Below are 72,089 nucleotides of genomic sequence, written 5' to 3'. Positions count from 1 at the left end.
CGCACTGGTGCGGTCGGCCATTAGCTCCGAATGCAAGGGAAAGTGTTTGCCCCGCAGCCCTTCTTTTGTCGGCGAGCGTGCTCCAGAAGTGGCCCGGTTGACAGTGTGTCCTGCTGGGAAACCCGCCTGTTAACACCTAATCCTCCTCCTTGCTGCTCCCACTGTCTCGTAAGAGTTTAGCCGGTTTGCTTTCACGGTCTCAACTGCATTCACAGAAATTGTTAATCATAGTTATGTGATTACAAAATGTCATACATAATACCCCTTAGTATTGTCTTTCACAATTTTTAAGAACAAAAGTGAGACTTAATTTTCTTAAATAAAAAAGTTAGATGAATCGACAATATAAAAATAAAAGTTAAATGACTTGACAATGTAAAAAAATAAAAGTGACATGAATTGACAATATAAAAATAAAAATTAAATGAACTGACAATATAATATCAAAATCCACATCACTAATGTTCACTTGTGTTTTAATAAATCAAATGCTACTTATTAATTCACTAAAATGAATAGGATTATGCCTTGTGCAAGTATAGGTCAGGACAGCATAGGGTTCACATGTTATTTACACACACACATGTACACCTGTTGTCTACTCTACAAACTAACTACCCATAAACATGAATTACTCAAAATTCTACTTCAATCCACTACTAGTTAATCCAACAAGCTACTTCAATGCTACTTCAACACAGTGTTTATACCACTACAACATTGTCCTAATTCGTCCTCTTCTTGACGCTCGTGGCATATGTCTTGTCACATGATAAATATGGAGAAACTTTCCTTAAACATACACAGTAAAAAGAACAATGGTTATTTACACGACAAAACATTTATACCAGTTGACACACCCGATAAGAGACTCGCAATTATACATTTATCATACTCATATGCTCATACATAAAAAAGTAAGACAATTTCATCTAAGATTACGTTATCACAAGAATTAATCAGATAGATGACTCTGAGAAGGGTAAAAATATTTTCATCATACAGGTTATACTACATTTTCTTACCCATTTTGCTCCTGTTTCGTTCCTTCTTTAAGTTACCTTTCGCTTCCAAATCAGTTATTTCGCCTGTGGTGGTTATTCTTGATTCATTTCTCATGAATGGCAAAATTGTGGTCTCCTCTATTCTGTAAAATAGTTTCATCTTAACATCCTATTGAACTTACAACTGACACAAAAGATCCGAATCCTCCTGTAGTTTAAATGACAAATGTTTTGCTTCATCCTTATTACGTTAAACCAAGCTTTCCTTCGGTCCCATAATCAAAATTATTTAATCTTCCTCTACTTTCAAGAGGGAAGTTTCTTCAGTTCAACTCATATAGGCTGAAGTGCATCCCGCACCAGCGAAAACAGTAAGCTGTAATGCTCACAGCATCAGTAAAACACATAAACGTGACTTTTCTAGGACAAGTATTAAAGCAGAATAATTTTTCAGGCTCTGGCTCAACATCAGTCAAGACTACAAAAAGGATCCATCTTTCCGTTCCATTCTCCATTTGCTGGAAAATTTCTCGTTATTTAACTGCCATAATACTATTTCAGGGCCACGTAAATTACACAAACCACAACTCTTCTTTCACCTTGAAGGGAATCAATCTACTTACGAAATCCACAGACAGCACTTTACGTACACAACTATAAAGAACAAAAAGACATATATCATCAATATTAACATATTAGCGCATATTGGGAAGCCATTGGTTAAACAATCGTATTATTGCATCCTGTTTTCAAGATTCCGAACGTACTCATTCCTTTCTCAGAGTTCTCCTATCTTAAAATATTCATACAGCACGCATACTATAGTAAGAGATCCTCATTTATACTGACAGATATAGAATAGTAATAGATAGATAGTAGCACTGAAAGCAGAAAATCGAAAACAAGGCTACTAACAGCTGGGGACCTGGGTTTGGCAGATCTATAATACCCACAGATCGGATATTCCCCTGAGTTCTGCACTAATTCAACATAGATCTTGCTTCCCGCAGGAGCGACTCTTTTCAATTTACACAAAAAAACCATAAAGAGCATTTCACTCATTCACAAAGAAACCTTTTATCTTCACATTTGAACCAACCTAAATCCTAATTGCACAAGGAAAGAAAAAAAACTAAAAACATCACTTCAGTCAATCACATAGAAACATCTTTATCATTATTTTTACGAACATATTATTCAAAATGCATATGTCACAGATGTAAACCAATCAATTCATTCTCCTCTCTATACACCCTATGTACTCATTTGCCATGTCACTCATTTGTTCCTATTGGGCGCCTTCTGCGCTGATCATTCGTCATTGCCGGTTTTGTTCATTTCCATTTGGTGGGTTATGTCTTGGGTTAGCCGGCAGAATTTCAAAATCATGTGGTGCTCCGTCTACAGTCCTATTGCCACCGTGTTCACCATACTATCGGTTCTGGTTGCCGTACCTGTTGCGTTCACGATCTTGTCTACGTCCTCGATCATTTCCGCTATTCCACCTGTGTTCGCGACTGTCACCCCAGTTTCTATACGGCCGGTCCCGATTATTGTTCCGTTCGCGTCGCGACGACCAGTCACGCCGTTGATTAGTACGGCCACGACTGCGATAGCGCTGCTGTGCCCCGTAATAGCTTTGTGCCTGACTAGGCGGGAATTCTGCTGTATTATATTGCAGCTCTTGGAGAAGTGTCTTCAGCGTTTCCACGTCCTCTTTGCGTCGTCCCGCAAGAATGACGTGGCGCAAGTGCATCGGCAATTTGGTGATGCGTACCCTAATTAGTTCCGCAGGTCCGTATGGGTCGTATAGAAATTGATTTGCCTGCAGCATGTGGTCGAATAGGCGTGCTGGGCTGCCGAAACCAGACTGGTTCAAATTTGGCAGCATAATTATGCCATGCTTGACCATATCTTGTGCCGCTTCCGACCAATAGGCGGACAGAAAGGCTTGTCGAAACTCCCGAGTGGAGTTGCAGTGACGCGCTGCCGACCTCATGCGAATCGCCGGTTCGCCTTCCAAATAGCCACTCATATATTCTATCTTATGTGAACTTGCCCAGTCGGGGGGAAGACAGAACTCAAATTGCTCGAGCCATGCTCGTGGATGTATTCCTTTTTGCGAATTTCGAAATATCTCAAACTTTCTCACCATAAGGAAATGTTTGAAATCAAATCCCCGCATTTCCTCCTGGCGAGACCCTTGAATGTTGATATTTTTCTCATGTCTGCCACTCAAGATTAATGATCTTAGAGTTACTGGTCAACACGTGGTTCCACTTTACTCACAAAGTAGTGACAAAGCAACTACCGGGAGATATTCTGAACTTCACACTCGAATTACACTGTGTTGCAATTTAAGATAACATTAGATATTTTAGAGCTCAACATGAAATAAAGGTGATTAAATTTTCAGTTAGGCTGAACTTAAGAAATGCATTGTCCTATGGAATAAGCAGACACGCGCTTAGCCGGAGATCTTACCACTTCAGACGCTCGCCGCAGTCAGACTGACCTGGGCCCCTACCAAGCGTGCTTAACAGATACAAACGGAAGTGACCAGAGAGGCAGCTTCCTATACCAACATGACAAGGGACGGACAGGTCCATACTAGGAATAGAAACCTCTCTGCTTTTAGAAAGTGAAGCTACCTGTTCCGACGTTGGTCCTACTGTTCTCTAGCAGACAGGCTTGTCTGTTACCATCAAGCATGCAACTAGAAATACATTTGCTCATTCATCCTCTCACACAGAAGGGAAGGGGGATGACAGTATCGTATCATATACAGTATACAAAAGAAAGCGGATGTAGGTTTCGTATGAGACTGTGTGACATGCATTACATATAAACTGTGTTTTAAAGTGTAGTAGTGTGACAGATCGTTCTTGTTTATGTGTAAAAGTAACACGTTTCACTGCCCAGTCTGCTCCCAGATAGTCAGAAACACCACAGTAAATTTAGAAGAGGAATTTATGCCGTAAATGACAACAGATTTAAGAAATTAACATGAAAGGAATCCAATAGAGACCTTTCAATATGTCTATAAAAAGTAAATTCATGGTTTTAAACGTGACATCAGAATTGGAAGTATGGGAGCTTCACTCCATCAATGCAAGGGTATAAATAACAGCTGCCATTTTTATGTGGAGTGGGCACTTTGCATTCGTCCAACAGTCGGGCTTGAGATCTGGAAGAGGCCTCGTGCATCTATAGACTAAGAAATATGTCCAAGTTTTTGGTCGAGGACTTAATGTTTCCATGTGTCGATCGTGAAAGCTGTTGAAACATTTTTTACTTGACTTAGAAGATTTTGCTTCAGACGAACTAGTGGGGAACTTATAACATTTCGCATGTGTGGTAGAAAATAATCTGAAACATTTTAAACGTGTAGTTCCTGAGTAGCTCAAGTTAGACGACATAATCTTAAAAATTTTTCTGCAGTCAACTTTGAGTGTCGTACAATTTCCTTGGTTTGGGATTGCGAAATTTCATCTTTAGACTTATTCTGAAGCAACTTCTATTAATTTTCAGTGGATTTTCATACGTTTATGCAAACATGTGAGGTTCATCAGTTTATTTAAACCCTCGGCCAAACAGTTATTATTTCACTAACAAACCATTTTGAATTTGTGAGAAGTGATATTTTGTTTTCCTGCAATAAACTCAGTTTGTTAAAAATTAAAACACTGTGAGATGTTAGCTTTAGTTCACAGCAAATTCCTGCCTACATACACTGAACTTGTGATTAAATTTATTCAGTGTTAAGGCGCCGACGCGTTGTGTGCTCCTTGACAGAAACGTAGCCAACATTTTTGAAATCCAACGACGCATTACGGAGAACGTAAAACTATATTTTTATTGCTTTTTTGAATTTTTTATTTCTGCTGATGCATGTGAGGGCTCAAGAGTCATTATTTGGATGAAGCAACAATGTTTAGCTTCACCATTCGTCAATTATTCATCCGTCAGGGGTTAACAAGAGTCAGCACAAAGAATACATTACTTTCATCATCATTTTTAAATTAATTCAGTTCTATATGTCACAACTTCGAACATTTACACAGTAACTGGTAGTCTGTAAAATGGATGTCAGTCTCACAAAATTATCACAGATGATTAAGGAATCTGGACATTCAATCATACTTAGTTACCTGTTGGCCAAACTCTACATATATTTAAGACTTTTATCCCTGCTTGTTTATACTTGCATATTACTCTACAGAAGCACTGATCATCATGTCATACGAAGTAATAATGACAGAATACAAAAAATTATTTTCATAGTTTTTCTTAATGAACTAAATACGTTATTGTACCGCGGACATAATTGCTTTGTAGATTATCATTACTACTGTACTGCCGGTGTTTGCTGATATTACAAGGCTAACTATTTCTTAATTGACCTCCCCTTCACCAGCCATTTCAGTTACTCCTAACATTTTCTCAACCGTAATTTCTTCTCCAATTATCATGTCTTCTTTCTCTATTCTGACCCGTGATGTCATTAATAATTTTTCGTAGGTCGCAAGAGACATCGGATTTCAATGAGTAAATTAATGTGCAGCAATTTTTCTCAGGCATTCACGTATCCTTCTCTTTTGTTATTATCTCTTTGATAATCACTGTTAATAAGATAGCAGCAAACGCTTAATCGTTTTTCGCCGTCTGCGATTCTTGAAATCCCGTTTACAAAGGAAATTACTGATATAATTAATGATGGCGTGGTGGTGGCTGCAATATGATGAAGAACCGACAATACGACGTGTGACAATTAAATAAGGAGACTGCGAACCTCCTATCGCACAGCCGTGTGGGGGAGGTTAATAATGGAATACAGTCGATCATGATCCCTCAACAACAGCAACGTTTGCTTCGTCTTTCTTTTTGATTTAGTAAGGTTTTGATCCTTGGTTGTTGAGGACGTTGTTCTGTAGTAGCGTCATGAGCATGGTTAACTTAAAAACTAGCAGCACATTAACACCAAACTCCTCGTGAAATTAAAAAAAAAAAGGTTGCTAATAGAATGCTCTGATACGTTACAGTAGGTCCGTGGTGATAGTTCTATGTCACTTCCACTAGTTTTTGAATGGCACGAACGGTTTACAGAAGTAGGTCGAAACTGAGGGCAATGATGATCGCTTTTTCGAAATCAGTGGGGGTTATCGTGACTGAACTGGTGCTTAAGGGTCAAACGGTAAATCAGAAATACGAAAAAGAAGACCGAATCAATCTGCGGGAAAAAGTAAGGATGAAAAGACCAGATCTGTGGAAGAACGACGCAAAAGTTAAGGATGAAAAGACCAGATTTGTGGAACAACGAGGCATGAAGTCTGCATCACGACAATGTGTCCGCCCGCAACTGTTACATAGTGTTAGCCGTCAAGCGCATTCCTGTGCTCGAACATCCTCCTTACTCACCAGGTCTGGTACCCGGCGACTTTAATCTTTTCCTAAAAGTTGAGAGTGCTTTGAAGGGAACATATATTCCGTCTGTTGAAGAGGTAAAACCAAAAACAGCAGAGTTGTTGAAGAGGGTGACAATTTATAACCTTCAGCATGGCTCTAAACAGTTGGAGATAGGCATACAATGGTGTTTAGGCAGAGGAGGGGAGTATGTTGAACAGAATAAAAGGTATTGTAACTTAGTTTGCGATAAATTATTTACTTGCCGCACCTCGTATAGCACTGTTAATAAATAGTGGACGTTTGGAGACACGTTATGTATTGACTGGGTCAGGATGGACTCAGAAATGACAGTTTGAAAGCGGAAATTTACGGACACTGCCAGCTCGAAGCAGGCCGTCCTTAATCTCGAGGGCTGGGTGACCAAACCACCTGGTGCAGGTGATGTCTACAAATCTTCGGCAAACCCTGCTTTCCGCATACATCTGTGTCCGCATTTCTCCAGAATCCGTGCATGATGGGAGAGGCAACTGGGTGGAGGTAAGGAAAAGACTGGGCCTCAAATGGTTCAAATGGCTCTGAGCACTATGGGACTCAACATCTGCGGTCATCGGTCCCCTAGAACTTAGAACTACTTAAACCTAACTAACCTAAGGACATCACGTACATCCATGCCCGAGGCAGGATTCGAACCTGCGGTCGTGGCGGTCGCGCGGTTCCAGACTAAAGTACCTAGAACCGCTTTGCCACACTGGCCGGCGAAACGTCAGTTGCGAGCAAGATATTTTGGTAATCAGCAAAAGAACAGTACATCACCAAATTCAGTAGTTTTAGAGATATAACGTGCTGCATTCCACTGTTAGCTGCCTCAAGCTTAAGACGTGCGTTCGTGCGCTCTACACTTTTACGTCGTTTTGTGAAAAACACTGACGTTACAATGTTCATCTTTGGCACTCTAGTGCACAAGGCGCCACGAAACAAACTACGTGTAAAATCTGTGCATTTCACATTAACTTGTGAGCGGCATTTTCATTCCCCAAGTCGCGGCTGCGCACAGTGAATTCTTTAATTTTTATCTTTTGCTTTCTGACTTAAACGGTAACCTTCAATTTGAGAACGGGTTTGAGCTCCTGGCTACTTGGGTCACGGTTTCCAATCAATCCGTCAGAATCTGTACCCGTACTGCATAAATACGTCATCTCTCAATTGGTAGCAAATCAGTTTGCCTCGAGGAAATCGGTATTTAAAAGTACGAGGGTTCCCCAGAAAGTAATGCGCCGCGTTTTTTTTTTTTTTTTTTTTTTTTTTTACCTCACCCGAAAACAATGCTACGAATGCGAAATGTTATGTATTTACTGTTTGAAGTCTCTCGAGTGAGCGCGCCAAGTTTCCGTCACTTCCGACAGATAGCGCAGCTGCAGGACAGTCTCAAAATGGCTTCTTTAGATGATGTACGTTACAGGCAACGTGCCGTCATTGAATTTCTCACTGCAGAGAAATAAATTGTGGGAAATATTCACAAGCACTTGTGCTAACTCTGTGGAGGATCTGCTTTTGACACAGGTGCAGTTAGTCGCTGGGCACGGAGAGTGAGTTCGCCAGAAGGCGGTTCTGCGAAGCTCCACGATTTGCAGCGGTCAGGGAGACCATCCACGGCTGTCACACCTGATGCACCTGACCTAGCCCCTTGGACTTCCACTTAATTGGGCCATTAAAGGATGCCATTCGTGGAAGACATTTTGAGGACCATGAGAAGGTGATTCAGACAGTAAAGCACTGGCGGAGGACAAGGACTGGTACCGACAGGCATACGCGCCCTTCTTTCGCGCTGGAGGAAGGCCATAGGACGGGATGGAGATTACGTGAAAAAACGTGGTGTGTAGATAAAACACCATTTTTTCGTGTGTGGAATTCTCATTTCGTTCAATAAAGAATTGTTGAAGAATAAAAAGAACGCAGTACATAACTTTCTGGGCAACGCTCGTGTTTTCCTCAACATAAACTATTTTGTACTTTTTTGTATTTCATGTAATTGGTTTGCTTAGTATTGATTCGTAACCGTGAGTGTATACTATGTTGTCCGGTAAAAGATATTCTCAGGAACTGGGTAAATTTCTAACAAACCTTGTGACCATATAACTGCTTTATTCCAAGATTTACCGAGCGGGGTGTAACGTCTACGCTCGGGCGTACGTTAACTCTTTAAAGCCTGTGCTATGGTAAGTTGACGGGCTGCACCTTATAGGATAGGATTTTAGTACATATGTTGACCGCGTGTACCTGAATGGAGGCAACATCAGACTTACACCCGCTCAGTAACAACAATAATACGTCAAGCAAGTCTAAAGTGCAACTACACGTTAGGACAGGCAAGAAACATACACAGCAGATGCTACCAATTGTTAATAATACGGTCGCCAGCCTAATTAGGCATTAAGTGAGTTTTTTCCTTGTACAAGTGGATGTACGTACAAGCATAACAACACGTAGTAATACTGCATTATATGGTAAATTTTAGAACCAGAAAAATCTACTGAACTAATATTTTCCCTTTCTGTACTAATTTGGACAAGCTATAAATACACAACATTACACTATAATGATTACTACAAACTGCGTTTTGTCTATTGATCCGACTGAAATCGGGCATAGGTTACCCTAGGAATAGCACTTTTGAAACACACATACAATGTCAATTTTAAGAAGGGTAAAACACTGATAAATTTAGGTTTTATATTGACTTTAACTTTGCTGGTCAAATCAGTTCAGTACACTTCAGAATTTAAATGAATAGAAAAAAAGGGGGTGGGGGGGGACCCTGAAACTGTAATTGTCACTGTATTGAAATTCTTTGACTATTGAACTCATTAAGCACTCAAGGTTTCCAATATATGAAATACTACTCTTTTTGTATTATTTCTTGCTTATTTAACTACCATTATTTTTCTCTCAAATTAATTATACTTCATTACTAAACCAATTTCAACATTATCTTCCAACTTTGTCAGACCTATGTTCTTTACTTGTATATTCATTAACAATAAAGTTCCTTAAACATCATTCTAGCATAGATAGGTCTGCAGGTAATTCTTATTAACATAAACTTTAAATCTTCATTTCGGGACACTCGGATTGCACAACATGTGGAAAGGACCCTGTCTAGGTTAGTGATGAGGATAATTAAATGATAGGACAATTCTGGTAAAAGTTAAGTTGTTATTGAACAGTCAGGAACAAAAGTAACACTGGTCCACACGAATACAGTACTAAATGTTTCAACCTGTTCGTGTCGATGCGGCGGTTGGCGGGCGGCGAGATGGCGAGGCGCACAGCACACGTACAATCACAGCTATGGCTCTTGATGTATCGGCACTTTGCTTCTTCTTAGCGTCGCAATACTTTTCCATTTAGTGCCTATGGAATATAGCCATGCTGCATAACCGTCGGAAACGGCACATCCGAGGCTCAATGAAATCACGTTTTCCAGGAGAGCCTCCTCGATCCAGAGCGTGTTTCTCAGACCGATGCCCAACTCCGACTACTACTGCTGAACCCGTTATGCCGTGCCCGTGTGCATTTTCCCGCGCTCGCCTGCCTCCACCTTTTACCGCTCCCCTACAGACAGGGTATTCACCAAAGGTTTTCCATTCCACATATCCTAATACATTGCCTACGTATGGACCAGGCGCACAATTACAATTTTAAACATGTTACAATAGATTCAACATGGGTTACACTTCAATTCTGTTATAGCATTGCTTGAAATTTGACATAAATATTAATATTCACATCGAAAGTTGCTTACAGTTTCTTTAACATAATGACACGAAAAGAAAAAGAAATGAAATCAAAACATTGCTTACACTAATTTATCGAAAATCAGAAGAAAAAATTATTATATGTACAGTTGTTGTTACAGGGGCAGTGGTTAGCACACCAGACTGGCATCTGGGTGGACGACAGTTCAATTCCGCGTCCGGCTATTTTGATATAGGTCTTCTGTGATTTCCCTAAATCGCTCAAGGCAAATGGCGAGATGGTTTCTTACAAACTACCGTTTTCCTTCTCCATACATCCCTAATCCGAGCTTGTGCTCCGTCTCTAATGATCTTGCTATCGACAGAATGTTGAACAATAAAATCCTCCTCCGAATTTCATCCTCTGTTCCGAGATTTCCTTTTTTTTCCCCTTTCACTTACTATTTTTAGAAGAGATGCTGAAAAGCAATTCCTCCTGTGGTGTCAACGTTAGACACCACGCTAGAGGTTGCGATAATCGATAGCGGTCCAGCACTTGCAACCTCTCTGGTCTCGCTGGCACTTGCATCGCCGCCGTATGGCACGCACAGAGACTTGCAGATCGCACCGGCCGAGTCAACTACAGGCCGTGAGCGAAGTCAGATTAGATTAGCCTTCAGCTCGCAAGGTCTGCAGCCTCTATTTCGCGCATGTATTACGCACGTAAAACAGAATTGTGTTATCTTCCTTGTTGTAAAATCCAGTTAATGTTTGTTAATGAGTCATTTGTATTCAAGAAAGATAGTTGTTATTAGTTATGTTCCTGGAGTGCAGTAACAGGTCAAAGTTAAGTAAAAATATTTGATAAAGTGTTCCAGTACTAATTACTATCGAATGTTCCAGATTCCTACAACCACCCCACTCGTGCTAGCCTCTGTCATCCCACTGCAAATCCCAGGGTACCTATAGAAAAGCATCCTGCATTTGCGTGAGGTCATGGCATGCTGCCATCGACCTTCACATCACCGCCGAACTTTTTATGTAAAAAAAGAAAAACTTAAAACTTAAAAAGAACTTAAACATTTTACATCTTTCTTCTTGATGTTCACACATTTATTTCTCAACATAGCAATCCTGGCGAAGAACACATTTATCCCAACGAGAGACTAGTTTGTTGATACCGTCTCAGTAGAGTGTTTGATTTCGCTGACGGAACCACGAACTCATCTCTGCTTGCACCGCCTCGTCACTATCAAAGTGAAATCGTCGAAGGTGTTCTTTAAGTTCTAGAAACAGATGAAGACCGAATGGGGCCAACTCGGGACTGCATGGAGGATGATCGATGACAGAGAAGCGAAGGCGTCGGACTGCTGCATACGTCGCATCTCTCTTGTGTGGTCTGGTTGAAAAAATGGTTCAAATGGCTCTGAGTACTATGGGACTTAACCGCTGAGGTCGTCAGTTCCCTAGAACTTAGAACTACTTAAACCTAACTAACCTAAGGACATCACATACATCCATGCCCGAGGCAGGATTCGATCCTGCGACTGTAACGGTCGCGCGGTTCCAGACTGTAGCGCCTAGAACCGCTCGGCCATGTATGGTCTGTCATTGTCATGCTGGAGGAGAGGGTGTTCCATGTGTGGACGAACTCTTCTGCGGCTATAAACCCGGTTATAGCACGGTGATCCTCACGCACAGACATGGTTACATTACAGGTCGCCATTTTGCACGCTATAGTTCTGAGCCCTCTAGCGGTAGAAGTTTGCAACTTGTGTCAGCGAAGTGGGAAAGTCGTGCGAGTAACATGCATGATATGTAAAACCTCAACCGATACTGAAAACAGAGCAAAAGAATTTGGTGGCATTGCTTTTCAGCAGATCCTCGTGTATATGCTCACAGGCTTAAGTATGCAGCAGCCGATGATATGTTTCCATTTTCCGTTTGACTGCCACAGTCTATACGAATATTTTGCACTTCTCCTATCGCTGCCGGTTACGTCTTTTTTAATGGTGCCTGATCTCCAGTAGTAGACCCCCTATCAGATTTAATCCTCCCCTTCTTTTGCTTCCCCCTTTTCCTCCAGGGCTCCCTCTCTCCTCCCCCCTCCTCTCCCCCAGTTCTCCCACTTCCTCCCCCCCCCCCCTGCCCGGGCTTCCACACCCCACCATACCCTCTCCCCTCCCCCTCCCTTCTTCTCCGCCACTTGAATCCTCCCCACCTCCCTCCTAGCCTCCACCTATAACCTGTGGCAGCCCCCTCCTCTATGTGTCTAGTGCGCGGAAGGTCGTTACCCCTACCACCAGTGACTTCCGCGAACGCCTTCTTTTCCTTTCTTATGTATGTCTCCTATTTTCACCAGTCACGTATGTCTGTTTTTCTGCCTCCGTGTTTCTTATCTGTTAATCTGTGGCCGAAGAGCGGCGTAGATCGTCCACTGCCGGCCTACCTTTTGAAAGGTGTTGAAATAACAATAAAAGGAAAGAAATCCAGTAGGAAAACGTGAGTCGTCGAGCAGGAAAATCGATAGCATAAGCACCAGCAGCTCCTTCAGCACTGAATGCAAGTCTTCTCTTATTAATCATTCAGCTGACAGCTCTTATATTTACACTAGGGAAAATTGTTCGATATGCTTGCCTCAGGAATACTCATAGGCGTTGTAGTTGGTACAAGCGGCGCCCACAAGTGTATGACACGGATGATTCCTATAAGGAAGATTCCATTTACACTAAAACTTCTAAACTGTACATTTTATAATTCGTTTTATGGGCTGAACAATCATTCCTCTAATTAATCGTTTAAAGTAATACCAGATAGGGTGTGCGTCGGACACTATATTGTGTAGGTTAGCTGTTGTCATCACATTATATCCTCAGACACGTAATTAAATGGCGCTTCCAGGAAAACGGCTGTAAACGAGTAAGAAATAAAGCTGCCCTAAGCTGGAATTGTACATAAGAGCTACCTTTCACAGTATGTGAATGTCATCCACTCCCGCCGTTGTCGATTCATTGCTGTCGACGTGCTCGATTCGTTTATGAGGAAGAAATCATCATGACATTCATCTTAGGATATTTAGAGAAAATGGAGGGAATTTCTGCAATCAGTGCGATGAACGCAGTTTTGAAACACGCTACTTCAAAATACAAATCCAGTATCGTAGCAACGACACCATCTCGATAGTCTTTTGAGTCCCCCTCAAGAATACCTAGAAGAATGACCACTTTCACGGAACAGAAAACGACAGAGAAAATCTGCGTTTCTGAATATTAATTTTTAATGTCGTTACATATTTGGCTCGCTGCCAATAGTCTCTGGCGCTTCCGCTATTACGCGTAAGTGGAACAGGACACGAAGTTTATGTGCCCATAAAACTATCAACTAAAAGCCGTAATGCCAATGACAGCTTATTAATTTTGAAAGTCATTAGCATTTATAAGGAAGTTTTAACGGGTAGTGGCACGAACAACGCCCAAGGACATGCAGAATGCCTGCGAAGACGTCGCAGCTAAACTAATAGGTATTTGAGGGAAGGTTAAAATGTCCCGGCCTGAGATCAAGATGGCTTTGATAATAATAAAATTTTGTTTTCTTTATTTTTGTTGTTGCTTAGCAACGCATTTTAAATGCCAATTTGATCTGGCCACCAGATTTTTTTTATATGGGCTTTTGAAGTGGTTTTGTTCACATTGATGAAATGCCTGAAACGTTTCTACGTTCTTTCAACGAGTATTAACCAAATCTTGCTCTGCGTTGCCAAATTCCTGTTCTCGCTGGAACTGACCATGAATTTTATGGCTTCTTTAGAGCTATCACAGTACATACAGACAGAGGGCGAGGAATTAACAGGATATCTGCAATACTAGTGTATCTCATATAATTTCAGATGATGTGATACAAAAACTTCCGCTAGTCCGCAAGGACACACGAGAGATGTTCAGTAGTATCGAACCTTATTTTGTTATTGTTGAAACCAGCAACGGTGTCGGGGTGGTCGCACTCACTATGTTTGTAAGAATACGTACTGCGCATGCCTGATTTTTTGCACGACTTCAGAAGCAAGTAGTCGCTTCCGGTCGTGGGCAAGACGACAGAAAAAATGGAACAACGATGTTGCATCAAGTTTTGTTTCAAGCTTGGCGATTCTCAAGTTGAAACAATCCGCAAGATTCGACAAATGTTTGGGGACGAAGCGATGGATACTACACAGATAAAGGAGTGGTGCGACAGCCTCAGAGTTGGCCACTCATCAGTGAAAGGTGACGTGCGTTCAAGTACACTCCCAGCATTCGCAAATGAGGTTGTCATCGATCACGCAAGGACTCTGGTGAGGCAGGACAGAGAACTTGCAGACGAGCTTAAAATTGGTATTGAATCCATTAACTCCATTTTAACGGAACGTTTGGACCTCAGAAGGGTCTTAGCTAAATTTTTGCCAGTTTGCCAACAACCGAACAGAAGCAACTTAATTCGGAGATTGCACAGGGCGGGCTGGATACTGTGAACAGTAATCCCAACTTTCTTAACATAGTTATCACTGGTGATGAGGTCTGGGTTTATGGGTACGATCCAGAGCCAAAGTTCCAATCATCACAATGGAGGCATCAATTGTGTGACTCCAGTGAAGTGGTCGGTCACGAGTATGAACAAGAAGGTATTAATGCTAATAAGGGGTACTACCAAGACTTTCTGCGTCACCTTCGTGACGCAGTAAGATGCAAACAGCAGGAATTGTCAGCAGTGGACAGATGGCACCTTGACCGAGATAACGCACCTGCACATCATTCTCAATTAATTCAGAGTTTTTTGCCAAACACAAAATGACCGTGGTTTTAAAGCCTTCCTATTCTCTTAGCCTAACACCGAGTGACTTCTGGATTTTAGCTAAACTGAAAAAGTGGGAAGGAACCAGCTTTCAGAACAGGGAAGACATTATGTAGAATTCGAGGAAGATACCTAATGGTGGGGTCAGGGATTATGTAGACAAAGAGAACACCTCTTCATGAAATTGTGCGGGTGAATCAGTAAGATTTAACTGCTGTACGGTACCGTGAGCAGATCTTGGTATCACAAGTGCCGTTGTTGAGAGGTGGTACGGGGCCCAGACTTGGAAACGGAAGATATGGCACACATGGCGTGGCCTGCTCGCTCTCCCGATTTGAATCCCATTGGGCACGTCTGGGATGCACTAGGCAGGCGGATTGCAACACGCCGTCATCCAGCAACTACTCTCCAAGACTCGTGAGCAGCTCTGCAGGAGCTATAGGCGTTATTGCCTCAACTTGAGATTGGTGACATCATTCACAGCATGTCCCGTCCTCGTTAGGCATGTATTGGTCCCAGAGGTGGTCGCACCCCATACTGAGCACATTAACCAGCTGTCAGAATGTGTGTGCAAACCCGTTAAGTTGGAAAAAAACTAAGAACAGTTCTGTCTGCCGTTATGCAAGTTGCAGTTGTTTACATTCTGTATTCTCTGCATTGTTTCTACTTTACTATGACCTGTTTATACTGTATTGTGGCAAAATAAAAGCAGTCTTGCAAAATTTCCGTTTTCGGTTTTAATTTTTGACACCAGAGTAGTTCCCAATTACGCTTATTGAGATTCCAGTTAATTATGAAATTTAAATGCAACATCCCATTAACGCCGGATATGTAAGGTCTTCGTTCGTCCATTCAACTTGACAGAAAATGTGGGACTGCTCTTCTATTCAGCAAATAATATTTCTGGCCTTAATGTTAAGACGTAGTGACTTTCTTTCGTGCATGGTATATGGATGGTAAATTAAAAAGAAACATGGTCCGCTGAAATGTATTTGTATACGAAATATGTTATCTTGTATTCTAACACAACATTAAATGTGAACATAATTCCGTATTTTACGATCTTATTTTTATTTCGCTTTGTCCGCGTTTAAGTAAACCTTCCATTTGCTCCGTACCTCAATATGTGTTCACATAAGAATATGGTCTCGAATCTGCTACATTCACTTTAATTGCATTTAAAGTTGTGAGGGAATGACTGCCTTCAACAGTGATGAGAGTTTTCTTAAATAAGGTTCTGAGCTTCACAGGTAAGTTTGTTAGAGTGTTAACGTCGACACACTAGCCAGCAAAGACAGACACATCGAGATGATGTTCATGTGTTTCCATCTACTAGGTGTCATAGGACACAGAGGGAGACATTTTTACATAGCACGGATCGCATCTATAAGATGCAATAATTCATGCACACGTTTAAATAGTAGCTGTAAAGGTCTGTAGTAATGATTTAGTTATTCCGTTGCGCTTTACGAAACTTACAAAGTTAGTTCGATTGCTTTTATTCAGATATACAAGGTGATAATTATTGAACTATATGAAAAAAAACGTACATTAGTTATCAACTACGCCATGCACATACTTTATTCAACACCTAAACGTCACTACAGATATTCGGATTTGGCTTACGACATGTTCGGTATGCCTGCCATCATTGGCAATGATGTGGCGCAGACGATTAGCGAAATTCTGCATGACCCGCTGAAGGATCGGAACATCCATATTGTCGATGACCTCCTGAATTGTTGTTTTCAGCTCAGCAATGGTTTAAGGATTATTGCTGCACATTTTGTCCTTAACATAGCCCCACAAAAAGGAGCGGATGTGTTTACATCCGGAGAATATGGCGGCCAATCGAGGCCCATGCCAGTGACCTCTGGCTACCCCAGAGCAAGAATGTTGTCCCCAAACTGCTCCTCCAGGACATCAAACACTCTTCTGCTTCGATGGGGTCGATCTCCGTCTTGCATGAACCACATCTTGTCGACCTCGGGGTCACTTTGGATAATGGGGATGAAATCATCTTCCAAAACCTCCACGTACCGTTCGGTAGTCACAAGGCCATCAAGGATTATCGAACGGATTATTCTGTGACTGCACACTGCACACCACACAGTCACCTGTTGAGGGTGAAGAGACTTCTCTATCAGAAATTGGAATTCTCAGTCCCCCAAATGCGCCAAATTTTGCTTATTGACGGATGCGTCCAAATGAAAGTGGGCTTCGACGCTGAACCAAACCATCCATGTGCATACTAATTACCACCATGCCTCGCGGCCAATCGTGCAGTTTGAACGTCCTAACATAAACCGCTCAGAAGTTATGACGATTTTATTTCATACAGTTCAATAATTGTCCCACTGTAAGTAACGTTTCAGGACATAAAAAACTGTCCAAGTTTCGTATGAACTTACAAGTTTAAGTAACCAGTAGTGGAAGGCTTTCACGTAAAAGATACAGCGCAACTTCTATTTCACTGAACAAACAACAAATGAAGAGACATAGCGATACTGTGCATATGACAGTACTACGACGACAGTGCCTATCGCCGAAAAAGTTCCGGTCAACTATTTCAGCGACTGTGACCTCTTTTGCATTCTGAGGTCAAGCACGTTGCTGCTGAAATCATTACGTGTAACATATCGACGCTTGACGTCCCGACGTAATATGTTTACATTAGCCAGGCCAGGATTTAAATAGCCAATTACCATGCAACGCCGTCATTACTACTTCCCTGTATTAATTTTCAGCGCGTGGGTAAATGCAGTAGGCATCCGGAGGTCTTCGAGATTCCTGTACAGCTAGCCCATTAATTATTTTCCTATTCATTCCGTCTTCGAATAATTTTCAGCCGCGATGAATAATTCACGGCCGCCGTCCCAGGAGTGTACGCGGACGGAAACGCTAGTGTGGACGAGTGCTCATATGGAGCTCGCCCCACGCAGCGGAAGAGTGCTGCGTGATAAGGATGCGTGATTGGCCGCGGCTACGCCCTCACACCTCGCCTCTGGCGTGTCCGTCTCGCCGACAACGATCTCTCGTGCAGCAGCACGAACGCCTGCCGTTCTGGATATCGCACATTTATGGCGTTTGCCTCGAACCTAGGTAGTAGGTTACACGAGTAACTTATAAGTAGATATCCGCGGTGCAGCAAAGCAGCCTTAAATCACTTAATAAACAAGCTGCGACTTGGTCACGAATTGAACAGTGATCCGAAAATAGAACAAATTTCCTTTGCTTCACGTCTATGGCCACAAATTTTTATGTCATCGGACTACCGGTTTCGGTCTATAATGACCATCTTCAAATTTGTTTTATAAAAACATGTCCTAATATTCTGGAGCCATAGTAGCGTCGTCAAATATGTTTGCCACCTTCAGATCTGTTTCATACAAACATGTCCTAATATACTCGAGTCATAGTGGCATCGCGAAATGTGTTTAGCATTTGACGATGCTACTATGGCTCCAGTATATTAGGAAATGTTTTTATATAACAGACTTGAAGATGGTCATTATAGACCGAAACCGGTAGTCTGATGACATAAAAATTTGTGACCATAGACGTGAAAGTGAAGGAAATTTGCACACTTAATTAAGTCAAGGACTCCGGTCCGGATTATATGCCAGTCAGGTTCCCCTCGGAATATGCCGCTGCAATATCTCCATACTCAGCAATCATATACAATCGACCATTCATCGAACGATCCGTACCTAAAGACTAGAAAGCTGCACACGTCACAGAAGTACCAAAGAAAGGAAATAGGAGTAACCCGTAGACCCGTATTACTAACGTCGATTTGTAGTAGGGTTCTGAAACATACACTGTGGTCAAAAATTACGAGTTATCTTGAAGAAAACGGTTTATTGACAAACAGACAACACGGATTCAGTAAATATCGTTCTTGTGAAACACAACTAGCTCCGTATTGTAACGAAGTAGTGAGATCTGTTGACAGGGAATGTAAAACTGATTCTGTATTTTTATATTTCGAGAGGGCTTTTGACAAGCTATCTCACAAGCGACTTCTAATCCAATTGCCTGCCTATAGAGTAGCGTCTGAGTTGTGAGACTGGATTCGTGATTGCGTCTAGGAAAGATCACAGTGCGTAATAATTGATGGAAAGTCATCGAGTAAAACAGAAGTCATACCTTTCGTTCCCCAAGAAAGTGTTATAGGCCCTCTGTTGTTCCTGATCTACATAAACGATTTAAGAGACAATCTGAGTAGCCCTCTTGAATTGTTTGCAGATGGTGCCGTCAATTACCGTCTTATAAACTCACCACGTGATGAAAACAAACTGCAAAAGGATTTTTATGAGGTGCTTGTATGGTGTGAGAAGTGGCAGCTGACAGCAGACAATGAAAAGTGCGAAGTCATTCACGGGAGTAGCAAAAGGAATCCGCAAAATTTCGGTTACACGATAAATCACATAAACCTAAAGACTTACAATCCAACTAAGAGAGTGCAGTTACGCATAACTTAAAGTGAACGATCACATAGGTAACGTTGTGGGGAAATGAAACGAAAGACTGCAGTTTATTGGGAGAACACTTAGAAAATGCAACGGGTCTGCTAAAGAGATTGCCTACACCACGCTTGTCCGTCCTTTTCTGGAGTATTTCTGTGCTGTGTGGGATCCGCATCAGATAGGATCGTTGGAGGACGTCGAAAAAGTTCAAAGAAGGGCAGTTGCTTTTTACTACTGCGATATACGGGAGAGAGCGCCACGGATATTATGTGAGATTTAGGGTGGCAATCATTAAAGGGGGGGGGGGGGGGGTAGGACGCCAAACGGGCCGGCTAGGAACATGAGAGGCACCACAGGACATTTTAATTTCAACTGTCTCTACTTTTACAAATAAATTCATAAATCTTTGTCGGGATGACCAGGAAGGATTCAGCATTCACACTCATAGCAGTGCAAGTTCAAAAACATATTAAAATTAATTTTTTTTACATGTGAAATTTCATCATTTTTCATTTCCTATTGGCTGCATTTGTTGCTATAGGTGCACTTTTCTTCATAAATAAGAGAGATTCTTCAGAGAATTTTGCACTGAATACAAACCACACATACAGGTGTATGATACTCTAGAATTTATTCAATTTATGAAAAAATGAATGAGATGTTACATTTTAAACTCCATGTTTAGAAAAAACTCAAATTTTATAGTTAATTATCTCCATTTTTACCATAGTTTTTAGTAGTTTTGGAAAATTCCAGAGTTTTGCATTAAGGAGTTTGTGTTTAATAAGTATACCAAGTCTGAAATTAAAAGGATATTTATTTTGGATGTTACATGTACCTAAGTACAGAAATTTGTGTTTTGCGGAAAATGGCTGTTAAAGTTTCTACTTGTATTTGACATTCTTTTAGAACTGTCCAGCACCATAAGCAGGTTCTTTTTCATTTTCTAAATCAGTTTTCTTCCTTTTCACATTCCTATGATGCGCTCTCCTTGATTTTATCACCTCCAAAAATGATTTATCTGCTTTCACTACACGCTCTCTGTCAATTGCAGACAAAGTTTTGATGCAGTTCACTCCGGTCTTAATTACCATTTTCTCTAAAACGTATTTCCTGCTTTGCTCACCATCATTAAAACATGAAACTGCATCATGAACACCAATACCAAGTGCATTTATTCCCACAAAAATGATTTTTGGTAATCTTTCCCATACACAATGGTTAAAACTTTCATTTGGGTTTCGGGTACCGCCATGAAGACATTTATTCAATAAGTTAACATTTGCAAGATCCTTGAATATAGGTTTGATGGCTTCCATTACAGCAGCTGGTAGATAATTCCTGTGATGATATTCTTCACTTACGTAAGACAGAAGAATGTTGTGCAATGGGGTATGGCGCCGAATCTTGATACACTTAAGACCAAATAAAGCCTTATAATTAATAGACTTTGAACGCGGAATGGTAGTTGGAGCTACGTGTATGGCACATTACGTTTCAGAAATCGTTTGGTAAGTCAGTATTTCGAGATTCGCAGTGTCAAGTGCGTGCCGAAAATACCAAATTTCAGGCACTACCTTTCCGACGGCCTGCACGTAACGAATGAGAGCAGTGACGTTTGCATACAGTTGTCAGTGCCAACAGACAAGCAACACTGCGCTAAACAACAACACAAATCAACGTCTGACGTACGAGAAACGTATCTGTTAGGATAGCGCGGCGGAATGTGACGTTCATGGGCTATGGCAGCAGACGACCGACGCGATTGCCTTTGCTAACAGACTTATTGGTAAGACGGACCAACGGACAGCCCGCCAAAAACTGAACACAGATCAAGCATGAAAACAGGAAGAAGGTCTACTGAAATGTGAAAAACGAAGCAAAATAGAAAAAAATCTCGTTCGTGTCCCAATTTGTTTCTTTCATAAAACTGTGAACTGTGCATGGGGGCTTAACTATTATTAAATTTGAAAATCATTTTTAATTTTGGTGGCTGTATGTCCGATTACGCTGTTTCGTAAACGGTTGGCCCTGACTAGTATTAGTACGCAATCTGACTGCATAGAACAACAACAAAGAATGAAATGAAAATTTTCGTTAACACAATTAATTAAGTCCCCAGCAGCTATAAAACCTACGAAACCAAAGCACAAGTATAACTGTTCTGTGTGTGGAAGTATGACTCAACGTACACGTCTGGCACGGTTCTTCTTCAATAAGACAAGAAATTTCAAATACCATTTATACTGACGTGATAAAAAAAAATTAGAAATACTATAATTGCGCAAGAAAACCAGAATTACACTCTAATACAAGAACACACACCAGATGCTTTGTTGACTGAACCTGTAATGACGCATTATTCAGGACACTGAAATAATGAGAGAGAAAAGAAATTTTTTTTTTTTTTACCTTAATTTATATTGAAGAAAAGCACTCTAATCATTACAATATCTCCACACCGACTTGCTACTACCACATCTCAAGAAGAACTTTTCAGTACCACATCTCAGCAAGCACTCTTCACTACGACATCTCAGCAAGCACTTTTCACTACGAGTTCTCGACCAGCACTTTTCACTAGCACATCTCAACAAGCACTCTCTGCTACGAGTTCTCACCAAGCACTGACTACTACGAGTTCCCCCCAAGCACTGACTACTACGAGTTCTCCCCAAGCACTGCCAGTGGAGTGGAGGCGGATGAATAATACTCTTTGGCGCAATCTCTGGCGCTGTGGCTCAGTGTAGCCACCTTTCAACTGTCCGCCCGGTCATTGGCGTGTCTATCTGCTGTATTCAAAATTGTGTCGTGGTGGAACAGCGAGGTGTGAGGTAGGGATCTCCTATTTGTTCTTCACAAGTACCACACGTTATCACCCTTGCATTTCGTTTTACATGTTTTGAATCTTGATTCCTTTGTTGTAACATAGTTCACACCCGATTATTTGTTGTTTTCATTTATGTGGGACGTCTATGTGGTATTTAGCCTGCTCTCATTATTAATCACATTTACTTGCGACGGTAGTATATTCTTACCACATGACATATTCTATAACCAGCGTGTAGTACTACAACTGCCAAGACTACAGAAGGAGAACAGCCATGTGAGTGAGCATAGCGGCAGTTCATAATTTTGTGGAAAAGAAAAAGAATAGGGCACGAGGGAGATTCGAACCCGGATCTCCCCCTTTACAGTCCAACAACATGACCACATAACTACGACGCCAGGGTTGTTCCATGTCACTCGATGTTCCACATCTTAAGCTTGGACCGTTCATTGCTCCGATTTTGCTTGTCCTGGTTTCATGCTTGATCTGTGTTCCGTTTTTGGCGGACTACCGACTGAGTCATGTTATCACCAGATGTGAGGGGGGTGCGAGGGGAGTTTCCCGTGTAAGAGCTGACGGTACAGTTCGAGTCTGGCGCAGACCCCACGAAGCTATGGGCCCAAGTTATCAAATGGCTCAAATGGCTCTGAGCACTATGGGACCTAACATCTGAGGTCATCAGTCCCCTAGAACTTAGAACTACTTAAACCTAAGTAAGCTAAGGGCAACACACAGAGCCATGCCGGAGGCAGGAATCGAACTTGCGACGGTAGAGGTCGCATGGTTTCAGACTGAACCGCCTAGAACCGCTCGGCCACTGCGGCCGGCGCTCAAGTTCTCAACAAGGCACTGTACAAGTTGGTGGTGTCTCCATAATGGTGTGGGCTGTGTGTACCTGGAATGGACTGGGCCTTCTGGTACGGCTGAACTGAGCATTGACTGGAAGTGGTTATGTTCGGCTACGTGGAGACCATTTGCAGCCATTCGTAGATTTCACGAACCAAAACAGCGATGTAATTCTTATGGATGACACTGCGTCACGTCGTTGAGCCACAAGCGCTCACTATTGGTTTGAAGAACATTCTGGAAAATTCGAGCGAATGATTTGGCTACCCAAATCGCCCGACATGAATCCCATCGAACACCTATGGAACATAATCGAGAGGTCAGTTCGTGAACAAAATCCTGTAAAATCCTAAGTGCCCGGGTTCGATTCCCGGCTGGGTCGGGGACTTTCTCCGCTCAGGTACTGAGTGTTGTGTTGTCCTAATCATTATCATTTCATCCCCATCGACACGCAAGCCCGCCGCAGCGGCGTCAAATCGAAAGACTTGCACCCGGCGAACCGTCTACCCGACGGGAGGCGCTACTCACACGACATTTATTTTTATTACTTTCGTAATTGTGGACTGCCATAGAGGCAGCATGGTTCAATATCTCTGCAGGGGACTTCCAAAGACCTGTTGAGTCCATACCACGTCGAGTTGCTGCACGACGCCAGGAAAAAGAAGGCCCGACACGATATTATGAGGTATCTCATGACTTTTGTCACCTTAGTGTATTGTTTCCTTAATTTATTTATTCATTTAATCGTATGGTGATTTTATACAATATACATCTGATATAAGGAAAATGATTTTATACGAGGGCGGTTCAATAAGTAATGCAACACATTTTTTTTCTGAAACAGGGGTTGTTTTTATTCAGCATTGAAATACACCAGGTTATTCCCCAATCTTTTAGCTACACAACACTATTTTTCAACGTAATCTCCATTCAATGCTACGGCCTTACGCCACCTTGAAATGAGGACCTGTATGCCTGCACGGTACCATTCCACTGGTCGATGTCGGAGCCAACGTCGTACTGCATCAATAACTTCTTCATCATCCGCGTAGTGCCTCCCACGGATTGCGTCCTTCATTGGGCCAAACATATGGAAATCCGACGGTGCGAGATCGGGGCTGTAGGGTGCATGAGGAAGAACAGTCCACTGAAGTTTTGTGAGCTCCTCTCGGGTGTGAAGACTTGTGTGAGGTCTTGCGTTGTCATAAAGAAGGAGAAGTTCGTTCAGACTTTTGTGCCTACGAACACGCTGAAGTCGTTTCTTCAATTTCTGAAGAGTAGAACAATACACTTCAGAGTTGATCGTTTGACCATGGGGAAGGACATCGAACAGAATAACCCCTTCAGCGTCCCAGAAGACTGTAACCATGACTTTACCGGCTGAGGGTATGGCTTTAAACTTTTTCTTGGTAGGGGAGTGGGTGTGGCGCCACTCCATTGATTGCCGTTTTGTTTCAGGTTCGAAGTGATGAACCCATGTTTCATCGCCTGCAACAATCTTTGACAAGAAATGGTCACCCTCAGCCACATGACGAGCAAACAATTCCGCACAGATGGTTCTCCTTTGCTCTTTATGGTGTTCGGTTAGACAACGAGGGACCCAGCGGGAACAAACCTTTGAATATCCCAACTGGTGAACAATTGTGACAGCACTACCAACAGAGATGTCAAGTTGAACACTGAGTTGTTTGATGGTGATCCGTCGATCATCTCGAACGAGTGTGTTCGCACGCTCCGCCATTGCAGGAGTCACAGCTGTGCACGGCCGGCCCGCACGCGGGAGATCAGACAGTCTTGCTTGACCTTGCGGCGATAATGACACACGCTTTGCCCAACGACTCACCTTGCTTTTGTCCACTACCAGATCACCGTAGACATTCTGCAAGCGCCTATGAATATCCGAGATGCCCTGGTTTTCCGCCAAAAGAAACTCGATCACTGCCCGTTGTTTGCAACGCACATCCGTTACAGACGGCATTTTAACAGCTCCGTACAGCGCTGCCACCTGTCGGAAGTCAATGAAACTATACGAGACGAAGCGGGAATGTTTGAAAATATTCCACAACAAATTTCCGGTTTTTTCAACCAAAATTGGCCGAGAAAAGAAATGTGTTGCATTACTTATTGAACTGCCCTCCTACAATATAGGTATGATATTAGACAAGATTAAACCTTATAGTCTGTGTTTTTCAACCAGTTAATTAAGCTGGGTGTGAGAGTGAACAAGTCATCAGGAGTTCCAGGGTATGAATGAAGTGGACAGCGTTTGACTAAATGTTCAATTGTCTGCTCCTCTTGATTACATTCACACATTGGTGAACTGATCCGGCCCCATTTGTACCTGAAGTACCCACAACAACCACGTCCAGTCCTTAACCTGTTGAGGCGGCATCAAAGGTTCCTCAGTAGGTCAAAACCTTTTGGCTTCTTTGTGGGATCAAGGTGATGGGCTCTTGTTCCCAATGTTTTTGTCGACCATTCATGCTTCCTGCTTTTATTTAGATCGCCACCATCCGCGATGAGTTGTCCTGCAGTAACACTTGCTGATCTTATTAACCGCAATCGTTGCTGTGGCGGATGACAGAATTCCTGTTGCAGTGGTAGACAGGGTGATGCAGAGATTTTCTTGGCCTCCCTCTGAAGAACTTGTTTCCGCCTTACGTGAGGTGGAGGGATGTGACTCAGTACAGGTTACCAGTGGCGTGGGGTCGATTTGATGGAACCAGTAATGCAGCGCATTGTGTCGTTAAGTTTTGTGTTTCCCTAATAAAACCTGAAGACTAGAATAAAGAGGAATATAAAAATACAATAATTCCAATGTACAAAGGAATCAAGTCCAAAATTTCACTTTCCTGTTCGAGATAGTAGGCAATAGAATTTAAATGTACCGTTCTCCAATATGAGGATACGTAATACGAATTATCTTCTAACATGCAAATATTTTAAAACGTTGTTAACTTTTTTCTGTAATCAGTTTTTCACGGAAACGTTACCGTCTATTTTTCTCAACAGTTTCTTACTGTGACTCGATTACCGTGAGTACCAAGTGCCTCATTTTCTTCGGAAGACAAACACGGCAGGGGGTTATCTGACAGAAAGCGGCGCTCGAGTGCGGACGAAGCGGCGCGTCAGCCACACGCCCCGTCCGGCAGGGGAAGCGCGGGCTGCCACGCGCCCACTCGCTGTGTGGGCGGCGGAGGGAGGGAGGGGGTGCGCTGCGCGGGCCGGTGACTCAGCGGGGGACGCCGCCCCCGTCCGCCGGCTTATTACGCCCCGCCGGCCGCGAAATGAATTGTTAGCGGCGTGCAGACGCCAGTGATAAGCGGGCCGGGCGCCTCAGCCGGCCTCAGGGTCAGCGACTCCCTGCGTCTGTGATGTGATGTGATGTGATGCGTGTCTGCGGGGATCGGCAGTCGCCGAGTCGAGCCGTCGGTAGGGGACGCTGCGCCCTCCCCTCCCACTGCGCGGCTGCAGGCATTCAACTGGCCGTGGCGACGACACTCGCTGATTACAATGGATCGCGCTGACAGCAGCCGTGGTAGGCTGAGCGTGGCGGCGGTCTCACTGAGAGCAGGAGGTCGGGAGGTTTGCTTACCATTCGCCTCGCTAGAGACGCTGCACTGGCCAAATGAACGGCGTTTGTCTATCGCAGAGGATGAAATCCGTTCATTAAAAACTCACATTATAAATTATTCATTTAATGCAAGTTCAGAGTCGCTAACCTGTTGCACAGACTTTCAGTACCAAATTGTACACTGAAGCGCCAAAGAAACTGGTATAGGCATATGTATGCAGATACATCTACATCTACATTTATACTCCGCAAGCCACCCAACGGTGCGTGGCGGAGCGCACTTTACGTGCCACTGTCTTTACCTCCCTTTCCTGTTCCAGTCGCGTATGGTTCGCGGGAAGAACGACTGCCGGAAAGCCTCCGTACGCGCTCGAATCTCTCTAATTTTACTTTCGTGATCTCCTCGGGAGGTAAAAGTAGGGGGAAGCAACATATTCGATATTTCATCCAGAAACGCACCCTCTCGAAACCCGGACAGCAAGCTACACCGCGATGCAGAGCGCCTCTCTTGCAGAGTCTGCCACTTGAGTTTGCTAAACATCTGCGTAACGCTACCACGGTTACCAAATAACCCTGCGACGAAACGTGCCGCTCTTCTTTGGATCTTCTCCATCTCCTCCGTCAACCCGACCTGGTACGGATCCCACACTGATGAGCAATACTCAAGTATAGGTCGAACGAGCGTTTTGTAAGCCACCTCCTTTGTTGATGGACTATATTTTCTAAGGACTCTCCCAATGAATCTCAATCTGGCACCCGCCTTACCAACAATTAATGTTATATGATAATTCCACTTCAAATCGTTCCGCACGCATACTCCCAGATATTTTACAGAAGTAACTGCTACCAGTGTTTGTTCCGCTATCATACAATAAAGGATCTTTCTTTCTATGTGTTCGCAATACATTACATTTGTCCATGTTAAGTGTCAGTTGCCACTCCCTGCACCAAGTGCCTATCCGCTGCAGATCTTCCTGCATTTCACGAGCGTACCGTGAATATCAGGAATCCAGTAAAATATCAAATCTCCGACATCGCTGGGGGCGGAAAAAGATCCTGCAAGAACGGAACCACTAAAGAGAATCGTTCAACGTGATGGAAGTGCAACCCTTCCGCAAATTGTCAGGCCATCAAGTGTCAACGTGCGAACCATTCAACGGAACATCATCGGTATGGGCTTTCGGGGCCGAAGGCCCACTCGTGTCCCCTTGATGACTGCACGACACAAGGCTTTACGCCTCGCCTGGGCCCGCCGACACAGACATCGGACTGTTGATGATTGGAAACATATTGCCTGGTGGGACGAGTCTCGTTAAAAATTGTATTGAGCGCATGGGCGCCTACGGGTGTGGAGACAACCTCATGAATCTATGGATGCTGCATGTCAACAGGGGACTGTTCGAGCTGGTGGAAGCTCTGTAATAGTGTGGGGCGTGTGGAGTGATGTGGGATCCCTGATGGGTCTAGATACCACTCTGACACGTGACAGTACGTAAGCATTCTGTCTGATCACCTGCATCCAGCCATGTCCATTGTGCATTCTGACTGACTTGGGGAATTCTAGCAGGACATTGTAACACCTCACGTGTCCAGAATTGTTACAGAGTGGCTCCACTAACACTCTTCTGAGTTTAAACACTTTCACTGGCCACTAAACTCCCCAGACATGAACATTATTGAGCATATCTGGGACGCCTTGCAACGCGCCGTTCAGAAGAGATCTCCTCCCCTTCGTACTCTTACAGATTTATGGACGGCCCTGCACGATTCATGGTGTCAGTTCCCTCCAGCACTGCTTCAGACATTAGTCGAGTGCGTGCCACGTCGCGTTGCGAAGCATCTGCGTGCTCGCGGGGGCCGTACACGATATTAGGCAGGTGCACCAGTTTCTTTGGCTCTTCAGTGTACTTACCTAAATTTGGTTCTACGAGCAAGAGCGATATCGTCCGCGTAACAGAATTTTGTTGACTTGGTATTGTGCAGATCGGAGATATGTTGATTGAATAATAGGGGGGCTAAGACAGAGCCCTTTGGTAGAAAATTACTTAAATTCCTCTCCTTGCTCACATTTTCTGTCGAAAAAACACGGAAATATTTATTGTTTATCATGGTATTGATGAAAGATACAGGTTTTCGACACCTGGCAGTAACACTGCGGTGAGAGACCTGTGGGATCAGAACTGTCAACTTATTGAAAATCCTGAAGAGCATGAGTGGTTGCGAAAATATAACTGCGACACTGCTGGCACAGAAATCTACAGGAAACTACAGGTCAAAATGAACAGATCTCGCACTGGGCATCAACAGTGCACAGATTCTCTTTACCAATGGGGTGTTACAGAGTCTCCGGTTTGTGACTCTGCGGCTTCGAACCAGATAATCAAGCACACTAGAAATGAATCCCCCTTGTGACCTCATGAAAACTGATTATACTAACTATACTATACTAGTATACTACTGTAGAGTAACTGTTTCGAGTCCACACATCCAAATTTCAACACCTGAACTCCTGTCCAGAGCAAAATAAACATCAATGGCTTGAAACTTCCTGGCAGATTAAAACTGTGTGCCGGACCAAGACTCGAACTGGAGACCTTTGCCTTTCGTGGGCAACCATCTGAGCTAACCAAGCACGACTCACGGTCCGTCCTCACAGCCAGTACCTCGTCTACTTTCTAAACTTCACATAAGGTCTCATGCGAACCTGGCTTGCTGCTGCCACAGGTACTTTGAGATACTAATCAATCTGAAAACGTACTACACCTAATAGTTACGGTTATTAGCCTGCAAATTAAGTAAATAATGATGCAATTTTGTTCAGTATACTGAAAAATCTCCTAACGTGTCTAAAATCGAGCACGTGTGGGATGTGATGGGACGAGAAGTGACTCGTGCGACTCGTCAACCAAGAACTCTTACAGAACCAAGGGAAAAGATGGAGCAGGCGTGGAATAATGTATCCCAAGACAGCATTCGCCATCTCTACCATCGACTGAATGCCAGAAACAGGACCTGTCTTGCCGCCCGAGGACACTACAAAACGCACTAATGGGGTGTTTCAACATGGGTTGATGCACGGTACTTCAGAAACGCTTGCGCTGTTCATCAGGAAATGTAACAATTTCGTGTATTCCATATGCACTGTTGAAATAATAAATTTTGAGTGAACTAGAAACCTTGAAAGGGATGTACTAATTGTTTTCCACCAGTGTATCTAGGAGTATGCATACAGAGCGTATGAAGTGGAATGACCCCATGAAACTAATCACAGGGAAGCCTGGTGCCAGACTGTTAATTGGAAGAAACCTCAAGAAAGGTAGTCCATCAGCAAAAGAGGTACTTCAATGCGAGATGCTTTTAATAATTTCCACAGCGAAATTCTGTCTCGAAATCTGGAAGAACACCCAAAGAGATTCTGGTCATACAAAAAGCACACCAGTGGCAAGACGCAATCAATACCTTCACTGCGCGATAACAACGGTAAAGTCACTGATGACAGTGCCACTAAAGCAGGGTTATTAAACACGGTTTTCCGAAAGTCCTTCACCAAAGAAGACGAAGTAAATATTCCTGAATTCCAATTAAGAACCACTGCCAAGATGAGAAACATAGAAGTAGAAATCCTCGGTGTAACAAAGCAGCTTAAATCACCTAATAAAGACGAGGCCTCCGGTCCAGATTGTATACCAGTCAGGTTCCTCTCAGAGTATGTTGATAAAATAGCTCCATATTTAGCAATTATATACAACCACTCGCTCACAGAGAGATCCGTACCTAAATACTGGAAAATTTCCCAAGTCATACCAATACCCAAAAAGGGACATAAGAGTAATCCGCTGAATTACCAGCCCATATCACTAACGTCGATTTGCAGCAGGGTTTTAGAACATATACTGTATTCGAACATTATGAAGTACCTCGAAGAAAACGATTTATTGAAATGTAGTCAGCACGGATTCAGAAAATATCGTTCTTGTGAAACACAACTAGCTCTTTATACTCATGAAGTAAAAAGTGCTATCGCCGGGAATGTCAAATTGATTCCATATTTTTAGATTTCCAGAAGGCTTTGGACACCGTTCCTCACAAGCGTCTTCTAACCAAACTGCGTGCCTACGGAGTATCGCCTCAGTTGTGCGACTGGATTCGTGATTTCCTGTCAGAAAGGTCACAGTTCGTAGTAATAGACGGAAAGTCATCGAGTAAAACAGAAGTAATATCCGGCGTTCCCCAAGGAAGTGTTATAGGCCCTCTATTGTTCCTGATGTATATTAACGACATAGCAGACAATCTCAGCAGCCGTCGTAGATTGTTTGCAGATGATACTGTCATTTACCGTCCTGTAAAGTCATCAGATGACCAGAACGACTTGCAAAATGAGTTAGATATCTGTATGGTGCGAAAAGTGGCAATTGACCCTGAATTAAGAAAAGAGTGAAGTTATTCACATGAGTACTAAAAGAAATCTGCTAAATTTCGATTACGCGATAAGCCACACAAATCTGAGGGCTGTAAACTCAACTAAGTATTTAGGGATTACAATTACAAATAACCTAAATTGGAAAGATCATATAGATAATATTGTCGCTAGAGCAGAACACTTAGAAGGTGCAACAGGTCTACCAAAGAGACTGCTTACACCACGCTTGTCCACCCTATTCTGGAGTATTGCAGTGCGGTGTGGGATCCGCATCGAAAAAGTGCAAAGAAGGGCAGCTGGTTTTGTATTATCACGAAATAGGAGAGACAGTGTCAGAGACATGATACGTGACTTGGAGTGGCAATCATTAAAACAAAGGCGTTTATCGTTGCGACGGGATTTTCTCATGAAATTTCAATCACCAGTTTTCTCCTCCGATTGTGAAAACATTCTGTTGGCACCTATCTACATAGGGAGAAATGATCATCACGATAAAATAAGGGTAATCATGGCTCGCACAGAAAAATTTAAGTGCTCGTTTTTCCCGGTGCCGTTAGAGAGTGGAACGGTAGAGAGACAGCATGAAGGTGGTTCATTGAACCATCTGCCAGGCACTTTATTGTGAATAGCAGAGTAATCACGTAGACGTAAATGTAGGTTCCTTACAAAAACGAAAGTAGATCAATACTTGAATTTTGCTCATCTGTATGGGATTTTTACTAGACAGGATTGATAGAGAAAGTAAAAAACTTCCAAATAAGAGCAGCACATTTTCATTAGTTCAGTTCATTTACTAAGCGGGAAAGAATCACAGAGGTGCTCAGTCAGCTCCAATTTCAGAAGCTGCAAGAGATTCGTCCTCCATCAAAGTATACTGTGTTGTTAATGTTACGAGAGCGTACATTGCTGAGAGGGTCACCCAAAGTATCTGATTCTCCTACATGTATCTTGTGAAAATACCATAAACATAAAATTAGAGAGGTCTGAGTCCAGTACAGGCTTATCAGCAATCTTTTCCTCTCGCGATGTACTCGGGAGTGGAACAGAAAAAGGTTGGAGTGACGCTGGTACACGAAGTACCCTCCGCCACACACTGTAAAGCTGCATGCTGAGTGTAGATGTAGATGTAGACGAGGATGGGAGGCCAGGGCTAGCTTGTACACGGAGCAAGTTGTTACACGCGAATTCTGAAATAAGGGCTTGTAAGGAATGCACTTTCCCTGCAGTAGATGGTAGCCACCTGACTGTGTTACACTCCTGCTACTCGCTAAAGGCAGGCTGTCAGTGTTAAGAGACACTGCGAGACGAAATTTTGTGTCTGTCGGTTGGTAATTTTTTCCTTCTCTGAGTACTTGTTTCCATTGTAGCATAGCCGTTCTGTACGTCAGTGCAAAAGCTCTTTCGCGTGGAAGTCTTAACTTCAAGTGAGTGGTAAAAATGCTTAAAATACCTCTACAACTGAGAATTGTTTCTTAGCTGTTAATGAATGTGAAATGGTGATGTACGGGGCAATTCGTTACAATTCCGATGCGGGCAGTTGCTACGGTGTAAGAACCCGTCCCGTGTCACATGTAGTTTCCTATTACGTATTTTCGTTGTAAAGGAAACATGACAAATTAGAAAAAGAAGACAAACAGAGGCACAACGCCAAAAGAAACCTATTGCGAGGGGCCAAAAGAGGTAAAGTCAGATCATCCGTAATTTGAAAAAACAAAGCTTACTTTTCTATAATACTGATATGAATTGCATATAAGAGGAAAACAACAATAAATAATACAAGAATACAACGTCAATGATCACATTACGTGTAGCACCTTACCCCAGCCACTGCAAAAACATATTCCATTATGAGATGATATGTAGTACTGGAAATAACGTTAAGTCGATGATGCTGCTAATAACAGAGCTTACAAACAATATTTGCGCTACATCTATAATAGTGGTACTACATTATAAGGTACTTCACATTGAAATTCCGCAGGAATGACTGAAAAAATTGTAACAACTAGCCCCCGTCTCCCGTGCAGTCGTTGGCTTGTAAAGTGGCGGTATGTATGTAGGGAATACTTTGGAGATGTAAGGAACTGACCAATAAGGAGTTCAGGCGGCATTTCCTTTGAAGCGTGCGCTGTTCAAGCGAAACAAAGCGCTCTGGTTCTTGCTGCTGTTACCACCTTGCTACAGACGCCTTGATTTCGTGTGCCTCTGGGCTCTTGTCTGATCCGGTTTATTATTATGTGTATTCAGCACAAGTTACGTTCCAGTACCCATTCTTACGCTCTATCCAAGAAGATTGTGGTGGAACCGTGAGATGGTCGTGTAGCCTGGTGTAATATTTTGTCTGCAACGCTTTCTACTTTTAGCCATGGCCACACTCAACTTCCAGTGTTCAGAAACACAGATTGTGTTCCCTGCTCGCAGCAAAATATCAATATTTCAGTTGTCCAGGGTTAGCACGCTGATTCTGTCACATTCCTCCGTATTTAACATTGCTCACAGTATTATAGTGTGCGTGGTGATTTCTTTTGTTCTGATGTTAACATATTGTAGACTTTTACACCATATAGTCCATCATGGAACAAGTTTGAATTCCTTGTTTATCATTGGTTCAAATGGCTCTGAGCAGTATGGGACTTAACATCTGAGGTCATCAGTCCCCTAGAACTTAGAACTACTTAAACCTAACTAACATAAGGACATCACACACATCCATGCCCGAGGCAGGATTCGAACCTGCGACGTAGCGATAGCACGGTTCCAGACTGTAGCGCCTAGAACCGTTCGGCCACTGCGGTCGGCTATCATTGGTCACTGATGACTTATTAATAATCAAGAATTCCACTAACGCATGTCTGACTTATTTTTCTTCCATAGTCAGTTATAAGGCCAGTACAATTTTATACCTAAGACTTGACTTGATTTAAGCATGAAGTTTATAATGAATTCCGCCTCCAACGGAATTATTAGACAAAACGAAAACGACTGTCATCAGCACAAAATTTTGAAAATTTTACTTGCTTTTACACCATACGAGATAAATTAGCATTGCCGAGAGTTCGAGACTTGGTGCTGCTACAGATTATCTTGGACGTGACTGTTATATTCCATGTTCTTTGTGAACAGATGTTTGGCTTTCCATGTGGCACGTGAAGTGCCTGCAAGGGTGCCCAATTCTGTACGCACTAGTCCGGCACTATGTGTAATCGTGATTTTAGAGTCATTCCAGTCCGCACCAGGTTGGATTAACGGAAGACACCGAAACAATTCAGAGATGGGCTCCCAGATTTGTTACCAGTAGGTCTGAACCACTCGCAAGTATTACGAAGCTGCTTCGGGAACTCAAATGAGTATCCTTGGAGAGAAGACGACGTCCTTTTCAAGCAACACTACTCAGAAAATGTAGAGAACCGGCATCTGAAGCTAACTGCAGGACGATTCTACCGCCGCCAATGTACATTTCGCATAACGGCCACGAAGATAAGAGAAATTGGGGCTTGTACTGCGACACACAGACAATCGTTTTTCCCTCCCTCTGTTTGCGAGTGGAATAGTAAAGGAAATGGCTAGTATTGCTACACGGTACCCACCGCCATGCACCGTACGGTGACTTGCGTAGTATATATGGAGATGCAGATGTAGATTCATATATCCGTTTAACCACGTTTCTTTTCCGTTACGCAATGATAGCGTCTCCTGCACTTGAATATTTTAACTAAACAGTAGTCAGATAGCGTTAGTAATTATTCTTGAATCAAAATTTTGTGTAAAAGGAGCACATTTGCAACGTATTTCCACGAAGTCACAAGTTTTATGTACCAGGTCAGTTCAAAGAAAAGGTAGCCGAGGTTTTCAAAGACTATGCACACTTCATTACTCCCGCCTGAAATCATGCTATTGGCCGTCGTCATCAATTGTTTTGTTGGTAGACACCTCCAGTGCAACTGGAAGTATAGAAAGAAGAAGAACGCAAATACCGCGGTCTCTGAGGGCAACCCTAACACTGACATTTTTGCGACATCCCAGGCGTGTATTCATGCAACTGGTCTTAGACGTTCTGAAAATTCCGCCAGGAGAATTCTTTTAATGCTTTCCATTTCCTCCCACTAAGTTCGCTATGCTGGAAGAACGCCGTTTTGGTGTCAGCAAAACGCTGCACATGGTTACTTGAAAAATTGCCTTACTGTGTGCTTGGTGTTCTTTACGGATTAGGCACGTTCTCACCTGTGTAGATGTGTGAATAAACAAAACATCCGCTACTGGAGTGCTAACAGTTCCAAAAAACTTCATGAGAGATCTCTTCGTTCAGGACATGTAACGGTTATTTGGACAAAGAAGGAATCCTTGGTATCTACGAGCATGCGGTAACTGTGATTTCTCAGAAATCTCTCAAAATGATTCAGATCATTTTCTGCCCAGTGCTGAACAAACTGATGTTGCTGGTGTGTGGTTTCAGCAAGAAGTGTCCTCAACAACAAACAACGCGGACTGCAGTGCTTGTTTAGTGGTTAATGCCCTCAGGCTCCTAATCTGACCTTCCGAGGTAGGCGTCATCTCCGCCCGTTGCGAGAGGTTTTCCTTTTCTAACGCCGATCGTCCTAGGACCGTTGCAGACTCAAAGAAGAATATTTGTCAAACGAAATCGCAAAATCTCGCACACGTCTCTTTATCTTCTAAAGAGTAGACCGGAACGTCATAATTTGAGAAAATTAGTATGTGGACAGTATGGGGTGTCATTCTTCGGATGTCATTTTTAAAAAGGACAAATTTTATATTACTAGTTATGCAGAAACATAGAAAAAAATGAAAGTGATTAATATATTTATGGTTGGTTTTATTGACCTTACAAATCAGCATGTTTCTTTACAGTGTCCTATACAGCGCTCAGTAACAGAGATAACGCAGTCTTGATCAGTTCGATTAGAGGCACCTCCCCTGTTGGAATCATGGCACTCTTCACCCCTTGCCGAATGGGCGGGTCAGCTAACGTGCGCAAACCTACCACAGGACTGATGAAGGTAAATGTGGGATATCCCACGGGGTAAGTTCAATGGGCCTGTCGGAATGGGTGATCTTCCTCATCTCACAGTGTCCCATTTCTTTGCTGACCTGTGAGAATTGTGTCCTATGTGTATCTGTAGAGTGTAGGTGTGTTTTAGGACGACGATGAGAAAAAGGAGAGGATGATACCCAATGTAGGCAGGCAGCTCTCGAATAGCACCAAGGTGGCCGCCAAGCTTTAACATCCCCATTCAACTACCAGTTCACCGTCAACAATGTCACATGCCCTCACTTCATGGGACACTGCGGGTAGGTTTGGAATCTCATCCAGGACATTGGCACAAGGACTGATATACAGGAACCTTATGTCACCATCTCTCGTGCCGTTGCCGGCCAAATACTGGCAGTGAAAATTCCATCCTCCTGCAGCAATCGAATCGGTTTACCTTCTAGTCGGCTGCTTCCTCACAGGAGTGCAATAGCGAACTCGGCTACGGAGGCGGGCAGAGAACTGTGTGCCTTCCTGTGGCTACTCACGAATCATACCTACACCTGTACTCCACAAGACACCTTAAGGTGTGTGGCGGAGCGTACTTCGTTTATCAGTGTCGCTTTCCCATTCTCCTGTTCAAGTCGCGTGTCGTTTGCGGGAAGAACGATTGCTGGTAAGCCTCCGTGTGAACTCGAATGTCTGTAATATTATCTTGATGGTCTTTTCGCGAGATATACCTAGGAGGAAGTCATTGCTGGTTGCCTCTTCTAGGTTCAAAAAAGTGGCTCTGAGCACTATGGGACTTAACATATATGGTCATCAGTCCCCTAGAACTTAGAACTACTTAAACCTAACTAACCTAACGACAGCACTCAACACCCAGTCATCACGAGGCAGAGAAAGTCCCTGACCCCGCCGGGAATCGAACCCGGGAACCCAGGCGCGGGAAGCGAGAACGCTACCGCACGACCACGAGCTGCGGACTCTCTTCTAGCAACATGCGCTCCCGGAACTTTAACAGCAGACCATACCGTGATAGCGAACGCCTCTCTTGCTACCTGTGTCACTGGAGCGGCTTAGCATCTCTGTAACGCTTTCGCGCTTACTACATGCACCTCTAACGAAACGTGTTGCTCTTCTTTGTATCTTTTCTGTTTCTCCTGTCAGTGTTGTTGGTACGGATCCCATATTGACGAGCAATTTTCAAATATTGTTCGAACGAGTGTTTTGTATGCTACTTCCTTTGATGATGGACTAAATTTCCTCAGGAATCTTCCAATGTATCTCAGTCTGTCGACAGTACGTCGCAGACACTGTGAACTCTAGTCCTCGATCATCAAGGCGAGTAAATGCTATCACATTACTACTTGTTAACGACGTATTGAGTGTGTCAAAATCAAAAACCTTAGAGGAATATTGGTATGGAGTACCAGTAAAGCACGTTCTCGCGATATTGCTGTGCTTGTGCTTCACCAAGTCACAATGAGAAACTCTGGTGTCGGTGCTTTCACTCGCTAGTACATACCTGAACAAAAACCTTGAAAAACCATCACACATACAGTTGTGACATTATTTTCATAAAATATATGTCACGAGCAGGCAGTTTGTCCACAATAGCTGCAATTTTCTATGCTCCTTGGATTCCGGTGTTGCTTTATTGGCCGATGTAAATGCGCAACAAGTGTTTGTGTGGACTGATCAACTTCAGAAGAGGATTCAAAAATCGATAAATCAACAAAGAAACTGACACCAGGTTGGTCGAATGTCCACTGCTAGTAAACAAATAAAGATAAATAGTCAGCATGAGCTTTCCTCTGCAAATGCAGTTGTTCAAATATTTTTGTTAGGGCATGCGAAATATGAAGACTTAAAATATTGGTTCCTTTCAATCGTCGTGAGCAGAACTAGTATTTGGCAAGCTTAATTACGTTTCTTCAGGTTAATCAGAGGAACGCAAAAAGAAACCTAGTTTTCTGTGTTCTAGCAGTTACTTACACAGAGTCAAGGTTGCTGAGGGCACCGTAACAAAAGAGGCACGCATTTTAGTGGCAAACCAAGTTCCCCTATTTAGGGTCTAACAAAAAAGTGAACTTCATTTCGTGCAAAGGTCAGAAGTGCTCTGTATTAGTGAAATGTAAGTACTTCGGTAATGACTACAATATTTAACAGATTTCTTGGTATTACAAATTCTTAATGGAATTATCCTATAATTCATTTTTTTTTTCGTTTTACGTCGTTCCTTAGTTGCTTCAAAATATATTCCGGCCTTGCAACTAAGAGAAAGTCACTTTACCTTTTGTCATACGTGTTTCGCTTCTTTTATTTACGAAGCATCTTCAGTGGCCTGTAATACATAAAAACAAACATGTTTTACAGGGCACTGAAGATATTTCATAAATCTAAGAAGAGAACCGCGTATGGAAAAAAGGGGGGAAAAAAAGAAAAAACTGCATTCATCTGGTAGGAAAGACGGAATATTCCTTCATATATCCCCTCCTTGTTTGTTTTTAAGTGACTTACCTAGTGAAAGTCTGTCCTCGTTAGCTGAATGGTCAGCGTGACGGATTGTCAGTCCTCTACGACAGGGTTCGATTTCCGGCTGGGTCGGGGAATTTTCTCCGCCGAGGTACTGGGTGTTGTGATGTCCTCACCATCATCCTTCCCTCGTCATCGACTGCAGGTCGCCGCAGTGGCGTCAAACTGAAAGACCGGAATCCCGGCGAACTGTCTGCTCGACGGGGGGCCCTAGTAATACGAAAAAATAATTATAAATAAAAAAACCTAATAAAAGTAGGAGTCTAAAATATTTTCCTGACTTTTGTTCTGAATGAATTACGAACAAAAGACTCGCATTACGTTTTATTATGTTTCATTTTATATGGACATTTACTTTTTCTGTATTTTCTCACAGTGCACCTTTCCATTAGTTACCACACAAAGTTTCCGATTTAAAAGTGCTTTCTTTAGGTTATCACAAAAGTAAATTCACCTGCTTCTTTCTCCTTATCGTTCATGTGCCGTAGGATTCTCCTTGTTAGCAGTGTGAAGTTCACACCGCTGGCAGTATCTTCGCACGGAGCACGTTCACGTGATGGTAAACAGGGCTCCGTGGTGCTCGTAGTTTCATCAGAATGACTGAGTGAATGTTTTCGAGTACGCAGCCCAGCTTACGATATAATTTTCCGCGCAGCATCCCGAAGAATGACCGGGTAGTTCGCTTCAGGTGCCGTGATCAGTCTGGTCTTACGCGTGCTTGCTTTTCAGCTCGAGGCAGACTGAGAGGCATTGTTGATTTGCCACAGGTAAGTCCGTTTCCCGGCGACCACACGCCGCTTGATGTGCAGTTGTTTTCTTCTAGTCGTGCCGGAACTCCATCAGACGCACATTTGCAGCTAGCTACCTCTACAGCGGATCACATAACTGCTATAGCACTTCAGCCGGTGAATTGCTCAGGCCGCTTGGTCGCGCAAGCAGTTGCTGTTTGGATGAAGTACTTACACGCACTAAATCCTGAGCTGCCGTCAGTCTGGTATCGTCAAGGTACGTACCACTTCTTTTAAAACGTCATATCCTTCGCAGAGGTACCGCTTATCCGCTCAAAATAGCTTCACTTGCATAAGCTGGACGATGTGACTATTGGGTTGTGGTGGGGTTGTTTTGAATAATAAAAAGGAATGAAATTATATTTATTTGGAGCAGCCAAATGTACTGCCCTTTTAAAATTAATTATTATTTAAATAAAGTTCAATTTTTAATATACACCTTTCTAAATCGGACTAAAAAGTATAAAATAACTTCTCCTAGCCCCATACAGGTTCTTAATTCCATATAGATAATACTTAAAATCTGTGATTGTTAATTTCTAATAGCTATTAAAATACTAGTGATATTTGAAACGCAAAACGTGGGGCACATGTAGTAGATAACAGTAAGGAGGATATTCTACCCACTTTTTTTTCGTTTTGAATCTAACGTGTATTTTCATAACTATTAGAATTTCACAATTACAAATTTTCAGGACTGTCTGTGTGGGGTTAAGAAGCTGTATGAGACCAAGAGATATTATTTTATGCCTTTTAGTTCAATTTAAATAAGTGATATATTAAAAATTTAATTTTATTTAAACAATTATCTTCTGTTTTCTGGGCTTGTGTATGTGAGAACTTGTTCAATCGACTCCAAAGATTCTGATCATTTTACGACACAGACATGGAAATTGCAGTTTTATTTCAGTTTTTCTCCGCTTAAGTCAACCAACGTACTGCTTACGCCTACATATATCACGCGAAACGAGTGCGGAAGTAAAAAACTGAAGAGATTCGATCTCACATGGACCTTATCATCAGTCATTCTTCCTGGGAACCATTCGCGAATGGAATAGGAAACGGAGGAAATTGCAGTGGTACAACAAGTACCCTACACCACACACCAGACAAGAAAGCGTGTCAAAATTGTATTTTCATCCCGTTCTGAGCTATGATGAACTTTCAAGTCCCTAGTTTGTCGGGAAGTTACTTTAAAATCAATTGAAAAATTTGTGGCGTAGGGACAAACAGACAGAAAAGAAAGAAACGTAATAAAAACGTGTTAAGAATTTGTACAAAATTTTCTCCTACCGTCACCCCAGCTGCATATATAGGGTGTCCACAATTAACGTCCCAGTTTCAAAACGCTATAGAAAAAGAACCACTAGTCATAAACACGTCAAATTTGAACAGCATATTACTGACGCAGTTGCGCCCGAGACCCCAGCATTACTGCCTCCATGAAGGATGGTTAATGTCTTTAACAAGAACGGTGAGTGTGCTCCAGTAGCCCTGCAGAAGTTCCAGACAAGCATGCGTATGACAATAGGCGTTGGTCCTAAGTCTGCTAAGGGCCTCAAGAAAATTATTACAAAATTGGGGTGGACAGGTTCTTTTGAAGTGCAATGTGGCAGAGGGAGGAAAGCAATTGATCCGATGTCTGTCGAAGATGTGGCATTGCAGGAGATGTCAAACGTTGGTTGTGTGCAAACATGCTGTTCATGAGGACATGCCTGCGAGCAAGCTGCATAAAATACTGCATTGCCATTCACACAGAATCACGAATGTTCAGCAGTTGTTTCCCGCTGATCCGCCAGCAAGACAAACGTTTGCCCTGGAATTTCTTGCTCGCATGGAAGTGGGCAACGTATGGCCCTGGAACGTTCTGTGGACAGACGAAGCCCATTTCCATCTCCAAGGACATGCCAGTACGCAGTACTGCGGAATATGGGCAACGGAACATCTGCACACACATCAACCGGGATCACTTCATTGAGCAAATGTGACTGTATGGTGTGGGTTGTCGGTATCGTCTATCGTAGGGGCGTATTTTTTGGAGGAGATGAGTCTAGCGGATCCTGTTACCTATATCGCCACTGGCACACAATATGGGAGTCTTCAGCGCCCCAACATCTTTCCAACCCTTCCTCAGTGTGGATGTGTGAGTAGGATCATTTTTATGCAAGACGACGCTCCTTCGCACATCGTACAGCCAGTGAAGGGATTGCTGCAGAGACATTTCGGAAATGCTAGAATTATCAGTCGTCATTTCCCTACAGCGTGGCCGCCCAGATCACCTGATCTCAATCCTTGTGTGACTGAATTGAACGCACGAATTGCGTGACGCATTCTGAATGTGACACTCGAGACAGTCCAATCTGTTGTGGAACATGCTGTTTCTCGATTCCAGCTTGTGTCAGAAAACGGTGGTCAGCGCAATGAACATGTCTTGCGCCAGTCTCACGACAGTTAGAAATCGATTTCATTTTGCTTCCTATGCTGTTTTTCGTGCCAGGACAATTAAAAGTCGACGTCGTTTTACTTCTTATGCCGTTTTCGGCTTTAGTACAATTAGAAATCGATTTTTCCCACCCAGTGTGGTACGACTTGGCAGTGGTGGACGAGATTATCTAACAGTGTCACAACTGTTGAGTACTGAGACCGTGCAGTACACACATTGACCAGAACGGATGGTGTCATGTGTAACTCAAAGCACAGCCGTCCTATTGCGATTCATCTGCCATTTGCAGCCGACCTCATTTACGTTAAGACGATAACAGCGCCATTTATCGGTAAAACCGTCGATAGTTTACATTGTTTTTTTTTTTAATTTCTTCCATGACGTTTTAATATGTTGTTCAAATTTGACATCATCCTGAGCAGTGGTTCTCTTTCTATCGCGTCTTGAAAGTGGAACTTTAATTGTGAACACCCTTTGTAACAAAAAAACCACATGTGGTGTATTTTTTCATTATTTTTAATTAAAGAATGGTAATTCGTAAAATGCTTAGACTGTTGTGACGAGAACCGTTCTAATACTTCTTTTTTTCTGATGGATGAGACGACCGTTAAGATCTTAATAGAATCAATATTTATAAAAGTTAATTATCAACTCGAAAAAACCATGCTACGACTACGAAACATGATGATGATGTTCGTCCTGCTGTACATATTCGCCGATCAATAAGACACATTTTTCCCAATGATGAATAACTTTGCAGAGATCTTGTCTGTGGAAGTTCGGCTGCACAGGAAACGATCCAGCTCGAAAATCACCTCGTCAGTCGGGAAATATTCTGTCATGGGATGGTTTACCACTCCGAAGAAAGAAGAAGCAGCGAATGGCTGCCATGTCCGCAGAAAACGGCCGGGAGGCAAAATTTGAGCGTCCAAAGAAGCATGACGCGTATCTATGTCCTGCCTTGCAATACTGTCTTAAACTATACAGTAGGGTGTCGCTGGTTGCCGGAATTCCTGCTCACTAATGGCACTTCCTCCGCATATCGAACAAATACAAAACTGCGCATCAACAGACACACGGTAAGATGTTTTCACAACAGCCGCCATGGTATTAATCGCCCACAATATCATTACAGCTGCGAGTGGAGTCCCTCCGGTCGGTTGATTGCGAGTCAGTGCGTGATCGGAGTTGCGGAGGGAAGGTAGGGGGGGCACAAGTGCAGCTATTCAATGAAAACCGCACTAACGGTGGTGATTAGAGTTATTAAGTGGATGGGTGGTTCATCAAACAAGAGGTAAACGCTGAGTGCTTCATACGCTGTATCTATTTCACTGGAATCCGTTTCAATTTCATCCCCTGCGTATGCTTCCATATCAGTCACAGTCTTTGCCGTATATTCGTCTCCGCTTTCCAGACCAACATTGATGATTATACTCTCTACCGCGTCTTCCATTAACCTATCTCTGCACCAACATTCATTTTCAATTCCTTTTACGTGTTTGCAGCTTTTAACCAGTCATTTTGGTTAATCTCTGATTTGTTTCAGGGTAGTTAAAATAACGGAAGAAACTTTCTTCGGCAATGTTTTATTGCACTGTACTGCAAATTAGCTCTATAGCGTTGAAATCACAGTAGTGTGTTGCGATCCTCAGAATATTATATCCCTTATGCTTTAAAACCGTTTTAAAAATAGCCTTTGGCTTATAACACACTACAAGTCAAAGTCCATTTTTGTTAAATTCGGTCCTAAAGTGATTTTGTTCTGAATGGGCCATTCAGTTATGTCCTCTTTGTGAATTGCTGTATCAGGGACTTCATTTATATTAACATTATCATGCGGTAGGTTATCAAGAGCATTCGCTGTAAAGTAAAATGTTGCGCGCGAGACTTTTTAATGATTGTAATTTGGATTTGATTTTGAATTGAATTGAAATTACTTTGGAGATTTTATTTATACTTTTGATTTTATGCTTTTAATAACTGGCTGATTAATAAAAATTAAGATAGCAAACTTTTTGTTCACGTTAAAGTTACTTTCATATGAGCCACTCTAGAAACAGATTGCATTTAAATTGAAAACTGAAATAATACTTTTGTATTTGCCTCGGCTAATATTTTTGACAAGCATGAGTTCTTTGTTAATATTTGCAACTGCCCACACACGCGAGGGAATTGTTCTTACCGCCGTTAACAAATAATTGACGTGCGAGTCGTGCCTCTGTATCTCGGCGAGTAACTGAAAATACAAATCTTAAAAACCATGTTTCCTTCCGCTGCGTCAGGCGGCTGTGGAAAAAATATTTGTTTTGTTTTGAGCGGGCGATCTCTTCGCTTCCGCTAAATTCGTGAATTAAAAATGTCACGTAATGGCGTCTGTTGCTGAAGCGGCGGCTGCAACTGTTGAGCTGAAAATTACTCAGAATACTGATTTTAAAGGGAAACGGACATGACACTGGGCTCACCGTCTACAAATAAAGGTGAACAATAACTTTAAACTATTATATTATTGAATTAATATCGAAAATGAGCTTACATTCGTCAGCAATTAACAAACATGTCCGACCTCTACCACATCAGACAAGGTAAAGAAAAAAAGTAGAACAACTGACCGCTGTTCTTCTTCACATTAAACTTACATAGGTTTTACTGTGGATAATTAGTAATCTTTGCACTCAAATATTGAAATTAACATTTTACATAATAATAATACAAATGAGAAAAATTATGCCGCTGTGGGGCCAGTATCGCACTCAATATAATATCGGATAAAAGCTTTCGTCCATATTAAATACTTTTAATATTTGCGTTTAAGTTTTTTCTATATTTTCACTGGGGACGTCACAAGCAACAATATTACACGCTGGGGCGATTCCTAACATTCCAGCTGGTAGTATCGTTGTTTCTTTTCTAACCATTTGTGTAATCGTGATAGTCTTGGAATTTACACTTCGAATCATAACTTAAATCTGCTCCCGTTGCTCGTCCAGCGTGGACAACAATAGCTCTTTGGCCTGCACTGCTATCAGTCATTACACGCGGAACTTCTTCATTCTGGCAGCACTTTTTCGTGGTTGAATGCGTATGCACCAGCATTTCATCCGTGAATACCGCTGGTTTATTCGACCCCATCTCATTATTTCTGGTTGCTCTTAAGTATTCTGGGCGCTTTGCCAAAATGTTGGAACTTTCTGTTAGGGTTTTTCTTTTATTTTTTTACATTTTCTGAAACAAAATCTCATCTTTTTCGAATTTTTCCGAAAGTTTCCCTTCCTCCCCCTGGAAACTCATCTCAGTTTTTGAAAATATAAGCAGCTTTGTCAGGGTTGACATTTCCTTCTTCTGTTCATAGGAGTATAAAAATAACATCTTTGTTTTCTAAGAGTTTCAATTTTCTCAAATTTCTTTCGCTTTCTTAAAGTTTTTCAAAACGTACTGTACTGTTCTTCTTGACTTCCCTACCATTTCTTTTCCACCCGCAAGATTGGTTTGCGAAGACGTATCATTACCGCCTTTTTTTCCTGCTTAACAAAATTGCACAACTCTGAATATGAGCTCTTTTTTGATCTTAGTGTGTCCACTGTCATGAGATCTTCCTCTGATTTCCACTCTCATGGTATTAGTGATTATGGATAACACCACACTTCACTTCTGACGATAGTTCGTGATGACACGCTGAACCAGCTGATACTGTATGCGCAACTGACCTAAAAGCGTTGACAGTGTGATGTCCTTTCCTTAGTTACCACTGTACCTGTTTACCGTAACGTCATCACGTGTTTCCGATAACGGCCATGGCAGGCCAAGTGCAGTAATATCGTGGTTGGGTAGTACCGTGTGGTGCCTGCCTTACCACCAGAGATGCTAGCACCGCCGTAAACCAGTGCTGCCATCGTGGGACTACCTCGCTTTTGCGAGTTACAGCCTCCACCAGCCTCCACCTTTCTCCAGGCCGCCGCCTGAATGCTCTCCAGCCATGTCTACACTCTGGGCTTACGCCGACTGCAGTTAGCGGTTTCTCATTCACAGTTCACATCGGTGAGCAAAGAAGGAATCTCTTGCCACAGGGTCCACAGGCTACCTCTATGGACTACGTGCAGCCTCGAGCACCCTACACACGCTGCAGACCACGATACCCATGAACCACGTCCATCCTTGAACACCGTACATCTGCCCAATGTGGTTTCCGAAAGCATCGTCCTGCAGTTGACCGTGGTAGCAATATTTTTTGATCTGACGACAGCATACGATACCTGTTGGAGGACAGGCATCCTCCGCACTCTGTTCTCTTGGGGCTTTCGAGGTCGGCTACCCCTTTTTATTTGTGAATTTATGACAGAGCGCACATTTAAGGCGCGGGTGAACACCACTCTCTCCCGTACTTTCTCCCAAGAAAACGGGTTGCCCCAGGGCTCCGTGCTCAATGGTGTACTGTTTACCATCGCCGTAAATCCAATTATGGATGTCTCCTTCCCGATGTCTCGGGCTCCCTCTTTGTCGACGAATTTACAATCTACTACAGCTCTCAACGGACCAGCCTTCTTGAACGACATCTTCAAGGATGTCTCGATCGCCTCCACTCATAGACCATCGAAACCGTCTTCCGAATTTCTCCCTATAAGACCGTCTATGAAAAATTTTGGCGTCGTTTGGAGTTTCCTCCGCCATCCCTACACCTAGGTCCTGTCGACCTTCCGTTCGCGGACGTTGCCAAATTCTTGGGACTTACGTTCGACAGACAACTGTGCTGGTCTTCCCACGTTTCATATCTTTCGGCTCGCTGTCTGCGATCGCTCTACACGCTCCGTGTTCTGAGTGGTACCTCCTGGTGTATCGCGCCTTAGTGCGCTCGAAATTGAACTATGGAAGCATAGTTTACTCCTCTGCACGGCTTGTCGACTCTGTCCACTACCGTGTATTGCGTTTAGTGTGTGGAGCTTTTCACACCAGCCCCCTGGGGAGCCTTTACGCTGAGACTACTGAACCTCCGCTGCCCAATCGGCGAGCCGTCCAACTGAGTCGTTACGCTGGTCATCTGTCTTCCATGCCTGCCCATCCGACCCATGCCCTTTTTTTGACGCCTACTTGGATTTAGGGTATGCAGCCCGCCCTTCCTCTCTACTACCACCGGGAGTCCACTTCCTCAACTGCTACATCCTCTTACCTTCCACTTTCCTAAAACTTTCTTGAAAAATGGGGGTACGGCGCCACCTTGGCTTCGTCCCCGGAGCTGCCTTCTCCGTGACCATTGTCAGCTTCCTAAGGATAGTACCCGCCCCCCCCTCACCTCCCTATAATTTATCATCGGGCTCTTGCTGCTCTATGTGCCCAAATGGAGGATGCCACATTTATTTGCACTGACGGCTCAAAGACCACATGTAGTGTTGTGATCTTCAGGATTCAGGACAGCCTCCACTTGCTCCACGAGGGGGGCGACTCTGTGGCGTTCCTCTGGATCGCAGTGCACGTTGGTATTCGCGGAAACGAGGCAGCCGATATAGCGGCAAAGGCGGCAGTCTCTCTTATTCGGCCCGCTGTTCGCATGGTTCCCTTTGCCGATCTACAGAGCGTTTTATGTCGTCGAGTTGCTCTTTCATGGCACACACATTCGTCTACATTTACCGATACTAAAATACGGGACGTAAAACCTCTTCCCTGTGCTTGGACCTCTTCCTATCGCCCTCGTCGTCGAGAGGTGGTAATTTTAACTAGACTCCGGATAGGGCACTGTCTTTTTAGCCATCGACATCTTTTAAGTGGCGAACCTGCCCCACATTGTCCCCACTGCTCTCAACCGTGGACGGTGAGACACCTTTTACTTCAGTCCCCCTATTCGCTACGCGCCCGTTTACAGCTGTCGCCTGATGTATCTTCCCTTTTAGCTGATGACACGGGCTCAGCCGATAGCGTCCTTGAGTTTATCAGTGTCAGTAAGATGACATCGGTCATTTGAAGCTCTTTTTCTGGGGAATACAAACCCCCCGCCCCCCTCTTCCAAAGTAGTTTTCTAAAATTTCCTTCCGTTTCTAGTTTCCCTCCTTCTTGAGTTTCGCTCACATTACTGCTGATTTACCATTGGGGTTTTTACCCTTCCCCAAGCCACAGAATGCGTGCTTACGACCGCAGCAGTTTTGCGCCCTAAAACCATAAAAAAAACAGACTACATCCTCACTGTATGCTGACTCCAGGAACTCGAGCTTCCTATGCTCACTGCTGCCTGTGGCCTCCACAGACTACGTCCATTCCCAAGCATCCTACACTCAACATGGACTACAGCCTCCACAAACGACAGTCATTCTTGAGTACTCTATGCTGATCACAGCCTGCAGTTTTCACAGACCATATCGATGCTTAAACGACCTACACTCACCACTCACTGTCTACGGTCTCCACAGACCATGTCCATCATTGAGTACTCTACACTCGCCGCCAACCAAGGCTGCACTCACGCACTGTCAGGCTAAACCAAGTTGTGCGACTCACGTCTCTGGAAATCGTGTTGCTGTATAGGTCTTAATAAACATACAATAGTTCATTGCTACCTGGGCACGTCTTTTGTAGCGTTTTCTCCCTCTTGGTCACGAACACTCAAATAATCTGTTAGCAGCACACCATGGCAATTTGAGAAAACCCTTAGCGTAACTTTGCCTAACGATGATTGGATCTTCTTCTTTTCTTGAGGTGCTCAATCCAATTGTTTCCATTTCTGGCAACGTTCCTTTGCCACGGCGTCATAGCGATGTAACCAACATTCGTCCCTGGTGATTAGCGATTTAATGTGTCACCCCGATTTGCCCTTCATTCCCGAGCCATTCCACTTGCGTATACCACAGACGATACATAGAACAATTAGTTGATGTATGCGTTATTCAAAACACAAAATGAAATTCAGATACAACAGACGAGAAACAGTTATTATTATATACAACATATCTCTTCTGTGTGGATGAACATGGACGGCGGAACCAACGACCATATGAAAAGCAACTCGCAATAGATACCGTTGCTCATATTCACGCCTTGTCTCTATGCCTCTAGAACGCATTCGATTAAGTACTGCATTGAACGAAATACGAACGAATGGATTGTCAGATCAGCTTTATTTATAAAATTGGTGAGTTCCTAGAAAACTGGATACACCATGTCATTCGTAATGACATAAAATTAACTGCGGGTGTACCTGAAGCGAGTTCACAATATACGAATACAAAACAATATCATACATTTAAAAAAAACTTGCTGGATAATTAAAACTGGTGTGCAGCCACAAGTCGCATGTACATTTTTTTTTTATTTTGACGTGCTTCACTCGATCAACGCGAGCATCTTCAGAACTGTGGAAATACAATGTGCTACACCATCATATAGTAAGATAAATTGACAGATTCTACGTACAGCTTGATAACTTACATTCCGTAGCCGAGGGCCACACAAGTATAGTGTTGTGTATAGTGCCGCCGTGATGTATAAAGTGGAGTAAATTGGTGTGTACCTTCAACTTAAACTCTCTGTTCAGATACATTTTAAGATTAAAAAGCAGGACATAATTTCTTGTTGAGCAAGTCAAAGACCAGTCGATATACACTTTGGTTGAAACTACCTCGTTGTTGTTGTTGTTGTTGTGGTCTTCAGTCCTGAGACTGGTTTGATGCAGCTCTCCATGCTACCCTATCCTGTGCAAGGGTCTTCATCTCCCAGTACCTACTGCAGCCTACATCCTTCTGAATCTGCTTAGTGTATTCATCTCTTGGTCTCCCTCTACGACTTTACCTTCCACGCTTCCCTACCATACTAAATTGGTGATTCCTTGATGCCTCAGAACATGTCCTACAAACCGATCCCGTCTTCTAGTCAAGTTGTGCCACAAACTCCTCTTCTCCCCAATTCTATTCAATATCTCCTCATTAGTTATGTGGTCTACCCATCTAATCTTTAGCATTCTTCTGTAGAATCACATTTCGAAAGCTTCTACTCTCTTCTTGTCCAAACTATTTATCGTCCATGTTTCACTTCCATACATGGCCTCACTCCATACAAATACTTTCAGAAATGACTTCCTGACACTTAAATCCATACTTGATGTTAACAAATTTCTCTTCTTCAGAAACGCTTTCCTTGCCATTACCAGTCTACATTTTATATCCTCTTTACTTCGACCAACAACAGTTATTTTGCTCCCCAAATAGCAAAACTCCTTTACTACTTTAAGTGTCTCATTTCCTAATCTAATTCCCTCAGCATCACCCAACGTAATGCGACTACATTCCATTATCCTCGTTTTGCTTTTGTTGATGTTCATCTTATATTCTCTTTTCAAGACACTGTCCATTCCGTTCAACTACTCTTCCAAGTCCTTTGCTGTCTCTGACAGAATTACGTCATCGGCGAACCTCAAGGTTTTTATTTCTTCTCCATGTATTTTAGTACCTACTCCGATTTTTTCTTTTGCTTCCTTCACTGCTTGCTCAATATACAGATTGAATAACATCGGGTATAGGCTACAACCCTATCTCACTCCCTTCCCAACCACTGCTTCCCTTTCATGTCCCTCGGCTCTTATAACTGCCATCTGGTTTCTGTATAAATTGTAAATAGCCCTTCACTCCCTGTATTTTACCCCTGCCACCTTTAGAATTTGAAAGAGGAGTATTTCAGTCAGCATTGTCAAAAGCTTTCTCTAAGTCTACAAATGCTAGAAACGTAGGTCTGCCTTTTCTTAATCTATTTTCTAAGATAAGTCGTAGGGTCAGTATTGCCTAAAGTGTTCCAACAGTTCTACGGAATCCAAACTGGTCCTCCCCGAGGTCAGCTTCTACCAGTTTTTCCATTCGTCAGTAATGAATTCGCGTTAGTATTTTGCAGCCGTGACTTATTAAGCTGATAGTTCGGTAATTTTCACATCTGGCAACACCTGCTTTCTTTGGGATTGGAATTATTATATTCTTCTTGAAGTCTGAGGGTATTTCGCCTGTCTCATACATTTTGCTCACCAGATGGTAGAGTTTTGTCAGAACTGGCTTTCCCAAGGCTGTCAGTAGTTCTACTTGAATGTTGTCTACTCCCAGGGCTTTGTTTCGACTTAGGCCTTTCAGTGCTCTGTCAAACCTTTCACGCATTATCATATCTCCCATTTCATCTTCATCTACATCCTCTTCCATTTCGATAATATTGTCCTCACGTACATCGCCCTTGTATAGACCCTCTATATACTCCTTCCCCCTTTCTGCTTTCCCTTCTTTGCTTAGAACTGGGTTTCCATCTGAGCTCTTTATATTCATACAAGTGGTTCTCTTTTCTCCAAAGATCTCTTTAATTTTCCTGTAGGCAGTATTTATCTTACCCCTAGTGAGACAAGCCTCTACATCCTTACATTTGTCCTCTAGCCATCCCTGCTTAGCCATTTTGCATTTCCTGTCGATCTCATTTTTGAGACGTTTGTATTCCTTTTTGCCTGCTTCATTTACTGCATTTTTATATTTTCTCCTTTCATCATTTAAATTCAATATTGCTTCTGTTACCCAAAGATTTCTAATAACTCTCGTCTTTTTACCAACTTGATCCTCTGCTGCCTTCACTACTTCATCCCTCAAAGCTACCCATTCTTCTTCTACTGTATTTCTTTCCCCCATTCCTGTCAATTGTTCCCTTATGCTCTCCCTGAAACTCTGTACAACCTCTGGTTTAGTCAGATTATCCAGGTCCCATCTCCTTAAATTCCCACCTTTTTGCAGGTTCTTCAGTTTTAATCCACAGTTCATAACCAATAGACTGTGGTCAGGGTCCACATTTGCCCCTGGAAATGTCTTACAATTTAAAACCTGGTTCCCAAATCTCTGTCTTACCATTACATAATGTATCTGAAACCTATCAGTCTATCCAGGCTTCTTGCATGTATACAACCTTCTTTTGTGATTCTTGAACCAAGTGTTAGCTATGATTAAGTTATGCTGTGTGCAAAATTCTACCAGGCGGCTTCCTCTTTCATTTCTTAGCCCCAATGCATATTCACCTACTACGTTTCCTTCTCTTCCTTTTCCTACTATCGAATTCCAGTCACCCATGACTGTTAAATTTTCGCCTCCCTTCACTATCTGAATAATTTCTTTTATCTGATCGTATACTTGTTCAGTTTCTTCGTAATCAGCAGAGCTAGTTGGCGTATAAACTTGTACTACTGTAGTAGGCGTGGGCTTCGTGTCTATCTTGGCCACAATGAGGCGTTCAGTATGCTGTTCGTAATAGCTTATCGGCACTCCTATTTTGTTATTCATTATTAAACCTACTCCTGCATTACCCATATTTGATTTTGTATTTATGATCCTGTATTCAACTGACCCAAAGTCTTGTTCCTCCTGCCACCTAACTTCACTAATCCGCACTCTATCTAACTTTAACCTATCCATTTCTCTTTCTAAATTTTCTAACCTACCTGCCCGATTAAGGGATCTGACATTCCACGCTCCGATCCGTAGAACGCCAGTTCTCTTTCTCCTGATAACGACGTCCTCTTGAGTAGTCCCTGCCCGGAGATCCGAGTGGGGGACTATTTTACCTCCGGAATATTTTGCCCAAGAAGACGCCATCATCAATTAACCATATAGTAAAGCTGCATGTCCTCGGGAAAAATTACGGCCGTAGTTTCCCCTTGCTTTCAGCCGTTCGCAGTACCAGCACAGCAAGGCCGTTTTGGCCAGTGTTACAAGGCCAGATCAGTAAATCATCCAGACTGTTGCCCTTGCAACTACTGAAAAGGCTGCTGCCCCTCTTCAGGAACCACATGTTTCTCTGGCCTCTCAACAGATACCCCTCCGTTGTGGTTGCACCTACGGCACGGCAATCTGTATCGCTGAGGCACGCAAGCCTCCCCACCAACGGCAAGGTCCATGGTTCATGGAGGGGGGGGGGGGGGGGGGGACTACCTCATGAAGCCTAATTTAAAGCAAAAAAAAAAAAATAATAATCACTTAACTGCGGTAAGGATCTGCTGCTTTTTGGGCTTTCATACATGAAAACTAAAGAACCATGCCTGATTATTAAAATATTTTTGAAAGTTATACACTGCAAGAAAAAAAAAATTAGTCCTTCTGGATGACGACATCGATTTTGATCTGATGGCGTCGTGTGCCACCTGGGGGATGGTGGATGTACTGATCATGGTTTCTACGCTGCCCCGCTAACAGACAGCGTTGTGGGATAGCTACCTGAGAACCATCTGTGTCTACTCTTTAATAGAGAATGCTCACAGCCAGATGGCTCAGTGTGGCGCAAAAATATGAACCAAGCAGATGCACTCGTGCTTCCTACAGCCAAATGAACGAGTTCGAAAGGTGTCAAATTGTGGCCTTCCGAGTGGCGGGATTGTTCTTTCGGAGAACTGCCACACAAGTTGAACGTGCCGCAGCAGTCGTGCAACGATACTGATGTCGGTGGTCACGTGATCATTCTCACATCCGCAAACGCGATTCTGGACGTCCACGCAGCACAGACGCCCGTGGGGATCGTCGTATTGTAAGGGCAGCGGCGGCAGGTCGTACAGCTGCCAGAGCACAGATAAGAGGTCGCGTGAGTCCAGATGTGTCAACACCAGCTGTTGCGAACCGGTTATTAGCAGTCGGACTATGGGCAATCACGCCTCTACCCCTTCTTCCACTCACGCCAAAGCATCGACGCGCGCGGCTAGACTGGTGCCGACAGAGGGTCACTTGGAAGTCGGAATGGCACCCCGTGGTCTTCAGCGATGGAAGCAGATTCTGCCGGCATGCAAGTGATGGTCGTTTGTGAGTACGACGTAGACCGGGTAAATGCTGTCTCGAAGAGTATATTCGTCCAAAACACGGTCCCACCCAAGGTGTTATGATCTGGTGTGCGATAAGCTACAACTCTCGTTCGCCTTTCGTGTTTCTGTGTTTTCGGACTTGTCTCCAATCCAGCACGAGAAGTGACTCGTGCGACTGGTCAACAAGTCTTACAGAACTTCGTGAACATGTCGATCGGACGTGGCACAGCGTGTCCCAGGACAGTATTCGTCGTCAGTACGATTGACTGAATGACAGAGTCAGCGCCTGCATTGCAGCCTGTGGAGGCAACACAAATATGAGTGATTCAGCATGGCCAATACCTGCTACCTGAGAACCGCTTGTGCTATTGATCTGTAAATGTACAGGGCTATTACAAATGATGGAAGCGATTTCATAAATTCACTGTAGCTCCATTCATTGACATACGGTCACGACACACTATAGATACGTAGAAAAACTCATAAAGTTTTGTTCGGCTGAAGCCGCACTTCAGGTTTCTGCCGCCAGAGCGCTCGAGAGCGCAGTGAGACAAAATGGCGACAGGTGCCGAGAAAGCGTATGTCGTGCCTGAAATGCACTCACATCAGTCAGTCATAACAGTGCAACGACACTTCAGGACGAAGTTCAACAAAGATCCACCAACTGCTAACTCCATTCGGCGATGGTATGCGCAGTTTAAAGCTTCTGGATGCCTCTGTAAGGGGAAATCAACGGGTCGGCCTGCAGTGAGAGAAGAAACGGTTCAACGCGTGCGGGCAAGTTTCACGCGTAGCCCGCGGAAGTCGACGAATAAAGCAATCATGGAGCTAAGCGTACCACAGCCGACGGTTTGGAAAATCTTACGGAAAAGGCTAAAGCAGGAGCCTTACCGTTTACAATTGCTACAAGCCCTGACACCCGATGACAAAGTCAATCGCTTTGAATTTTCGGCGCGGTTGCAACAGCTCATGGAAGAGGATGCGTTCAGTGCGAAACTTGTTTTCAGTGATGAAGCAACATTTTTTCTTAATGGTGAAGTGAGCAGACACAATGTGCGAATCTGGGCGGTAGAGAATCCTCACGCATTCGTGCAGCAAAAATTTGCAATTCACCAAAAGTTAACGAGTTTTGTGCAATCTCACGGTTTAAAGTTTACGGCCCCTTTTTCTTCTGCGAAAGAAACGTTACAGGTCACGTGTATCTGGACATGCTGGAAAATTGGCTCATGCCACAACTGGAGACCGACAGCGCCGACTTCATCTTTCAACAGGATGGTGCTCCACCGCACTTCCATCATCACGTTCGGCATTTCTTAAACAGGAGATTGGAAAACCGATGGATCGGTCGTGGTGGAGATCATGATCAGCAATTCATGTCATGGCCTCCACGCTCTCCCGACTTAACCCCATGCGATTTCTTTCTGTGGGGTTATGTGAAAGATTCAGTGTTTAAACCTCCTCTACCAAGAAACGTGCCAGAACTGCGAGCTCGCATCAACGATGCTTTCGAACTCATTGATGGGGACATGCTGCACCGAGTGTGGGAGGAACTTGATTATCGGCTTGATGTCTGCCGAATCACTAAAGGGGCACATATCGAACATTTGTGAATGCCTAAAAAAACTGTTTGAATTTTTGTATGTGTGTGCAAAGCATTGTGAAAATATCTCAAATAATAAAGTTACTGTAGAGCTGTGAAATCGCTTCAATCATTTGTAATAACCCCGTACTCATCTCATGTACTCCATATGCTCTGTTGCAACAGTAAAACTTGCGTGAATTTGAAACCACTAAAAGGGTGTTCTACTTTCTATTTACTATTATGTTATTTTTGGCGGCAGTGTATCAACATCACAAATTGAAATTGTAATTGCCAGTTTTACGGGCGTTCATGTATATACTGTATCTGAAAGATTATTAATTGCATTAAAACTGACCTATATTAGCGTATATCAAACGTACCATTCAAACACGGTGATACGATTCCTCTTACATGTACAGCTATTAGAGTGCAAGGTATGCCGAGAAAGGTATTTCCAACATACACATTTATGGAAGAGCAGCTGAACGGGATGGACAGTGTCTTGAAAGGAGGATATAAGATGAACATCAAGATAAACAAAACGAGGATAATGGACTGTGGTCGAATTCAGTCGGGTGATTCTGAGAGTATTGATTTAGGAAATGAGACGCTTAAAGCGGTAAATGAGTTTTGCTATTTGGGGAGCAAACCAACTGATGATGGTCGAAGTAGAGAGGATATAAAATGTAGACTGGCAATGGCAAGGAAAGCGTTTATGAAGAAGAAAAATTTCTTAACATCGAATATAGATTTAAGTGTCAGGAAGTCTTTTCTGAAAGTATTTGTATGGAGTGTTGCCATGTATGGAAGTGAAACGTGGGCGGTAAATAGTTTAGACAAGAAGAGAATAGAAGCTTTCGAAATGTGGTGCTACAGAAGAGTGCTGAATATTAGATGGATAGATCACATAACTAATGAGGAGGTATTGAATAGAATGGGAGAGAAGAGAAATTTGTGGCACACCCTGACTAGAAGAAGGGATCGGTTGGTAGGAAATATTCTGAGGCATCAAGGGATCTACAGTTAAGTATTGGAGGGCAGCACGGAGGGTAAAAATCGTAGAGGGAGACCAAGAGATGAATACACTAAACAGATTCAGAAGGATGTACGTTGCAGTAGGTACTGAGAGATGAAAAAGCTTGCAGAGGGTAGAGTAGCATGGAGAGCTGCATCAAACCAGTCTCTGGACTGAAGACCACAACAACAACATATTTATTTGTAGTGTATATGACGAAGGTAACAAATTCCATACTGCATGGAACTTCCGTGTTTAAAATAGGTGGATATTTAAACCAGCCTATTTAAACAAGGATGAAATATATTCACGTTGATACTGTTGGTGACAAAAATATGATAAAGAGCCACTGCTTTTACGGGCATGAACGCATTTCTAATCTTCACAAGTAGTTATAAATACTTCTTTGAATTAACACAGAAAAATTGTAACTGCCGGTTTTTCAGACGTTGACTTGCGTACGTTGAATTTGAAAAAGCTCATTAAAATCGTTAAGAACCACCTACAACTAAGTGTATGTGGTTACAGAAGTCGGGCATAACGACATGTTTCGCCTAAAGACTGCAGTTTGACAACAAATAGACATTTCATGCTGGCAGTGATAACATCTGAAATGTGGTAATCAGTCGCCGGTTTTACGGGCATAAGAACACATATATAAAATTAACCACTAAGTTCACATGACATAGTAAAAAACGCTCAACAAGAGGTAATGCTTGCTGTTTAATCTTAGAATGTACGTGACCAGAGAATTAACGTCAATTGTGCACAGCCAACTGGACAATGTCGGAAGCTACGTGAAGCTCTTCGCAGATGATGCTGTTGCTTATAAAAAAGTCGCAGCGCCAGAAAATTGCAGGAAATGCAAAAAAATTAAGTTATCGTACGGCATTGTTGGCCGGAAGACTCCATGCGGGATGTTCGGCCGCCGAAATTGCAAGTGCTTTTTAGCTGATGCCACTTTTTTTTCTTTTAGATCTCATTTTTGTTCGCTTTCGTTCGTTGTATCTTCTCGAGGCGGACGTCGTAAGACATCCGTTTAAGTTCGTTGTTGATCGATTAACTCAGTTTTTTTATTACAAAGGGCAGCTGACCCTCTGACCGAACACGCTCAGCTACCGTGCCGGCCTTACTTCGGCGACTTGCGAGTCAAGGATGATGAAAGACGCACAACACCCCGTCATCTCGAGGCATAGAAAATCCTTGACCCCACCGGGAATCGAACCCGGGACCCCGTGCGCGGGAAGCCAGAACGCTACCGCAACACCACGAGCTGCGGACAGGGAAATCAGAAAGACCCAGACAGGCTCGAAGTTTGATGTTGGGATTGGAAGTTGATCCTAAACATAAATAAATCTACATTTATATGGATACTCTGCAAATCATACTTAAGTGCCTGGCAGAGCGTTCATCTAACGACCTTCACAATAATTCTATGTTATTCCACTCTCGTCGAACAGCGCGTCGAGAATCTTTGGCTGCGAGCTTTGATTTCTCTTATTTTATTATGAAAGTCGGCGCCAACAAAATATTTTCGCATTCGGTGGACAAAGTTGGCGATTGAAATTTCGTGAGAAAATTCCGCCGCAACGGTAAACGCCTTTGTTTCAATGGTGACCATCCCAAATCCTGTATAATGCCCTTGACATTTCTCTCCCCGCAGGTACAGCACAGAAATGGAAGGAAAAGCCGTTGTGATACGATGGTGGGACTGCTGAACAGCCACTGATGTGAGACACACACATTAAATATCTGGGAGTACGCGTAAGAAGCTATTTAAAATAGAACTAGCACATAAAAGTAAACACTGAAAAGATAGACGCCAGACTGAAACTCATTGGAAGAATGCCACCTACGAAGAAGGTTAGAGCAGTACTTGAGATTACTCCTAAGCCTGGAGTCTTACGAGATAGGATTCATACGTGAAATCCAGGAAATATAAGGAAGATAGTTGTGTTTGTCGCAGGATCGCTTAGTGAGAATGAAAGTGTGACACAGATACTCCAGTGGTAGAAGCCACAAGACAGACGGTGTTATTTACAATAGAAATTCGAAGTGCGTACTTTTCTAGAAGAGCCTACAAGAACACTGGGTATCCTAGAAATTATATTAAATTTCAGCCTCCAGTTGCATAAGCAAAGAAACTTTACCTGGGTGTCGGCTGTCATAATGTAGCCTTCTTCATAAAGGTCTCAATATAAAATTAAATTAAAATGTGCCAGATACTGGCCTTGTCAAACTTAAAATGTTAGTAGTACAGTGCACAGTCATAAGACTGCGTCACTTCTACTGTTTCGCAATTAGGTCACACCAACGAGCTAGACAGGTGGGCCCGTTGGTGTAACCTAACGGCAAAACATTAGTAGAAGTGACGCAGTCTTATGACTATGCACTGTACTACTAACATTTTAAGTTTGACAAGGCCAATATCTGGCAATTTTAATTTAATTTTATATTGTGTCACTTCTGAAGAGGGCTACATTATCATAGCCGAAATCTAGGTAAAATTTCTTTTCTTATGCAACTGGAGGCTGAAATTTAATATAATTACATTTTACGGTTGCTGACTCTGCTGCACCATGCTAAAAATGTCCTAGAAATGTTGCGAGGAACTCCTAAGAGAGATGGGGCACATCGGACGGATTGAGAACTGCTTTCGCAACCCATGGCCGCAAACGTCGTCCTTCGCCGCTAGCTGGAACGCATCTATCGAAAACGATTCGCAGACGGACCTCAACCACACCACGGTATTCTTTGCACTTCCGCATCGAAATTTGTGGGAGTAGGCTTCATTAAGAAGTGGAAAGGCTAGCGAGGCCAGGACGCGGTCGGAGCGTCCGATCTTATGGACGGAAGTGTTTAGGATGCTGTGGACACAAATCCATGCACCAGGGCTAGAGCCATTGCCCTGCACTTAAGAATGTCTCGTAGCCGTGCCCGGCGTGTTTTCAACGCCGAGTTCTTGCACAGCTTTCATCCCCAAACGGCGCAACCATTGCACACTGTTAACCATCCTGCACGTGTGCTTTTCGCACAGTGGTGTCTGCAACAGAGTGGCCGAAATGTGCATTTCCCAGTTTAAGTGTTATTCGCTGACAAGGCCACATTCACTAGGGATGGCGTACTCAGTCACCACAATGAGGGCACCAGAAAATCCCCACAGTGTGCGGCACCACGCGGCACAACATCGCTTCGCAGTTAATGCTTGTGCGGGTTTGGTCACTGGTTCTTTGCTATGGCTGTACGTTTACCATCCCGCTTCACCACCTAGAGTTACCAGACCTTCCTGGAACAGGTTCCTCCCCCTTCCCCCCCCCCCCCCCCCCCGGCCTTCCTCAAGATGTTCCGGCAAATGTGAGGCGCATAATGTGGTTCCAACATGATGGGGCGCCTTTTTATTCTGGACTGATTGACTGTAGGCGTTTGAACAGGCTATTCCCGCATCGATGGCTTGAACGTGGTGGACTGGTCACCCTGATTCCCACGCTCACCCGATTTATCGTGCCTTGATTTCTTTCTGTGGGAAGCCACGAAATCTCACATATAAGTTATTACGAACCTGTAGAGTCTGAAATGGATCTCGTCACTAGAATCGTCTACGCACCTTCTAAAACCAAAGAAACTCCCGGTGTATTCGAGCGTGTCCGTCTGTCAATGACCCATCGGTGCCAGGCATTTGTGGTGTCTGATGGAGCAAACTTCGAGCATCGGTTGTAATATATATTACAGCTGTATTCATGTCATACACCATGTATACTTATTAGGCCCAATAAATGTTTCAAACGAATCACTCTCTTGTCTCCTTCCTATCTTCAGCCTCTGCAAACACTCACCCCTGAGTTTTCCGGCCTGGGTTGCTACGCATTTTCAATGCGTATGATGTGCCCCAACTCCCCTAAAAATTCGTCGCAACATTTCTGGGCCACCCTGTATTGCTTCGAATCCCATTTACCTCAGGAAAGATCATTAAGGTAAAATTAAAGATAGATTCGAGCTAATTAAACTAAAATCTTTCTTTCTGCGCACTTTTCATGAGAGGAACAGCAAAGGGCAGAACTGACAGTGGTACACAGAGCATTCTCCGCCACACACCATAAGGTGGCGTGCTGAGTGTAGATTTAAATATAGAAAAGAAGTAAAGATATTGCGTGCCTGTTCTTTCACCAGAATTGTGCATCCACAGGGAAGACGGAAGTGCCCATACACATCTCATCCTCTGATCTTCTACTCGTCAGCTCTCCATCACACATTCCGAAGGGTGTTGGAAGATTTAACCGGCAACTCTTCCCGTTACAGCCTACAGCGTATGAATCTGATCCATAGCTGGGATCTGAATCGATGTTCACCGCGGTGTTACCGCAAATTATCCTCCGCTGACACAGACGTGTGTTTCTGTTTGACATACAGAGGCGCAAATAGTAAGGTGCTGTTTGATTTCGTAAACACGCTGTCGTACCGGCGCGGTCTCCAGCGTCTGCACAGTTAGGTGCAGTGAAAACACCTGTAGAAATGAAAAAAAATGGTTCAAATGGCTCTGAGCACTATGGGACATCTGAGGTCATCAGTCCCCCAGAACTTAGAACTACTTAAACCTAACTAACCTAAGGACATCACACACATCCATGCCATAGGCAGGATTCGAAACTGTGACCGCAGCGGTCGCGCGGTATCAGACTGAAGCGCCTAGAACCGCTAGGCCACTCCGGCCGGCTGTAGCAATGAAATCACGACGAAAACACATTCTCCCTGTAATACTTCAAAGTGAGTTTCTAAATACACTCTAAGACAAAATACAAACGACGCACCACAACGGATTTATCCGAATGGAACGAATTCACTAAACGAGATGTAAAAGTAGACAGACAACAGATTACAAATGCAGAAAAATTAGATGAGCTATTAAAAAGAAATAGCTTCACAAATCGAGCAAGTCAGTAACGCGTTGGACCACCCCTGGCTCTTATTCGAGCAGTAATTCGGTTTGGCATTGACTGACAGAGTTGTTGGATGTGGTTGGTTCAAATGGCTCTGAGCACTATGGGACTTAACATCTTAGGTCATCACTCCCCTAGAACTTAGAACTAATTAAACCTAACTAACCTAAGGACATCACACACATCCATGCCCGAGGCAGGATTCGAATCTGCGACCGTAGCAGTCCCGCGGTTCCGGACTGCAGTGCCTAGAACCGCATGACCACCGCGGCCGGCTGCTGTTGGATGTCTTCGTGAGGAACTTTATGGCACTGGGGAGAGATATGGCGACCTTGCAGGCCAAGGTAGGGTTTGGCATCCAGGAAGACAAACAGTAGAAACTTTCTCAGTGTGCGGGAGGATATTATCTTGCTGAAGTATCAGTCCTCGATGGTTTGCCATGAAAGGCAACGTAACAGGGACGTCCCCCGACACGTCTTCGCTGACGGCCGAAGCTCAATTCGAAGCGGGATTCATCGCTGAAGACAATCATACTCCAGGCAATGAGATTCCAGACTGGAGACGTGACTGGAGACGCCACGGACAGCGGTGGGAATCAACCTGGACTGCCGCCTGCCGTGCGACACGACAACCAGTGACGATTGTGTGGGGCGCCATTTCTTTTCTTATCAGAATCCCTTCGGTTGTCATCAGTGCCCCTTAGAGCGCAGCGATACGTCGACGATTTTCTACGCGCCGTTTTGTTGCCCTTCATGACAAGCCATTCTAGGCGTACATTTCAGCAAGATAATGCCCGGCCGTAAACGGCGAGAGTCTCTATTGCTTGTCTTCTTCTTCGTCAAACCGTACTTTGGCCAGCAAGGTCGCCATAGCTCTCTCCAATTGAGAAGTTTTCTAGTATTATGGGCAGGGTGCTCCAACCAGATCGGGATTTTAACGATCTAATGCGCCAATTGGACAGAATGTGTCACGATGTTGAAAATCAGGGAAAATTTAATGAACGCGTTAAAAGGGAATTTGAGGCGTTACGGAAGCAAGTCAAACAAATTGAAGGCGAAATCGTAGGAAAAGACAGCAGAAGAAATTTAGAATCACAGATAGTAGAGGGGTTTGAAGAAAGTAATTTATTTCATTTACGAGAAGCAACAAGAGAGCGCCAGGCGCGCGAACTTGACAATAATCGACATTCGGACTGGGACAGACGCGGTAGGTCTTTGTCGCCACGAGGAGAAAACTTTGACTATAAACACTTCTTAACTGTTCGGAAATTTAAGATCTTTCGCAATTCTAAGAACGACATACATCCATGTTCATGGTTAGATCAATTTATGTACGCACTTCCAACAAATTGGCCACTAAGTCACAAACTGGAATTTATGTGTGGATATTTAGAAAACGAACCGGCGACGCGGATGCGCGCACTTATTAGGGATTGTAATAATCTAAATGATTTTTATCATGCATTGCTATCGGCATATTGGTCCGAAAACACGAAAGACAGAGTCAAACACAGTCTTATTATGCAGCGTAATTTTAAACAGTCTGAGTTCCGCACGCTAGCAGAATACTTTGAAGACATGATTCGAAAGAATCAGTTCCTTTCCAGCCCTTATAGCCCGACTGAATTAATTCGCATTTGTTTAACTAAGCCGCCACAATCCATAAGACAAATTGCTTTAGCCGGAAGATGTAAAAGTCCTCAGGGGATTCACTACACTAAGTGAATATGTGCCGTAGCGTGCACAGGGCCCCAAGCTGTAGTAGTGCTGTTTCCCTTTTAGTTTTCTGCACTGCTGCCTACTCTTTTACTATTCTTTGTATCTATCAGAACAACTCTTCAACTATCAATCTATCTAGAAAAGAGAGTCGGTAAAGAATAACCGGATATGACTATTTTACCCAAAAGTGATTTCGGAAATTACCGTTTGGACTTACTATATCTTCTGCAGCATTCATTCGTAGTTTAAACGAAATTTTACCTGTTTATCTTCGTGACAATATTACTTCATATGTTGATATTCTTATTGCTAAACGTTCTTGGAGTGAGTACAACAAAATTTTGGATTCATTATTACGTATTTTTGCAAGGGTTGGCATTACAGTGAACTTGGAAAAATCTGAATTTGGTCGTTGTCAGGTGAAATTTCTTGGTTATATAATTTCTACAGAAGGTATTCTTCCTGATCCAGAGAAACTAGACGCTATTCGTAATTATGCTGTTCCTACTACAAAACGTGAGGTTCGTAGTTTCCTTGGTGTCTGTAATTTTCTTAGACGCTTTGTTAGATTGGACGATTTGGCCACACCTCGTTTATGTAAACTATCTGGAAAGAATTCTAATTGGTGTTGGGATGAGGAAGCTCAATCAGAATTTGAACAACTTCATGATGCTTTAGTTGCTGCTCCACTTCTTTCACATCTGGATTTAACTAAAAATTTTTGTTTGGCGACGGACTCATCATACAAAGGCCTAGGTGCACATTTATTTCAAGAGCTAGAAGAAAACAGCGTTGTAGTGCAGAAAACTATTGCATTTGGAAGTCGTGTTCTCTCTAAATCAGAAAAGAATTATTCGATTACGGAACTTGAAGCCTTGACTGTTGTATGGCTTTCACAAAATTTCGCATATTTTTGTATGGCAGACATACTAAGGTTTACACCGATCATCGAGCTCTGGAATTTCTTATGTCAACAAAATTAACACACGGAAGATTGTCACGATGGGCGTTGTATCTACAGGAATTTGATTTTAGTATTGTTTACATACAGGGTTCTTCAAATATTATTGCTGATGCTTTATCACGTGCACCTATGGGTTTAAAATAAAGTGCTGAGAAGGACTGCAAAGAAAACAATTATTGTTTGATGTATATTCAAGGTGTTGCGTTTGAAAATTTTATTCCGTCTTCGCTCCAGGACATCGCTAAGGAGCAAAATAAGGATCCAGTCTGGAAGGACATTAAGGAGAAGTGGAGGAGAAAGGAAAGCGTAGCGATTAGACAGTATTATTTAGTTCGCAATGATATTCTTTTTAAACGAAAATCGGTCGACCACTCTGTTTGGTTAGTTTGCATTCCTGATTAGTGGGTTAATAAATTGATTTGGTATACACATTTCAGTTATGCACACTTTGGTCCCAGAAAATGCTTTCATAAATTACGAGAAAATTGCTACTTCAGTAATACGGAAAAACGTATTCGATCTGTTCTTGCCAAATGCAAATTATATCAAAAGGCTAAGCCGCCAACTATTTCTCACAGAGCACCGTTGTTTCCTATCATTCCAGCGAAATTAACGGAGATGGCTGCAGTCGATTTGTTCAGTCCAGTGGTTCGTTCTACTAATGGTTTTGCGTACATTTTGGTAGCAGTGGAATTGACATCAAAATATGTGTGTTTTACACCTTTACGCAAAGCAACAGCTCGTTCAGTAACTAATGCTTTCATCAAACATTTTCTTAATGATGTGGGACATGTTGATAAGGTTATATCAGATAATGGATCACAGTTTCGCTCTAAAATTTGGCTTCGTACTCTACGGCGTTGTAAGATTAAACCAATTTTCATCTCACTTTTTCACCCTCAATCTAACGCTCCAGAGAGACGGATGAAGGAAATCAATAAATTGTGTCGACTTTATCGTCATCAGAATCACAGAACATGGGATCAGTATTTTCATATTTTTCAAAACATTCTGAATGAACTTCCTAATGATTCAACTTCTTTACCGCCTATATTGACATTAAAAAATAAGGCACCGACAAATCGCATTTCTGAAATCGTTCCTTTTCCGCCTACACGGAAACTGCGGCATTCAGAAGTTGTGAACCTGTCTCTGCAAAATAGTGCATCTGCGGCTGCTAGAACAGAGAAAGCAGCTAAACGTCCTCGTCGTTTAAAAACCTTGTCAGTTGGTCAAAAGGTGTTAATTAAGTCTCATCGTTTGTCTCACAAAGGAAAAGGTTTGTGTCGCAAATTTTTTCTGCTTTATAACGGTCCATATAGGGTTCGCAAAATTATTCATGATAACACTGTCGAAGTAGAAACTCTTAAATCTCGGCGCTCTAAGGGACTACATCATATATCGAACGTTAAAATTTTTGTGGAATGACATACTTTTGAGAAACTAACAGTTATACGTAAACACACGAAGAATACAAAGATACCGCGCCGTGTTCCGGCGGCGGCACATACTCAAAGCAACAGTCTAGTTTGCGCGGCGCAAAAGGCAGTAGTTGACCGCAAACAATTTCTTCATAAGTAACGCGTACCTACAGGTGATCGAGCGCTCAGTGCGAATGCACTGACAGCCGTAAACAAATACACAGTCTAAAGTCTCCGATTAAATTCAGTATAAAGCTATAGTGACTTGATAAATTATGTTATTATCGTTCAGTATTTTTCAGGATACGGTTGTATGAAATATTTAAGAACTCCAGGTAAATTCTCTGTGTGTCCGACGTTAAGAGGACTTGCTATCGAGAAATTTTCAGGAAGAATGTAACTTCGAAGAAGAAACTAATAAACTAAAAATGTAACTATTAATTGAGTTTATTTTTCAGATAACATATTTCCACTTAGGTACGTACTTTAGACGTAATTGCTGCTCGTGATTACGTGATTCATACTTTGTACTAAATTTCATGTTCTATGAATTTACTTGTGAAGCGACGTGCTTGCGTACATTAACTGATTTTGACAATGATTGATTAATGAACAGGGTTGTTACTTGTGTATATTGTGCATCGCTTGGCTGCACTGCTTTTTCACTGATGTCATATTTTTCTATTATGTGCCTGCTGTGCTTATTTATTTAAATTATAATTGTCACCTGATTAATTGTGCTGATGTGGTTATGTATGTAGGTTATACTTTGTGATTTATGTGCTTGCGCCTTCATGTTTACTTATTAAGATTACATATGAACATTTATTTGCTTATGCTGATATGATGCTAATGGCCTGTTTATTATATAAGATATATATTTGCTGCTTTGCGTATGGATTGCATATTTACACATTTCTGTTTTGTTGTCATAAATACACTCTAATTTGGTATATGGAAATGCTGATATATGGTGTGTGAACATGGAGTTTAGGTCACACTATGGTATTAATTACAGATTGTTCGCTTGGCAGAGCCTCGTTGTAGGAATTGTGCTGCATCCACTTGTTGACATTCTGTTCTCCACTGGTATACTTACTCGCTATTGCATGTTTTGCTTACGCTCAGTGCCTTATATTTTTAAGATAAGAAAATGAACTGCTATAATTCGACGAACGACATTAGTACAAGAAACTTCATAGAAGTCATATGAGCTGGAGGTTTTATGGAAGCTGTATAAATTTATGCTAATAGAAAGGAAGCTAACGACATGAAATACCAACACTAGGTTTAGACCACTGACAGTTATTACACTGCATTCTTCGTGAGCAATTGAAGTAGCAAGTGACACTTGACACAAGAAATACTCCACATGTTTGCTTCTGGTTTGCCATGATTCTTGAAGTGGTGTACACACTGTGAAATATTACGATCATTCACACTCCGTACTCGTACTTACTTACTGAAAGTTATTCAAACTAAAGGCTGTTTGAGGTCATGTATGCATTTCTTTTATTTAATGATGGACGAGGTAACCAAAATGTATTTTATAATTCATTATGAGTAGAAGATTTGGGTCAGATGGATTACACAGAGGTTGTGTGTGGACATTATGTCTTCGGATTGTATGGGATGATGAATTGAAGTTTGCACTTGGATTTTATCTGTACTTGTTCGAGGAGACTGTCTAGAGGAAAGAGTTGTTATGGAAGTGAAATGATATTGGCGATAAGGTTTATATGTGTTGACGTATTGAAGAGGTATTATTGAGGTATTGAGATTGTGTGAAGTTGATGATTATCGGAGTTCTGGTGGACAAGAGGTAAAGTAAATGATATTGATGATAAGGTTTATATGTGTCGACGTAAGAGGTATTATTGAAGTATTAAGATTATGTGATGATAATGATTATTGGAGTTTTGGTGGATAAGAGATGAAGTAAGTGAGGAGCATTTTTTGTTTGTTTGTTTGTTGGTCTATATGGAACAAGGAGGATGAAGATAGCAGACTAGAACACTCAAGTGGAAGGAAGATTGTCTACACACACACTTTGTTAAATCAATAAGCAGTATATATATATATATATATATATATATATATATATATATATATTGGAGAGAGGAAGAATTTGCATATCTTGGCACACTTCGATTTGGCTTGGCAAACATTGGTCTTGACATGATGACTACGACGTTGACTAACTATTATTGACTGTTATACATTGCTGCCACTACTACTTGATACACAAGTTGAACATAAAATTGTGGACAGAATTGCATTTACACAGTTAACACTATTCAGTTACACAGTAGAACTTAGATGTGGATGAAAGATGAGTGAGTGTGTTTTGTGTGTTTCCCCTTCCTAATCCCAAATAATTGGTACCGACCTATCTCCTAAATATTATTTTACTTGTTTGTTGTGGCTTGCACTGACACCCATAAATACTATAGGTTTACTGATATTTGTGTGTTTGTAATATTTAATACGACAATTATCTGATATCATTTGTGTGTTTACTATAATTTGTATGTTTAGTGTAAGAGCATTGATAATAATTTTGTAAAAGCAATTGTGTGTGCATTCAAACTGTTGTTCGTGCTTGCACCTATTCAACATTGCTGGGTGCCACTTGGAAATGTTTAATTTCTGCTGATGAACTCTGATGAACTGTCTAATTAGTGATAGTGAATATTATGGACTGTTACCTGCACTTGTTCAACATTACTGGGTGCCACTGATGGACTGTTTCTACTGAAATGATGACACTTGTTGGTGTCTGCACCTGCTCAACATTACTGGGTGCCACTGATGGACTGCTTCTGCTGAAATGATGTCACTTGTTGGTGTCTGCACCTGTTCAACATTACTGGGTGCCACTGTTGAAATTGTTTAAATACTGCTGATGAAATGTTATGAGACTGCTATTTGCACCTGTTGATCATTGCTAGGTGCTACTGTTGGAACTGTCAACTACTCTGAGGAGTTCTACTTGTTTATTGAACTATTGAAAGGATTTTATGTGAATATTTGTATAAACTGATTTTTTGTGTGTTTAATGTTTATGAGATGTTATGAGACTCTTACCTGCACCTATTCGTCATTTCTGACGCTATTGATTGAACTGTTTAACCACAGGATACTTGTATAAACTATTATGTAAAATCATATGTATGCAAGCATTTGTGTTCCTTACTGTATTTTATATATTAGGTTATTGAAGGGTCAGTGCAAAGCCAAAATTTATTTAGTTACGTGATATTTACTTATTAATATTACTTTTTAATTTTTGTCTGTAATTTTTTTTCTTCTTTGGGCGAATTTGGTATTTTCACCACCAATGCTGGCAAAAATACCATCAAATTCTAGCCAGTGGAGAAGGGGCATATGAAAGGTGGCTACACTGAGTCACAGCGCCAGAGATTGCGCCAAAGAGTATTATTCAGCCGCCTCCACTGGCAGTGCTTCTTCAGAAGTTCCCATAGCTAGTGCTTGTTGAGATGTGGTAGTGGAGAGTTCTTATCGAGAAGTCGTGGTGGAAAGTGCTTATTGAGAAGTGGGCAGTAGGAGTTCTGATGTAGCCGTGACTAGTTGTGAGCATGTTGTATGCAGTTGTTCTGATGGGCTAGACAGCCGATGCTGTTCGATTGCGGATGTTGTAATGATCAGAGTGTATGTTTCGTCAATATATATGAAGGTAAAGAAAATTTTTTTGTTTCAAATGTCCTAACTAACAATGTCTCTTGGTCACAGGTTCAGTCAACAAAGCATCTGGCTTGTGTTCATGTATTAGAGTGTAATTCTGGTTCCTATGTGCAATTATAGTATTACTGGTTTTTTTAATTACTTCAGTGTAAATGGTGCTTTAAAGTATCTTGTCGTATTGAGGAAGAACCGTGCCAGATGTGTACGTTGAATCACACTTCCACACACAGAACAGTTACATTTGTGCTTTGTTGTTTCGTAGCTTTTATAGTTGCTGGGGACTTAATTAATTAATTGTGTTAACGGAAGTTTTGTTTCATTCTTTGTTGTTATTCTATGCAGTCAGATTGCGGAGTAATACTAGTCAGGGCCAACCGATTACGAGACTGCGTAACCGGACAGTCAGCTACTAAAATTACAATTATTAGCATTATATTTAATTAAGCCCCCATGCAGTATTCATCTCTTGGTCTCCCTCTACGATTTTTATCCTCCACGCTGCCTTCCAATACTAAATTCGTGATCCCTTGAAGCCTAAGAATATGCCCTACCCAACCGATCCCTTCTTCTAGTCAATTTGTGCCACAAATTTATCTTCTCTCCAATTCTATTCAATACCTCCTCATTACTTATGTGATCTACCCATCTAATCTTCAGCATTCTTCTGTAGAACCACATACGAAAGCTTCTATTCTCTTCTTGTCTAAACTAGTTATCGTCCACGTTTCACTTCCATACATGGCTACACTCCATACAAATACTTTCAGAAATGACTTCCTGACACTTAAATCTATGCTCAATGTTAACAAATTTCTCTTCTTCAGAAACGCTTTCCTTGCCATTGCCAGTCTACATTTTATATCCTCTCTAATTCGAACATCATCAGTTATTTTGCTCCCCAAATAGCAAAACTCACCTACTACTTTAAGCGTCTCATTTCCTAATCTAATTCCCTCAGCTTCACCTGATTTAATTTGACTACATTCCGTTATCCTCGTTTTGCTTTTGTTGATGTTCATCTTATATCCTCTTTTCAAGACACTGTCCATTTCGTTAAGCTGCTCTTCCAGGTCCTTTGCCGTCTCTGACAGAATTACAATGTCATCGGCGAACCTCAAAGTATTTATTTCTTCTCCATAGATTTTAATTCCTACTCCGAATTTTTCTTTTGTTGCCTTTACTTCTTGCTCAATATACATATTGAAAAACATCGGGGAGAGGCTACAACCCTGTCTCACTCCCTTCCCAACCACAGCTTCCCTTTCATGTCCCTCGACTCTTATAACTACCATCTGGTTTCTGTACAAATTGTAAATAGCCTTTCGGTCTCTGTATTTCCCCCTGACATTTTTAGGATTTGAAAGAGAGTATTTTCTCTAAGTCTACAAATGCTACAAAGGTAGGTTTGCCTTTCCTTAATCCATTTTCTAAGATAAGTCGTAGGGTCAGCATTGCCTCACGTCTTCCAATATTTCTTCACAATCCAAACTGATCTTCCCCGAGGTCGGCTTCTACCAGCTTTTCCATTCGTCTGTAAAGAATTCGTGTTAGTATTTTGCAGCCGTGGCTTATTAAACTGATAGTTCGGTAATTTTCACATCTGTCAACACCTGCTTTCTTTGGGATTGGAATTATTATATTCTTCTTGAAGTCTGAGGGTATTTCGCCTGTCTCATACATCTTGCTCACTAGATGGTAGAGTTCTGTTAGGCCTGGCTCTCCCGAGGCCATCAGTAGTTCTAATGGAATGTTGTCTACTCCCGGGGCCTTGTTTTGACATAGGTCTTTCAGTGCTCTGTCGATCTCTTCACGCAGTATCATTTCTCCTATTTCATCTTCATCTACATTCTCTTCCATTTCTATAATATTGTCCTCAAGAACATCGCCCTTGTACAGACCCTCTATATACTCCTTCCACCTATCTGCTTTCCCTTCTTTGCTTAGAACTGGGTTTCCATCTGAACTCTTCATATTCATGCAAGTACTCACATAGTGAGTAACCAGTAAATCTCAGGTTCTCTAAAGAAACGAACTCCCACTGAATAAAACCGCTAGAACTTTTGATTGCCTTACAAATAAGTTAATGTGTTAAATATTTGACGTTGAGCTGTAAGCGAGAGAAAGTTTAGAAAATATATGAATTATGTTTAAAGTTGCTAATTGCTCTTGTTATCAAACACTAGATGAGTACAGTCTTTGAAGTTTGCTTTTCGTTTCTGGATAATTTAATTTTTACGCGTCTCAGTGCTTGTGAAAGCAAATCTCCTGAACTATGTGTCGTACAGTAATACAATTTTGAAAACACTTTCACTGTGTATGTGGATACTGTCTGGAACATTTGTTGCGAATAGTGTTACTAATAATGGAGTCATAGATTAAAACGTCGTATCAGGTACAGCAATTCTGCTGCTTGAACAGCTTAAGTGTAGTAACGAATAAACCTGTGGTGCTGTGTGAGACTGAGGGAGAAGGTTTCGTGAAGGCTTGAAATTAAGTGTGAAGTTTGTTGCAATTCACTAAGTGCTGTCATTCCCAAGTACTGGATGAATTTACTCTCCACAGAAGCGCGTGGTTAGTTACACTTCTACTTCACTCCCTCCCTCACCTCATTGACGCATAGGCAGTTCGTACCTTTATAGTCCTTAATGATATGTGTGTAGCAGTTTTGGCTGAAATCTATCCAGCGCTTTAGGAAGAGAGGTGGCAATACATACATATGTTTCTATAATATACCAACTGAGTAGCTAGCATTGCCCTGGTACGTATTTACTCCAAGTCTTCTTCTATTAGCCTATCTCCTCCTTTCCCCTCTCTGCCCAACTCCTCCTTCCCTCTCTCTTTCCATGTCCTCCTCCTCCTTTCTGTCGACCTCCCTCACCACCCAATCTGTCAATCACATCCTAGCCCTGTCTACTCCTCTCCCCTCTGTACATCCGCTCCTTCCCCCTCTGTATATCTCCTCCTCCCCCCTTTAAGTCCATCATCTCCTTTCCCAACTATCTGCCATTTCATCTTCCCCCTCTTGCTGTCTATCTTCTCCTCTCTCCTCTGTCTGTCCATGTCCTCCTCTTTCCATTCTCTGTTCCACTCCTTCTCTCCCCTCTCTCTATGTCG

Source organism: Schistocerca serialis, chromosome 7 (assembly GCF_023864345.2).
Source record: "Schistocerca serialis cubense isolate TAMUIC-IGC-003099 chromosome 7, iqSchSeri2.2, whole genome shotgun sequence".
Classification (NCBI taxonomy): Eukaryota; Metazoa; Arthropoda; class Insecta; order Orthoptera; family Acrididae; genus Schistocerca; species Schistocerca serialis.
Note: the sequence above shows the minus strand (reverse complement) of the source record.